At 38.8% G+C, this 62,538-nt stretch overlaps 1 protein-coding gene across 1 annotated transcript; it reads right to left on the bottom strand.

Annotated features, from left to right (window-relative positions):
* Nucleotides 1-32,695: 32,695 nt before the first annotated feature.
* LOC107800615 (suppressor of RPS4-RLD 1) lies at nt 32,696-54,591 on the bottom strand. The gene is made up of 24 exons (XM_016623814.2): nt 54,260-54,591; nt 54,036-54,145; nt 51,271-51,959; nt 50,647-50,691; nt 50,379-50,480; nt 50,217-50,297; nt 45,417-45,483; nt 44,942-45,042; nt 44,702-44,809; nt 43,598-43,668; nt 43,369-43,425; nt 43,065-43,173; nt 42,878-42,958; nt 42,021-42,107; nt 40,480-40,686; nt 37,956-38,290; nt 36,448-36,534; nt 36,078-36,177; nt 35,518-35,609; nt 35,362-35,400; nt 35,140-35,230; nt 33,977-34,074; nt 33,593-33,901; nt 32,696-32,932 (listed from the first exon to the last, which is right to left on the bottom strand). The coding sequence occupies exons 1-23, from the start codon at nt 54,379-54,381 to the stop codon at nt 33,613-33,615; spliced, it is 3,168 nt and encodes a 1,055-aa protein (XP_016479300.1). The 5' UTR covers nt 54,382-54,591; the 3' UTR covers nt 32,696-32,932; nt 33,593-33,612.
* Nucleotides 54,592-62,538: the final 7,947 nt, after the last annotated feature.

Below are 62,538 nucleotides of genomic sequence, written 5' to 3'. Positions count from 1 at the left end.
AAATCTGACTCTTGCAAATAAACCACGTAATCATATGAAATAGCCGATTTTCTAACTCTTTGAGATTTTCTTAATGGCATTTCTTGTGGTTCATTTGTGTCAGATATTTGTGAGTTAGTTTCTTCATGAAGTGTTTCATCCAAATGTTGCTCGGTGTTGTCAAAGTGTTCTTTAACAACTGGAACAATATTTGGTATTTGTGTGGAAGTAGGCACATTTCTGGGTAATAAAATATTGACCCTCACATCTTTAATTTCCACACTTTGCTTTTCAACACTCCCACTACCCTCACCATTTTCAATGAATCTTGTATTACTGGTTTCAACAATTCTCGAACTATGGTTTGGACAGTAAAACACATACCCTTTAGATTTCTCTGGATAACCAATAAAGTAATCACTTACTGTTCGAGAATCTAATTTTTTGTGTGGATTATAGACTCTAGCTTCCGCTGGGCAACCCCAAACATGCAGGTACCTTAAACTAGGTTTCCTTCCTGTCCACGGTTCAAAAGGGGTATTTGGAACTGCCTTACTAGGAACCCTGTTTAATAAATATACATAGGTTTAAGAGCATACATCCACAATGATTTGGGTAATGAGGAATTACTTATCATGCTCTGAACCATATCCATAAGTGTTCGATTATGCCTTTTTGCAACACCATTTTGTTGAGGTGTTCCTGGCATAGTATAATATGCACATATGCCACGTTCCTCGAGGAACTTCACAAATGGACCTGGACATTGTCCTAACTCATTATATTTTTCATAATATTCGCCACCTCTATCTGACCTAATGATTTTCACCTTTTTATCTAATTTCCTTTCAACCTCAGTAACAAACACCTTGAGAGCATCTGCTGCTTGAGATTTTTCTTTCAGCAAATAGATGTATCCATAACGTGAAAAATCATCGATAAAAGTGATAAAATATTTCTCTCCACCAAAAGATGGAACATCAAAGGGTACACAAATGTCGGTGTGTATAATTTCAAGAAGTTGGGTGCTTCTTGTGACACCTTTCTTACTATGTTTGGTTTGCTTTCCCTTAATGCAATCCAAACATATAGTAAGATCAATAAAATTTAGATTCGGAAGAATCTCATTCTTTACTAATCTTTCTAACCTTTCTTTGGATATATGACTCAAACATCTATGCCACAAGTAAGAAGAACTTTCATCTAGTGAACTACGTTTAATTCCAACATTATATTGAACAGTAAGAAGGGATTCAGAAAAACCAATATCGAGTTTCAATTTATATAAATCATCACTAAGAAAACCAGAACCATAAAAAATAGCATTTTTATATAAATTAAAACATCCCTTTCCAAACTTTAAATCAAATTCAGAAACATCAAGTCTTGAAAGTGAAATCAAATTCCTAGAAACTGAAGGTACATAAAGAGTCTGTAATAGATCAGGGTGATGTCCAGTCTCCATGATCAAACGATAAGTCCCTATGCCTTCAATTGGAGCCTTCATACGATTTCCCATGAACAAGAAATCCTTATTTGGATTTGTAGTTTGGATTGTAAGAAATCCCTGCAACGTAGTAGATACATGAGCAGTTGCACCAGAATCAAGCCACCAAGTATTATTAGGAACTTCTACTAAATTTGATTCGAAACATACAAAAGCACTAATTGTACCTTTCTTTTCGAACCAAGCTTTACGTTTCAGGTAATCTTTCTGATAGTCTTATTACAGAAATGACACGTATCCACTTTATGTTCCTTTTAGCATCCTGTTGAGCTTTAGCAGGTGCTTTCTTCTTGTTGAACTTGTTGGCCTTCACTTTAAGTCATTTACCAGCTCCTTGACCCATGAGGTTAATTGAATGACTCCTTTGTTTCTTAAGTCTTGACTCCTCCTGAGTAAGCATGCTGGACAATTCACTAACATTTTACTTATCCTTAATAGTGTTATAGTTAATTTGAAAAGGTCCATTCTCAAGAGGTAACGAGTTTAGAATAAATTGAACCAAGAAGGAGTCATCCACTTTCATCCCCAAAGTCTGAAGTCTTGCTGCAATGTTAGTCATCTCGATGATATGATTTTTCATACTACGCGATCCATCAAACTTTATGGTCGTGAGTTCAGCCATTAATGTAACAACGAGAGACTTATCTGCAGAACGAAAACGTTCTTCCACAAACTTCAGGTATTCCCTGGCACTTTCTATTTGTGGAATAGTACTCTTAATGTTGTTGGTAATATTCATTCGTATAAACATAAGGCTTAGCCTGTTAGAGCATTCTCATGCTTTATAGAAACACTTCTCATCTGCACTACTCGAATTAGTAATGGTAGCAGACTTATCATTCAGCAGAGCTAACTCAAGATCCATCACACCTAAGTGGAACTGGACTTGTTCACGCCATTCAGAGAAGTTCAATCCATTGAACACAGTAACAGACGAAGCAAGCAAATGAAAATGAATAGCTGCAAAATAGATAATACATGCTCACAAATCAATATGGATTCAACAAAACAGTTAAAGCATATCGCAATTCTCCTTTGGGTAAATACTACGACACACTATCTTAATTTAAGTGTCATTTAGTCTTTAATAAGTAATTAAATATTTTTAACTAAATATATGCCATTTTTGGATAAACAATATATATTTGACTAAGAATATTAATTTACCTCATCATATTCACTATTCATAGAATAATTGATTCACCTTTGGGTAAATCTTTAAGTTCTAGCAATAGTAAAAATTAATTTATTTACTAATTTTTAATTATAGGTATTTCATTAATTTCATGGATAAACTATAATTTTATATATGCATATTTTCATAAACAAACTAGTTTGGCCACTTTGGTGACTAACAAACTATATAACATAAGTGCACATACAAAATAGAGATCATAAGATTTTATGGATATGAATACTTTAAACAATCTAGTTTGGTCACTTTGGTGACTAACAAACTATATACACATTAATCACATACATAAAATAAACAATAACCGACGTTTAAAAATTACTTTTAAAAAACTAAAACAATTCATTATGGGCTTAGAAACATGAGACAGAATATCTACTTCAAAAGTCACGTTACTTTACCGGTGAGATTGTGGAGTCATTTAATCCCACAGGTTTAGATTCCAGTACAAACATTAGTTATTGTTTAAAACTAATATAAGTATCACAACACAGTTATACATTACGTGGGGTTTATGTGCAAAGTTTGTACATTCCAGGGACTTTAGCAAAGAAACCTCATTGCTTTAATGGTCAAACAACAAAGAAGCATTACAGAATCCTGTAGACTTCGTTCATTAATTCATTGTCGGCGCCGCTTTTAAAAGCTTAGGCTTTTTCATACAACCCTATTTTATTATATTAGTAAAAAATACCAAATTCAATACACACGTTGAAATAAAAGGAAACAGTGAAAGAATATTAATTGGTCAGATCTTTAAGCATGCTTAAGTTTACACAAAATTCAACGTAAAACTTGATAAATCAATGGGTTAAACAATTAGTTCTATTATTGTCATGCATCGAACTTTACCAAGAAGAATTATCTTATACGAAACTCGTAAGAGTGATTCTCGATAATTAGTCTGAATCGATTTCATAATGAAGATTATTAGTTCAAACAATCCAGGCTCGTGATATCACATGTAAGCATAAACTTTAATTGCATACCAGGATCTTGAATATGATAATCTTACATATAATCGTCATAGAAAACATACCTGAAGCGGTACCCATTATCTTGAAGCGGAAGCCTTAATCGGTAAATTGGTTTCTCGCCCCTTGTCCTAACTTTACGTTACCGCCGCCTTTAGTGATGGAAGAAAGAAATAAAATACGGTAACCCTAATGGGTGGGGAGAGGACCAATTTATAGATGTTCTTATTTAATCCGGTACGTCCATCAAGTAACCGATCGAACGGATGAGATTTGCTAATTAATTAAATATTAATTATGGGCCTAATCTTATTGGGCCATATATACACGTAGGAAACAACTTACACGTTGGGGTTGATAACCAAGTGTTCTAGATGAGCCAAATCATCTTTTATTGGATGCTCTTCTTCGTTTCCGACATGAAGCAAGAAGTCACTGAATGTTGGATCTGTTCTTACTTTTATATTTTTTATCATTTAAATATTTTTGCATGTGAGGTCTTAAGTATAATTTTGGCAAGCTAGCTTTTACAGTTTTTGGTTTGGTCAATTTTGGAATTACTGATCGTACTTGACAGAAATCATCTTCCAAAATATTATTTTTCTACCAAACGGTTCATCGATATCAATATATCTCTAAAACTCTAGGCGATTGTTTCGATCGTTTGACGCTTAGCAAAAAGCGTTTCGTTCCATATTATCACTTTTGTTTTTCTTATAAATTTAGCACTATTTCTCTGATTTGATATATTTGTGATGGTTATTTCAGTTATTTGAAAAGGTATATCAAATCTAAAGTGAGTTGTACAACCTCATAATCAAATCGTTGCTTGTACACTACTTGTTCTTATTGCTAACAATATCATGCCTCTTGATATGATATTTGCAAATAATGAATGACATAGGAATATTATTTCGATTCCACCGAAGGCATCTACAAAGGATAATCCTGCTATACCATAGTCGATATTTTATAATATAGTCTTGAAAGCTTATTCTTTTTCAGGATTTAGCTTTGATTGTGCTTTGTCAAACACTTATATGTCCTTCTTAATATTATACTAATTTTTTTACTTTGTGATCTATTTTTTTTAATCTGTAACACTCTTTTTATGGAATAAATTTATGTCCGCTAAGATTTTTTTTAACTTGAAAAATCATTTTACTTATATGATAAATTTAAAAAATAATTTAGTTGAATTCTCTTGCTAGATAATTAACTGAAAGATTTGACTATTTGTTTTAACATAAAATACATTTTTTTCCTGTTGATTTAGAATCGTAATATTAGTTCATATCATGTTTTAATATTTAACCGTGATTATAATTTTTTTTCAAAGATTAAAAAGGTCGATGACATTCCACTTTTAAATCTTTATATTTGCAAAATCATTAGTGATATTGGCTCTTACAAACCTTTTTCTTTCTTTTCTCACATATTTGTAATCTTAAATATTTTCTTAGTTGTTCTTTAATAATTGGGTATATTTTTCTATACTACACGAAAAATTAATAATAATAAAATATTATTTGAGTAGAAAAGTAATTCAAATATAATATAATAATATATTATCGTGGGGTTTATTTTCTCAATTTTAACATTTTATGCAGTCCGTTTAGCATTACTTTTATTTTATTGGGTTATTGAATATTATAGAGTGGTAATGTATTACCAATATGGAGGATTCTTATGAAGCTGATTTTATTAAATCTTCCTACATATTTTTAATAAGAATTCAATAGACAAGATTGTATTAATTTTAAAATCTTAAATATTAAAAAAAATATATAGAAGTCATTGTAGTCCAAAAAAATAAGTTATTACAGCTATGTCATTTCCCTATGGGTTCTTCTGTTTAATGTTTTTGGACTATTTTATTCCATCAATATTATATTCGTGCTTTTATAATATATATATATATATATATATATATATATATATATATATATATATATATATATATATATATATATATATATATATATATATATAAACTGGAAACTGCATTTGATATTGTAAATCTGAATCAAGTCCTTTTAGCTTGCCTTAGAGTTCCGATGAAGACTCGTGAAGAACTTGAACTTGGTTGGAGGCTCGGATCACTCCTAAAGTTCTATACTTCTATTTCTCTCTACTTAAATTCAAAGTACTACTTTGTATTATGGATATTTGTCATGATCCCAAATACCCGGTCTTGATGGCGCCTATCACATTACTAGGCAAGCCAACCCAAACCATTACTACGACAAATTCCTTTTACAAAACCATTTTCTAAACACAAGTTTAAATACCAAATTTTCATAATAAGCGTTTAAAACACAATTACATATGTGGAAGTCAAATAAACATGAAAACTACACAACCCCAAATATCTGGTGTCACGAGTCTAGAGCCTCTACTATATAACTGACTGTTTGATACAACATAAGTCTAGAAAAATGCTGAAAAGAACAAGATAAGAAGGAGAAAACAGGGTTGTGGATGCCATGCAGCTACCTTGAAATCTCCGGCAACCTCTGAATCAGCTGAGGACCCTCACTCTGCCACTCGGGCACCTGGATCTGCACACAAGGTGCAGGGAGTAATGTGAGTACGCCAACTCAGTAAGTAACTAAAGTAAATAAGGTTTGAAAGTAGTGACGAGCAGTTAAAAATCATATAACTGAATAAACAACAGGATAACAGATCAACTTCACAGTTTAAAAATCAGTTTCGTCGTAAAATCATAAATTTCAGTTTAAACACTTGAAATCATATACTTAGCAATTTTTCCAACAGAGACTTATTTTAAAAGAAGAGTGAAATCGGTAAAAATATCATAATTGGGCTCCTCGGGCAAGGTATCACTCAGAATATGGCCTCTCAGGAAGCCTCTCAGTCACTCGTGACTCACTCTCGTCACTCAGTACTCACTCTCAGCACTCAGGCTCATTAATATCTCATAATAATAGAAATCATAGTAACCGTTGTGGCGTGCAGCCCGATCCTTAATTTATAGTCGACTACGCTCACTGGGGGTGTATAGACTCTAGAGGGGCTTCTACAGCCCAAGCGTCATATCGTTGCGGCGCGCAGCCCGATCCAATATATATATATCGTTGCGGCGTGCAGCCCGATCCAATATATATATATCGCTGCGACGTGCAGCCCGATCCATATAAGTATCGCTGCGGCGTGCAACCCGATCCATAATATATACATATAATATCCTCACCATTAGGTTTTCAACCTCTCTCAGTCATTAACCTCACAGCCTCTCGGGCACAACAATAGAAATTAGGGAACTCAGCCCAAACAGTCCTCACAATTAGAAGTGGAGTGATAAAACCAGTTTTAAACATTTAAATAGGTAAAACATGACTGAGAATATGCTTTCAACAAGTAGAGTGAGGAAAAACAATAAAAATGCCCCTAAGGGTTTCAACAGGTTGGCACAAGGCCCCAAACATGGCATACAGCCCATAATACAGTATAAATGACTAAAGTACGGAATATCATAAGGTTTTAAATCAAATACGCGGCTCAATAGTCACTATGGGACGGATCAAGTCACAATCCCTATCGGTGCATGCCCACACGCTTGTTACCTAGCATGTGCGTCACCATCTTTATCAAAACAAGTCAAATATCGGGGTTTGTACCCTCACTTTCACATTTATAATGGTTACTTACTTCAAACCGGTGAAAATACTACTCCGCGACGCCTTTACCCCTCGAATCGGCCTCCACACGCGTTGAATCTATCCAAAATCAGAATCACGGCGTAAAAATATGCTAAGGGAACGCAGCCCAAGCGAAAACAATCAAATAATACCAAAAATTCCGAAATTACCAAAACCGTACCCCCGGGTCCACATCTCGGAATTCAATAATTTTACATCAATAGGTTTAATATCTCCCCACGAGTTCATACATATCAAAAGTTCTGAAATCCGATCTCAAATGGTTCTTCAAATCCTCAAGCAAAGGTCTAAGTTTCCAAGCTCTAATTTCCCCAATTTTAGCCCTTAAATTCCATTAATCCAAACTCTAATCCGTGAAATAGTAGCATAGGAAAGAGTATTAGGTCCAAATTCCTTACCTCAATGAAGTTCCCTTGAAATCACTCTTCAAAATCGTCCAAAAATCTTCCAAGCCGAATTAGAAATGGTGAAAATAGCTCAAAATCGCGAAAAGCATAATTTATACCTTCTACCCAGGCATTTTCGTATCTACGGCCCTATTTACCGCTTCTGCGGTACTGCATTTGCGGTTCTTCTTCCGCTTCTGCGGAATTCACTTAACTCACCACTTTCTACATCTACGATGTCATTCCCGCATCTGCGGCATCGCAGGTGCGGTACCTATAACCGCTTCTACGGTCTTCCTGACACTTTACTAAATTCCGCTTCTGCGGTCCCTTTTCCGCATATGCGGCATCGCACCTGCGGTCCCCAATCCGCAGGTGCGGAAATACCAGAAGTAGCACAATCTGCAGCTGCAACAATTCCTCAAACTCCTCGCCGACCATCCGAAATCACCCCGAGGCCCCCGGGACCTCCACAAAAGCACCAACATATCCCAAAACCTTATTCAAACTTGTACCCATCTTCAAAACACCTCAAACAATATCAAATCAGCCAAAACACACCGGATTCAAGCCTAAGTTCTTAAAATCTTCCGAATTCCGCTTTTGATAAAAAAAAAACCAACCAAACCAAGTCCGAGTGACCTGAAATTTTGTGCACACATCCCAAATGACATAACAGAGCTACTGCAACTTTCGGAATTCCATTCCGACCCCTATATAAAAATCTCACCTATCAACCGGAAATCGCCAAAAATCTGATTTCGCCAATTCAAGCCTAAATCTACTCCGAACCTCCAAAACTCATTCCGATCACGCTCCTAAGTCCCAAATCACCTCCCGAAGCTAACTGAACCATCAGAACTCACATCCGAGCCCTCTAACATACAAATCAACATCCGGTTGACTTTTCCAACTTAAACTCACTCTAAAGAGACTAAGTGTCTCAAACCTTACCAAATCTTTTCCGAACTCGATCCGACCGACCCGATACCACATAATACGGATAAACAAAGTATAAAGAAGCAGAAATGGGGAAAACAGAGCGGTAACTCATGAGATGATTGGCTGGATCGTCACAATATTATACTTAAAAAAATTAAAGAAGTGTACAAGAACGGCATATTATACACGAAAAAGAAAACAAAAAGAAGAATTCTAGCCGCAAGAAATAACTTAATAATATGCTAATGGAAGATTGTAAGACCTAAACTGTATATTTTCCATCAAATCCCATATCCATCTCTCTAGAACTCTTTTTTTATAGATATTCTTTTTTTTACTAAAGTAGGATTCTTATTAGTGCATGGTTGTGATAGGAACGTCCCAAGGTCTTTTTGCCAAATTAGGTATTTAATGTATATACTTTTTAGAATTGGTCTAATATTATTTGTTTGTACCCACGCTCTAAAGATGCTAAATGGTGCACTTGATTGAATGTTGAGTTATTTACCTAAAACAGTAGGTATCAAATCCACTTAATAATTTTTTTTTCTTTTTTTAATGATGCACTCATATAATATAAATCCTAGATCCGTCTCTGTTTCAAATCAATTAGGATTGTCAGTATTACATGATTAGGAATAGAATGACTTACTTTCCCAACTTAAACAAAAGAGAATGTCTAACGATTTTCAATGTAGTGACAAAAATTGTAATTCTAATTTTAGTTGACATTATCGATCAATATTTTATTTTAAAAATTCGAACTCTTATAATAGTGATCGAAAATAGTTTTTCTACCTCCAGGGCAGGAATAAAGTCCGCCTACGTACCCTATCTAGACCCTATACACTGTAACATAGTAAACAAAAACAACAAATGATGAAAATAAGCTATGTAATCGAAGATATGTATGCACAGACACATTATAACACACAAACATCATAAAAATAAAGAGAACATAATTCTAAACGACATTTACCTTCAAACCTTTAACCTACCTAACACTTCAGTGTTACCACGTGTGAATTTTTCTTCGTTTATAAAGAATCTATAACAGGAAATTTTTTAAAAAGTATGTCCTAAAAGTAATAGGATTACAAGGCTAATATCTCGAAAATACTTATATTAATAGGATTCTTAAAAAGTAATCATATAAGATTCCTAACATGTAGTATTATGTCCTAAAATTAATAGGATTACAAGGCTAATGTCTAGAATTCCGATTATGTCCTTTTATTGTGCTTAATATTAAAAGGTTATTTTTGTAATCTAACATTTTATTTATACTTTTATAATAATATAGATATAAATATAGATATAGATATAAATATACAAGTAAGTTTGATGCATTTATTATACGTTTCAAAATACAACTGCAATAAAGCAGAATTGCTCACTGAAATTAACTTCATTTTCAAGAAAATCATATATACTGTACTATATATAAAAATACTCACTACAGATATTAGTGTCATTCCCTTACAAGAATATATAAATATAAATAACGTAAGAACCATTATGTAATATAATTATGAGTGTGCTTTGAAAAACTGAACTTTTGTAGAGATCAAAGATTAAAGAGTCCCTTAAAAAGATAGAGTAAGTCCATAACAGAGAAATTTAGATGGAAAGAAAGAAGCCAAAAAGAAGAACCATATTAAGAGGAAATTTGAAAACTTTATTTTCATGCAGCCATTTAAAGTACGAATGTGTAAGCTCATTTTCCAAACCATATTCTTTACGTTCATACTCTCATGAGCGTTACGTTATTTCCATTCTTCAAAAGCACCACTTTGCAATTCTTCCCATCTCAATGAGTTTCTGTTTCTTCCAGCACTAAAGTAGTTGCTTTGTTTCTCCTTTTGGGAATCAAGCCAACGTACATCTTTTAATGGAAATTAAGGAGAAGTGGAGAAGTAATATGAATAGACTGAGGTTAAGGGAATAAACTTGGCTGAAAAGGCATTGTTGGAAGCCTGTGTATATCGATCTGACGTGATGGGTAACCTTTAGTAAAAGACAATTTTTTTTACACATTTTGAATTGTTGCACATCTATATTTATGTTATAAAATAGAGACTGTAAAGTAAAGATAAGTATAGAGAGAAACTGATATATTATTCGAATTCAAACTGATGTACATAATGAACTGAAATTTCTTCTATTTATAGAAGAAAACAAGTTGTTGTGTAAGCTGCTACTGCAAGCTGCTGTGTAAGCTGCTACTATACCAGATATGGATAATCTTCTATTGAGAGTAATGTTTATCTATAACGGAGTACTAAAAGAATAAGCTCATTGTACCCAGTATGGATAATCTTCTACTGGAGGTAATGTTTATCCATAACGGAGTATCGAAAGGATAAGCTTATTATATCTGGTATGGATAATCTTCTACCGGAGGTATTGTTTATCTATAACCGGGTACTGAAGTGATAAGCTTCTTCAGGATGCTTATTTCCAATAGAGTACTAAATAGATAAACATATTTACGGCGGAGTCCCATATGGATAAGGTTCTTCAGGAAGCTTATTTACAACGGAGTACTAAATGAACATCCATAATATAATATATTTATAACACTCCCTTTTAGATGTTCATTAAAAGATAATGTGCCTCATTAAAACCTTACTAGGAAAAACCATGTGGGAAAAAATCCTAGTGAAGGAAAAAGAGTACACATATTTAGTAATACGCATTGCTAGGTGCCTCATTAAAAATCTTATAAGGAAAACCCCATGGGAAAAAACCTTAGTAAGGAAAACAGAGTACATCGCGTATTTTACTCCCCCTGATGAAAACCTTGTTTCAAATATTTGAGTCTCCGCATTCCAATCTTGTATACCATCTTCTCAAAAGTTGAAGTTGGCAAAGATTTAGTGAATAAATCTGCTGGATTATCACTTGAACGGATTTGTTGCACATCATTCCAATTTTTGTGAAATGTGCTTCATTCTATCTCCTGTTATAAATCCTCCCTTCAATTGGGCTATGCATGCAGCATTGTCTTCGTATAAAATTGTGGGTCTTTTCTCACATCCAAAACACATTTTTCTCGAATAAAATGAATTATTGATCTCAACCATACGCATTCCCTACTAGCTTCGTGAATAGTTATTATCTCAGCATAATTTGAAGAAGTAGCAACAATAGATTGCTTTGTGGAGCGCCATGAAATGACAGTACCTCCATATGTAAACACGTACCCAGTTTGAGATCGAGCTTTATGGGAATCAGATAAATAACCTGCATTTGCATAACCAACAAGATCTGCACTATCTTTGTTAGCATAAAACAAACCCATATCAAGAGTGTCACGACCCAAAATCCATTAAGGGTCAAGAGTGTCACGACCCAAACAATTTTTGGTATTGTTTAAAATCATTTTTCTTTATACATTAAATAACGAATAATAAAATTTACAGAAATAACCATGAAGTCTTTAACAAAACTTAACATTTAATAATCCAAAAATCCTCCCCCCAAAACCCGGTGTCACAAGTGCATAAGCAATTTCTAGGAAATAATGTAATACAACAATCGTCCGGAATACAATATGGACAGAAATAAATACAGAAACTTGAAAGAGGCTCTGCTGGCTGCGGGTCACCTCGAGAAGTGCAGCTCACCTAAGTCTCCGTATCAACCATGTTGTCACACCCCGTAGGCCACTAGAGACGCAGGTGCCTGTGCAACAAAAATGCACAAAAGTGTAGTATGAGTACGAAAGAACGTGTACTCAATGAGTATCCTGCCTAATCTCGAAGAAGTAGAGACGAGATGGTCGACTTCGACACTTACTAGTGGTCCAATAATGATATATTATTAATGCGAATAATCAAGGATTTATTAAGAATGACAGTAATTTCAAGTAAGTCATGAACAGGTGAAAGTTCCTTTTTATATTAAAAATCTCAAGATTTATAATCCAATAATTTCCAATTATTCAAGCCGGGAAAAGAAAATGTAAATCCCAAATAATCTCAAGGCAAGCAATACAAGCATGCGCAAATCATGTCGAGGACGTACGGCCCACTCCAACAGAAAATAAACTATGTATTGCCGAGGGTCGAACGACCCGAACCATAAATGCATCTATTTAATCTGCCGAGGCGTTCGACCTGCTCCAAAAATAAACACATACAGACTGACAACCAAGAAGTCCACACGGAGAAATTTTCCAAAGAAAAGCCAATCCTCTTTTAACCATTTAAGAAAAATGAAGTTTAATCAGTTTAGAAATTTATTTACTAATTCAATGTGATTTAAGCAATTCAAGCTGTCAATAAGTTCACAAATAATCCAAGTATAACATGCTCTTGGGTCCTAAACTACCCGAACAATAGCACAATAGTAGCTACGCATGGACTCTTGTCACCTCGTGCGTACGTAGCCCCCACAAATAGGAGCACATAACCAATTAACTCACCAATGGGGACAATTCCCTCTTACAAGGTTAGAAAGGAGACTCACCTCGCTCCGAAGATCCGTAACCGACATTCCACGCTCTTCCGAAGACTCAAATTGATGCACAACGCTCCAAAACTAGTCAATAATGATACCAATCCATTAATATATACTCAATTATTCATTACAATCCAATTTATAACAATTCCTAACCCCGATCAAAAAGTTGACGAAAACCCCTCGGGTTCACGTGCCCGGATTTCCAAAATTTTTGAAGAATAAGCTTACCCATGAACTCACGAACTCAAATATATGACTTTCTCTTAATTCATAGTTTATTTTCTGTTGGAGTGGGCCGTACGTCCTCGACATGATTTGCGCATGCTTGTATTGCTTGCCTTGAGATTATTTGGGATTTACATTTTCTTTTCCCGGCTTGAATAATTGGAAATTATTGGATTATAAATCTTGAGATTTTTAATATAAAAAGGAACTTTCACCTGTTCATGACTTACTTGAAATTACTGTCATTCTTAATAAATCATTGATTATTCCCATTAATAATATATCATTATTGGACCACTAGTAAGTGTCGAAGTCGACCATCTCGTCTCTACTTCTTCGAGATTAGGCGGGATACTCATTGAGTACACGTTCTTTCGTACTCATACTACACTTCTGTGCATTTTTGTTGCACAGGCACCTGCGTCTCTAGTGGTCTACCGGGTGTGACAGCATGGTTGATACGGAGACTTAGGTGAGCTGCACTTCTCGAGGCGACCCGCAGCCAGCAGAGCCTCTTTCAAGTTTCTGTATTTGTTTCTGTCCAATATTGTATTCCGGACGATTGTTGTATTACATTATTTCCTAGAAATTGCTCATGCACTTGTGACACCGGGTTCTGGGAGGATTTTTGGATTATTAAGTGTGGAGTTTTGTTAAAGACTTCATGGTTATTTCTGTAAATTTTATTATTCGTTATTTAATGTATAAAGAAAAATGATTTTAAACAATACCAAAAATTGGAATTTAATTAAGTTATTTGGTTGGCTTGCCTGACAGCGGTTTTCAGCGCCATCATGACTTTTAATGGATTTTGGGTCGTGACAACATGGTATCAGAGCACTAGGTTCCCTTAGGTCTCACGAGTCATGAGCAAGTCTAGTAGAGTCTCGCGGATCGGTACGGAGACGTTTGTACTTATTTTCGGGGGGCTACAGGGCTATTAGGAGTACTTCCTTTCTTGATTCCTCATCATGCGATTTGATTCCTTGAGGCTTATGCCCTTATTTCTTTCCTACTCAGTCTTACGCGACGCGAACTGCTTGTTATAAATCGAGAATTGAAGAATTGTAATGGTACTACAGATGTGGTGCGAGATGTTCTCCCGGTATAGTTGGTTGGGCTATTATCGTCGCCTTGTGGAAGGATATTCTATTGTTTCAGCTTAGTAGCGGTACTTCTGAGAGCTCTGAGGCTAGGCGCAAGTTGCCATGATTCCTATGAACGATTGTTCTGCGGTGTTGTTATGATGGTGGGATGTTTGCCTATGTGTCGGGGCAGTGAATGACTTGACAGGTTTACTCAGTGCACGATCCATAGATTCGGTATTTTATTCCTGGCAGGGGAAAGGCAATCAGACTAAGAACGTTCCGATTTGGGTCGATGGAGTAACGAGACTTGGTATTTGCGAGCGTGGTGGAGTTTTCTTCTATAATGAGGTGTTGTTGAATGTACTAAATTCGTCGGTGTTATGATCTTCTACAATTCCCCTTTGGAGCAGGACATTGCGAGACACTATTGAATAAGCGACTGTTAGAATCGCGGGGTGCGGTGGTGCAGGATTGAATCGGTGTTCCTAATGTTGACGGCTCGAGAAAGATTTTCTTCGGAAAAGTTTAAGGTTAGCAACGATTTGAGGGTTCAAGTGCTGCGAAGATGGATTTATTTAAGGCAACAACTGAGCAGCAAAGGGTGAGAAAGGATATGTGGGGAGTGTCAGGCGGTGGTTAAAATTTCTAGAAGGCCAGTTATAAGAAGCAAAAGTCGAGTAGTCAATTAAAGGGGTGAGTTTCGCTAAAGTGGGAGAGTGGTGGAGTTGCGTGTGGGCTTTGTGGTAGGATGACTACGCACCTTAAAGGGAGTTTGGAATGATTTGGAAATTTTAGTGATTGGTGATTGGGGTCTACGGATTTAATTTGAAGTATGGGATATTATGCGGCAAGAGATTTGATATAACGGGAAGGAGCTGCTTGAAATGAAGAAGGATACAACACAACTTTGAATTGGAAGGATGTTGCCGCGCATTTAATTGATGTCCATGACGGGTGAATAGACTTGTGCAGCTAGAAAGTGAGCTCGGACTCAGGATTTTGGTTATTGATGTCGTAGTGATTGTACCCCGTGCAGCAGCGTTGGAAGATGTCGAGAAGTGAACTCTACAGGTGGGTTATTCCCTGTGAGCAGGTTAGTGGTCGCATGATTGGCGAGGCTTCTGCGGAGAATTCTATTGGTTGTACAGCAAAGAGATCGGTCGTGCGAATGTGGTCGATGATTCAGAGTATAAAAGGGGTTTTTACAGGAAGATTCCAAGAATTTTGGCGGTTGATTGCGCAAGGTTATGTCAATAAGAGATTAAGAATCCTGGTGAATTCCAGAGTTGTGTAATAGTGGCTTCGAGCTAAGTGGGAGAGTCCCACCGCCTATGATTGGGTTGCATGGTTAACTACTTGTGAGGTTTCCGGTTATTAGCATGTTGATGGGTTATTTCAGCCACGGGAAAAGAGCATAGGTGGTAAATTGAGCAAAGGGATTGTTAAAGGTGTACCATGGTTGGCCTTGTTGGCTCATGTTCAGATTTGAGAAAGGATTCAGGGTTTACGCCTCGTATAAGTGTGGGTTTCAAGGGAAGTGATTCTGTCAGGTGCTTCCTTGAGAGGGTATTCATGTGCTAGAAGATTTATGGAGTTGATTATATTTGAGGACAAGTCAGAGCGAGTGGCTCTCAACAACGGTCCTAGTGGATTCAAAGGGTAAAGTGTGGTGCCTAATAATTTCGAGCATGTAGGTACGGTTAAGAATCAAGCTTTTGTAGCAGCCTATGAGAAGAGTCCCAGAATGTTCTATGATGTTTCGACTTGCGACGTAGCATGTGGGAGGTATGAAATGGTTCGTGGGATTGGAGACAACGTGGTTCCGTGATTCAAGATCACTCAAGATGAGTGCGGATGGTATGTGCTATGTGTTGAATGGAGTTGTTATTTTTTTCTAAGGCAATCAGGGTAAATCGAAAGAAAATAGGTGGGTTAGCCATAGTTGAGTTGGCATATTGGTGGTAGAGATCAGTTCCTTCAGCCTGATTAAGTTATGCATGTGATTTGTGGAGGTACGTGTGAGGCTGTCGGCCGCCGTAATTGATGTTATTCAGAAGTGTTCTATTGTTATGGCTCGTTATGTGTAGGCAGATCCCGGAAGGGCTATGGTGGCTTAGACCGCTACTTAGATATTTGCATATTCTACGGTTATGAGAATTTACCTGTGTATTGCTATGGTTCTTCTGAAGTGAGTTCAGTGGAAAGCTTTTATGTGATGAAGTGTTAACCTACTAGTGGTTCCGGAGTTATGATAAAAATCGTGTTCTATCATATATTGGCACATTGGGTGCAGTGAGTGGTATGGAATTTGAAGTGAGGATCAAGGTAGCAGTTCGGTGTTGACAAGGATGTCACGAGCTCGGATGAGCAGGAAGGGTGTTTTGATGTTTAAAGTAAGTTGGTATTGTCCTTAGTGTCACCTGAGATTGGTGCTTTGTGAAAAAGGCTTTGCATCCTCGTTAAGGATTCTTGATCGCTTTTTCAGCGTTAGTACGGCTGGTGGTTTGTATGTACAGACCTGTTATCTGTTACGGAAGGTTGTAGGAGTGTGCCCCACGGGAAGGTTGTATAAGTGTGGCAGGAAGCCACTTGATTGATTGAAGAGTTAAACCAAGTATGAAGACTGAAGTGATGTCATTAATTTGAGAATGGATGTCTGGAGGGTACTCGATTTATTGGGTTGTGGACTGCGGAGGATTACTCTGGTTATGATAGTTGTTCTTGTGTGTTATGAGAAAAGGGGGGGTCGTTAGGGACCTTTGAAAGGTTATTGGCCTACTTTGGTATGATCAGGATCGACTCGAGGTCGGTGGATGGATTTAAATGTGAATATGGGCTCTATATCAAACCAGATGTATTCATTTCAACAAAGTGCTCCTTATGGAATAGTAGTCGGGGTGTTATTTCATCGTCAGCTATTCCATGCAATGATGCATTGGCCCGTGTGAGTTGAGAGACGGCTTGGTAAATTGCTTATGTGTTAAGTTTCCCCATTGAGATGATGTTATTCGAGCAAAATGGCTCTTGAGATGCAGATCATATATCGTATCTCAGTTGTGCTTGAGTTTTGTAGCTTATGGCGCTATATGTCTCGCTAGGGATGGTATTATGCACTTAGCGTGCTTGTGACCGACATTCGGTATTTTATTGTAATGAGCAATTTAGCTCGATGTGCATCTCCTTATGTGAGTTCTACGTGTGGATAGGGTGGCACGCCGCCATGGGTATGTTATTTGGATCGGGTGGCGTGCCGCCATGGTTGTGTTGTGTGGATCGGGTGGCACGCCCCATGGTTACGTTGTTTGGATCGGGTTGCGCGTCGCAACAGTGTGATGTTCAGTACAGCTCCCCATATCTAATTTTATGTGTTTGTTTCCTATTTTCTGAGGAAAGCTCATATTAGCTGTGTGCCCGCGTCGCATGTATGATTCGCGAGCGGGGTGTCTGTTTAGTATGTTGACCGCGTCGCATGTATGATCCGCGAGCGGGGCAACTGAATTTCCTTTCGGAGTTCATTTTCCTTTTGTACTGCACTCTAATTAGTAGCCTATTGGCACATTGTGGCTTCATATGAGATTGTTGATCATGTCTGGGATGGCTTGTAGCCGGAGTAGTTCGTACTGGGTGAGACGAAATCATTGGATTTAGAATCAGTGCAATCTGATTATGTGAAGTGCATTAAGAAGTTAAAACCATTATTCGGTTCAGAATGAGGTCAGGGTTCTTGTCAGGAGCATAGACCCAATGAATTGATGAATCGGCCATAGTTATGAATTTCTGCACATCTCATCTGTCGTGGCGATATTGTAAGAGTTAGCGTAAGAGCTATGTATATCATGAGGTGCGTTGTGAACATCAGATTCGTGGAATTTCGACTACTGTGCTCAGGGAATGTTATTGTGGTCATGTGAGTAAAATGGTACAAGGGGTGAATTCGGCTAAGGTATGCAGTCGTGTTTTGGTACTGCGTGTAGTCATTGTTATGGTGAGCGTATGTTGGAAGCAGGTCTGGCATAGAATTTCGGATGTTGGAATTGGGCTCTAAGGCTTATTTGCTTGAATCAAAGAGAATATCTTCAGAATTTATCGAGTTAGTGTGCTCAACTGAGTTGTGGTAGCACGGAAAGGTGCATGAGGTGCTAAACAGTGATTTCAGACTACTTTAGTGTAGTTCTCAGCACGTTTGAGGACGAACGTATGTTTAAGTGAGAGAGAATGTAACGACCCGACCGGTCGTTTTGAGTTCTAGTGCGTCGTTCAGCAGTCTGAGGCCATAAGCAGCTTCATTTCAGGTATGACTTGTACGCGTGGTCGGAATTAAATTCCGGGAAGTTCAGAGTTGATTTGGATAGAGAATTCTCATTTCGTAAGCTTTAAGTTGGAAGAATTAACTAAGATTGGATTTCAGAGTAAACGACCTCAGAATCGGGATCTAAATATTCCAGCAGGTTTGTATGATGATTTCGGACTTGGGCGTATGCCCGGATCGGGTTTTGGATGGCCCGGGAGTGTTTTGGTGCCTGTTGTAGAAGTTAGCATTTTTGGAAGAAATTTCATAAGTTTGGCTTGAAGTGCATTTCAGTGTTATCCATATCTGTTTGGGATTCCGAGTCTGGGAGTAGCTCCGTATGGTGATTCTAGAGTTGGGAGCGCAATCGGAAGTGAGTTTGGAGGTCCATAAGTCATTTTGGAGTCATTTGGCTAAAGATAGAAAATTAAAGGTTTTTGAGAAGTTTGACCGGAAGTGGACTTTTTGATATTGGGGTCGGAATCCGATTTCGGAAGTTGGAATAGGTCCGTGATGTGAAATATGACTTGCGTGCAAAATTTGGGGTCAATCGGACGTGATTTGCTAGGTTTAAACATCGAAAGTAGAAGTTTGAAATTCTAAAGTTCATAAAGCTTGGATTGGAGGTTGATTCGTGATTTTAGCGTTGTTTGATGTGATTTGAGGCCTCGAGCAAGTCCGTAATGTGTTTTGGGACTGGTTGGTATGATTGGTTGGGGTCTCGGGGGCCTCGGGTGGATTCCGGGTGGTTAACGGATCGAATTCAGAGTTTGAAGAAGGGCTGAGATTGCTGGTTGTTAGTGTAACCGCACCTGCGAGTCTAGGACCGCAGGTGCGGAGCCGCAGAAGCGGCCCTAGGGTCGCAGATGCGGTGTAGGCGGAAGAGAGCTAGGACCGCAGATGTGGTCGTTTGGCCATAGATGCGGGACCGCATCTGCGGAAGAAGAAGCACAGGAGTGGAAATGGGGAGGCCTGGAAAGGGCCGCAGATGCGGTAGTACGGACACACCTGCGGAACCGTAGAAGCGGTCGTTTAACCGCAGGTGCGGAAAGTGCTGAGGTAGTGAGGGTGTTAAAATCGGGGGTTTTGGCCATTTTACTCCATTTTACTCTTGTTGGGGCGATTTTTGGAGAACTTCAAGAGGGAATTCTCTTCATCAACGATAAGGTAAGCTAACCCCATCTATCTTGAGTTAAATATATTGATTTTATACGGATTTGAGCATGAAATTTGAAGAAAACTTGAGGGTTGAGGGAAAACCTAGAAAATTAATATTCTTGGAATTTGACCACGATTTTTGGTATGGAATTTAGAGAAAATTATATATTTGAGTTCGTGAGGCTATGGGTAAACTTATTCTTCAAAAATTTTGGAAATCCGGGCACGTGGGCCCGAGGGGTTTTCGTCAACTTTTCGATCGGGGTTAGGAATTGTTATAAATTGGATTGTAATGAATAATTGAGTATATATTAATGGATTGGTATCATTATTGACTAGTTTTGGAGCGTTGTGCATCAATTTGAGTCTTCGGAAGAGTGTGGAATGTCGGTTACGGATCTTCAGAGTGAGGTGAGTCTCCTTTCTAACCTTGTAAGAGGGAATTGTCCCTATAGGTGAGTAATTGGTTATGTGCTCCTATTTGTGGGGGTTACGTACGCACGAGGTGACGAGAGTCCGTGCGTAGCTACTATTATGCTATTGTCCGGGTAGTTTAGGACCCAAGAGCCTGTTATACTTGGATTATTTGTGAACTTATTGACAACTTAAATTGCTTAAATCACATTGAATTAGTAAATGAATTTCTAAACTGATTAAACTTCATTTTTCTTAAATGGTTAAAAGAGGATTGGATTTTCTTTGGAAAATTTCTCTGTGTGGACTTCTTGGTTGTCAGCCTGTATGTGTTTATTTTTGGAGCGGGCCGAACGCCTCGGCAGATTAAATAGATGCATCTATGGTTCACGTCGTTCGACCCTCGGCAGTGCACAGTTTAAATATTATTGGATCGGGCGGGTCGTACGTCCTCGGCATGATTTGTGTATGCTTGTATTGCTTGCCTTGAGATTATTTGGGATTGATATTTGCTCTCCCCAGCTTGAATAATTGGAAATTATTGGATTATAAATCTTGAGATTTTTAATATAAAAAGGAACTTTCACCTGTTCATGACTTACTTGAAATTACTGTCATTCTTAATAAATCCTTGATTATTCGCATTAATAATATATCATTATTGGACCACTAGTAAGTGTCGAAGTCGACCATCTCGTCTCTACTTCTTCGAGATTAGACGGGATACTCATTGGGTACACATTGTTTTCATACTCATATTATACTTGCTGTGCATTTTTGTTGCACAGGAACATGCGTCTCTAGTGGCCTACGGGGCGTGACAGCATGGTTGATACGGAGACTTAGGTGAGCTGCACTTCTCGAGGCGACCCGCAGCCAGCAGAGTCTCTTTCAAGTTTCTGTATTTATTTCTGTCCAATATTGTATTCCGGACGATTGTTGTATTACATTATTTCCTAGAAATTGCTCATGCACTTGTGACACCGGGTTCTGGGAGGATTTTTGGATTATTAAGTGTTAAGTTTTGTTAAAGACTTCATGGTTATTTCTGTAAATTTTATTATTCGTTATTTAATGTATAAAGAAAAATGATTTTAAACAATACCAAAAATTGGAATTTAATTAAGTTATTTGGTTCGCTTGCCTGACAGCAGTGTCCGGCGCCATCATGACCCTTAATGGATTTTGGGTCGTGACACAACCAATCATACCAACCAGTCCCAAAACACATTACGGACTTGCTCGAGGCCTCAAATCACATCAAACAACGCTAAAATCACGAATCAACCTCCAATCCAAGCTTTATGAACTTTAGAATTTCAAACTTCTACTTTTGATGTTTAAACCTATCAAATCACGTCCGATTAACCCCAAATTATGCACACAAGTCACATTTGACATTACGAACCTATTCCAACTTCCGGAATCGGATTTCGACCCCGATATCAAAAAGTCCACTTCCGATCAAACTTCTCAAAAACCTTCAATTTTCTATCTTTAGCCAAATGACCCCAAAATGACCTACGGACCTCCGAATTCACTTTCGATCGCGCTCCCAACTCCAGAATCACCATACAGAGCTACTCCCAGGCTTGGAATCCCAAACGGACATCGATAACACTAAAATGCACTTCAAGCTAAACTTATGAAATTTCTTCCAAAAATGCTAACTTCCACAATAGGCGCCAAAACGCTACCAGGTCATCTAAAACCCGATCCGGGAATACGCCCAAGTCCGAAATCACCATACAAACCTGCTGGAACCTTCAGATCCCGATTCTGAGGTAGTTTACTCTGAAATCCAATCTTAGTTATTTCCTTCAACTTTAAGCTTCCGAAATGAGAACTCTCTTTCCAAATCAACTCTGAACTTCCCAAAATTCAATTCTGACCATGCGTACAAGTCATAATACCTAAAATGAAGCTGCTCATGGCCTCAGATTGTTGAACGACGCGCTAGAGCTCAAAACAATCGGTCGGGTTATCACAAAGAGTTCCCTTTAAATATCGCAATATATGCTTAATCTCGTTCCAATGTTTTCGTGTAGGAGAAGAACTATATCTTGCTAATAAATTAATAGAAAATGCTATTTCAGGCCTTGTAGCATTAGCAAGATACACTAGTGCACCAATTGCACTAAGATAGGGTACTTCGGGACCAAGGAGTTCTTCATCCTCTTCTAGAGGTCGGAACAAATCCTTATTCACTTCAAGTGATCTGGCAACCATTGATGTACTCAATGGGTGCGCTTTGTCCATGTAAAAGCGTTTTAAGATCGTTTCTGTATATGCAAATTGATGGATAAAGATCCCGTCTGCTAAATGTTCAATTTGCAGACCAAGACAAAGTTTTGTCTTTCCAAGATCTTTCATCTCAAATTCTTTATTAAGATATTCAATTTCCTTTTGGAGCTCTTCTGGAGTTCCAATAAGATTTATGTCATCAACATAAATAGCAAGTATAACAAATTCTGATGTCATTTTCTTTATAAAAATACATGGACAAAAAACATCATTTATGTAACCTTCTTTCAGCAAATATTCACTAAGGCGATTATACCACATGCACCCAGATTGCTTTAAACCGTACAAAGATCTTTGTAATCTGATTGAATACATTTCCTGAGATTTAAAATTTGCTTCATGCATTTTAAATCCTTCAGGGATTTTGATATAAATTTTATTATCAAGTGAACCGTACAGATAAGCTGTAACTACATCCATTAGATGTATTTCAAGCTTTTCATGTAGTGCTAAACTGATGAGATATCGAAATGTTATGGCATCCATAATAGGTGAATATGTTTCATCAAAATCGACTCTAGGTCGTTGTGAGAATCCTTGTGCAACAAGGCGAGCTTTGCATCTTTCAACTTCATTTTTATCATTCCTTTTTCGCACAAAAACCCACTTATGACCAACTGGTTTTATACCAGCAGGTGTTTGGACTACTGGTCCAAAGACCTCTCTTTTAGCAAGTGACTTCAATTCCGATTGAATTGCCTCTTGCCATTTTGGCCAATCAGATCTTTGTCGATATTCTTCGACAGATCGAGGTTCAAGATCCTCACTATCTTGCATAATATTAAGTGCAACATTATATGCAAAAATATTATCCACCAATATTTCAAATCGATTTAAATTAATCCCATCACCGGTCGAACTTATTAAAAGTTCCTCACTCACATGAGCTTCGGTTCATTGATTTCTTCAGGAATCTCAGAACTAATCAGATCTTGGGTCTCTTCAGGAGATCCCTTCATAGTCTCTGCCCAGCGACTCAAAGCATCAGCCACCACATTGGCCTTGCCCCGGTGATACAAAATAATGATGTCATAGTCCTTTAGCAACTCTAACCACCTCCTCTGGTGCAAATTTAGATCCTTTTGCTTGAACAGGTGCTGCAAGCTCCGATGGTCAGTATAAATCTCACAGGGAACCCCCATATAAATAATGGTACCAGATCTTCAGGGCGTGAACAATGGAAGCTAACTCAAGGTCGTGGACCGGATAATTCTTCTCATGTATCTTCAATTGTCTGGACGCATAGGCAATCACCCTACCGTCCTGCATCAACACCGCTCCGAGGCCAATCCTCGAGGCATCACAATAAACCGTATAAGACCCCAAACCTATATGCAGTATCAAAACTGGGGCTATAGTCAAAGTTGTCTTGAGCTTCTGAAAGCTCGCCTCATACTCATCCGTCTACTGGAACGGAGCACCCTTCTGGGTCAATCAGGTCATAGGGGATGCAATCAATGAAAACCCCTCCACAAAACGACGGTAGTAGCCCGCCAAGCCAAGGAAACTGTGGATCTCGGTAGCTGAGGATAGTCTGGGCCAACTCTGCAAGACCTCTATCTTCTTTGGATCCACCTGAATACCCTCACTCGATACCACGTGGCCTAAGAATACCACTGAATCCAACCAGAACTCACATTTCGAGAACTTAGCATATAACTTCTTCTCTCTCAGAGTCTAAAGCACAGTCCTCAAGTGCTGCTCGTGATCTTCTCGACTCCGGGAATACACCAGAATATCATCAATAAAGACAATGACGAACGAATCAAGATATGGCCGGAACACACTGTGCATCAAATGCATAAAGGTTGCTGGGGCATTGACCAGCCCAAATGACATAACAAGGAACTCGTAATGACCATACCTAGTCCTAAAAGCAGTCTTCGGGATATCTGGCTCCCGAATCTTCAACTAATGGTAACCAGAGCACAAATCAATCTTAGAAAATACCTGTGCGCCCTGAAGCTGGCCAAACATATCATCAATATGAGGCAAAGAATAACGGTTCTTAACTGTCACTTTGTTCAACTAGCAATAATCAATACACATACGCATAGAACCATCATTTTTTCTTCACAAACAAGACAGGAGCACCCCAAGGTGATACACTAGGCCAAATAAAACCCTTATCAAGCAATTCCTGTAACTAATCTTTCAACTCCTTCAACTCAGGAGGAGCCATACGATGTGGAGGAATAGAAATGGGTTGAGTGCCCGACAATAGATCAATGCCAAAATCAACATCTCTATCAGACGGCATGCCTGGAAGATCAGCTGGAAACACATAGGGAAAATCTCGTACTACTGGGACTGGATCAACTGAAGGGGTATCAATACTGACATCTCTCACATAAGCTAAATACGCATCACACCCCTTCTCAACCATACGCTGAGCTTTAAGAAAAGAAATAACTCTACTGGGAGTGTGACCTAAAGCACCCCTCCACTCAACACGCGGTATACCTGGCATAGCCAGCATCACGGTTTTGGCGTGACAGTCAAGTATAGCATAATGGGGCGACATGCCTAAGATAATATCAAAGTCAACCATACTGAGTAACAATAAATCGTCTCTGGTCTCAAAACCACTAAGAGTAACCAAACACGACCGATAAACGCGGTCCACAATAAGAGGATCTCCCACAGGAGTAGAAACATAAACAGGGGAACTCAAAGAATCCCGAGATACACCCAAATGCAGAGCAAAATAAGAAGACACATAAGAGTAAGTGGAGCCTGGATCGAATAGAATTGATGCATCTCTGTGACAAACCAGTATAATACATGTGATGATAGAATCGGAGGCAACAATCTCGGTATGGGTAGGAAGGGTAAAGTATCTGGCCTGGCCTCCCCCTCTAGGGCGACCTCTACCTCCCCGACCTCTACCTCTAGCTGGCTGAGCAGGTGGGGTAGCAACTGGAGCTATAACCATAGCCTGAGAATTTTGCGAGGCACGCTGTGGCTGAGAAGTCTGTGGAGGTGCACCCCTCCCAAGTCTGGGGCAATCCCTCACCATATGGCATGTGGCACCATACTCAAAACAAGCTCTGGGAGGACGTGGTGGCTGTGATTGGCTCGGGCCAGGTCTACTAGACTGACCTCTGAAAGCACCCCGCGCAGGAGGTGCGCTAGATACCGGAGGTGCATAATAAGGCTTCTGAGGTCTAGGAGGAGCTGGAATATCACTGGCTACTAGAAGAGCTGAATGAACCGGCGACTCATATAACCCCTACCATGACGACCTACTGCTAGGGCACGGGCACCAGAGAAATGGCCCGACTCTCGAGACCTCTTGGCCTCCCTCTCCTCTCTCTCTCCCTAGCATGTATACCCTCAATCCTCCTAGCAATGCTCACCACCTGCAGATAGGAACACGAGCCGTGCTAGACCTGATGCTGGGAATAAGGCCCTCAACAAACCGGCGAACCCTCTTGCGAACAGTAGAAACCAAGGCTGGTGCATGTCAAGTCAAACTGGTGTAACGGACAGCATACGCTGAGATAGTCATAGTACCCTAGCGCAAATGCTCAAACTCTACGCGCCATGCATCCCTGAGGCTCTGAGGAACATACTCTCTTAGGAACAGATCTGAAAACTAAGTCCAAGTCAGCAAAGCAGCCCCATCCGGACTGTCAAACTCATAGGTATGCCACCACTCATAGGCGGCTCCTCGAAGCTGGAAGGTAGTGAAGGAAACCCCGCTCGATTCTGATATACCTATGGTACGGAGAATGCGGTAACTCTCATCTAGAAATCCCAGAGCATCCTCCGATGCTAGACCGCTGAATATAGGAGGCTTGTACCTCTAGAACCTCTTAAGCCTCAATTGCTCCTCCTCGGAAGCCGTTGCCCTGCCTTCGGGCTGAACTGGCACTGCAGGCGGTACAGGAATAATCTCAGGGACCTGCTCAACATGCACTCGCTGCTCAGGAGTGCGGGCGGCGGGAGTCTGTGCTCTTCTCCCGGCCTGAGATGTAGCTGCAGCAAGGGGAAGCAACCCTGCCTGAGCCAGAGTGGTGTACATGCTCATGAACTATGCCAGAGTCTCCTGAAGAGCTGGAGTAGTAGTAGTAGTAGGCGTATCAGGTACTTGAACTCCGGTTGGAACTGCTGGTAGTACCTCGGCGGCAGCTCGCACAGGTGCTCTGGATGCACCATGTGTGCGTCCTCGGCCTCTACTCCGACCCCGGCCTCTGACGGCTGCAGTAGGGGGTGCGGGTGCCTGATCATCTTGGGTAGCGCGTGTCCTCGCCATCTGTGAGAGAATAGAAGACAGAAGTTTAGAATTGTGATGTCAAAATATCGCTCGACAAGGAAATCAAATAAAGTGGATTTTTTCCTAATAGTTACATAGCCTCTCGTAGATAAGTACAGACGTCTCCGTACCGATCAGGGAGACTCTAATAAACCGGTTTGTGATCCATGACTCCTATGAACCTAGAGCTTTGATACCAACTTGTCACGACCCCAGTTCGCCCTCCGTGAACTGTCGTGACGGCACCTAGTCTCTACGACTAGGTAAGCCTAACAAATGCAGAAAATAAACAAAACTTGCGGGAAAAATAATCAAAAGCAAAAATAATCGAATGAAACAATATTTAAAATGTCGCTCGACATATACAACACAACTTCTCAGAATCCAATACACTATCCCAAAACCCGGAAACTCACGGAACCACAAGTCTTTGAATATCTAACAATGTCTAACTCCAGAATATCTAACAAGGAAAGGAAATACAGAAGGGCACATGTTTAAAAGCTAGAATAGAAAGGGACTCCTCGGTCTACGGACGCGGCAGGGATACCTTGAAGTCTCTGGAGCAGTCATCTCGCCTCACGGGTGATAGGACTGAGTCGTAGTACCTGGATCTGCACATGAAAAACATGTGGAGAAGGGGCATGAGTACACCATAGCGGTACTCAGTAAGTGCCAAACCTAACCTTGGTCGGGTAGTGACGAGGAAGGTCAGGGCCCTACTAAGGTTAAATAAAATAGAAAGTTCAACGGTGTAGAACAGAACAGTATAAATAAGTACAGCAATAAAAGTAACACAAGATATAAAAAGCAACAACAACTATTATAGAGACAAGGTAAACATAGAAAGAAATACGGTTTAGCACCAAAATAACAATCGGGGATCTCCTAGGATACCGTCATGTAGTCCCAAGTATACATATCGAATGGATCTCCCGGGATCCCGTCCTGTAGTCCAACTCATAGTGTGCGGGGATCTACCGAAATCCCGTTCCGTAGTCCCAAATGTAAATACCCAGTACTGGGGGAATCTACCGGGTGCATTCCCGTAGTTCCATATAACTGTGCATGGGGATCTACCGGAATCCCACATCCGTAGTCCCAAAATAAACAGACAAGGGGGGAGCTACCGGAATCCCACATCCGTAGTCCCAAACTAAATACACAGCAGCAATAGGAAAAATATACAGAAATGGAAAATCTCATATTAAGGCAAACAAGTGATTCTAGCCTAGTATGCTGCACAAAATTCAGGTAAGGCAGGTTTAGCAAATAAAGCAATTAAGTCACTTAGACATGCTTTCCTAAGCTAACAACAGGCTTAATAGTGTAAGTAATAAAAACAGAAAAGGAAACATACTAGTGATTACTTAATGAAAATCGAATTTCCAACAATTTGCACAAGTACGCACTCGTCACCTCACGTACAAGGCATTTCAGTTACCAAATATACTAATCCTAAGGGGAAGGTCCCCCACACAAGATTAGACAAGCCACTTACCTCGAACCGGCTCAATAATCAATCTGAAACCAAGCTCTTGCCACGAGTACTCGATTCCAAATGGCCCAAATCTATTCAATTTAATTTTATAACGTAAATAACACTTCAAGTAACTGATTCTACAAAGAAATTCTAAGCTAATACGCGAAATTAGGTAAAATAACCAAAACGCCCTTCGGGCCCACGTCTCGAAATCGGGTAAAATTTATATTTTCAGAATCCTCATACTCTCACGAGTGCATGCATACCAAAATTATCCAAATCTAAGGTCAAATTCTCACTCAAAAGTCAAATTTTTGGTCTAAGAACTTTCTTCCAACTTTTCCCCAATTTTCATCTCCAATCCGAAATTAAATGGTGAAACTAACTATAGATTGATGGAGTATAACTAAAAAGGGTTAAAGAATCATTCCACAATGATCTCCTCTTCAATTTTCTCTCAAAATCGCCCTCTCCCGAGCTCCAAATCGAATTTTCAACTTTTGAAACTAAACTCTCGAAATTTCATATTTCTGCCCAACTGTTTCCGCATTTGCGGAACAATGGTCGCATTTGCGACTTTTCACTTAAGGCCCAAATTTTTGCGATGAAGACCTCGCTTCTGCGGTCCCTGCTGTTTTTCCTCCTTTTTCGCTTCTGCGGTAGATCCGCCGCTTTTGCGGTTCCGCACCTGCGGTCCCACACTCACATGTGCGGTTATGACAAAAGAACAGCTGAAGCTGCAACTCCAAAGTCCCAAAATCTTTCCGTCAACCATCTGAAATCATCACGAGGCCCCCGGGACCTCAACCAAACCTACCAACATATCTCATAACTCCATTCAAACTTGTTCCAACCTTCAGAACACTCAAAACAACATCAAAACACCTATTTTTCATTGTATTCAAGCCTAAGAATTCCAAAAAACTCTAAAAATACGCTTTCAATCAAAAAGTCTATCAAACCTCGTCCGAATGACCTGAAATTTTGCACACACGTCACATTTAACACTACGGAGCTACTCCAACTTCCGGAATTCCATTCCGACGCTCGGATCAAAATCTCACTATCGAACCAGAAACTTCAAAAATTCAACTTTCAGCATTTCAAGCCTAAATTAGCTACGGCCCTCCAAAACACAATCCGAACACGCCCCTAAGCCCGAAATCACCCAACGAAGCTAACGAAACCATCGGATTTCCATTCCGAGGCCGTCTTCACACTGTTCCGACTACGGTCAACTTTCCAACACTTAAGCTCTCATTTAGGGACTAAGTGTTCCAAAACTCTCCGAAACTCAAAATCGAACGTCCCGGCAAATCAAAATAGCATAAATAAACTCGGGGGAAGCAGTTAATAGGGGATCGGGGCATAAATTCTTAAAACGACCGGTCGGGTCGTCACAATTATCCTTTTCAAATCAATAAATGCGTCTGGCATTTGATTTGCTATATTCTGTAAATGGATGATCTTCTGGACCTCCTGATTATATATAGGGGTACGTGGATAAAAGTGAGATAATGATGAAACTTTCCACACAATTTCTCTTTTGATTTCCTTTTTCTCTCTCCCTAATTGTGGGAAATTTATTTCATCAAACCGACAATCTGCAAATCGAGCAGTAAATAAATCTCCTGTCAATGGTTCAAGATAGCGAATAATAGAGGGTGATTCAAACCCAACATATATTCCTATCCTTCTCTGTGGTCCCATTTTACTGCGTTGTGGGGGTGCTACTAGCACATATACAGCACATCCAAAAATTCGCAGATGGGCAATATTTGGTTCATGACCAAAAACTAATTGTGACGGAGAATATTTATTATAATGTGTCGGTCTGAGACGGATAAGTGATGCTGCATGGAAGTTAGCATGGCCCCAAATAGTAGTGGGCAATTTTGTTTTCATAAGTAGTGGTCTTGCTATCAATTGCAGGCGTTTAATAAATGACTCTGCAAGGCCATTTTGAGTATGAACATAAGCTACAGGATGTTCAACTTTTATCCCAACTAATAAACAATAATCATCAAAAACTTGAGATGAGAATTCTCCAGCATTATCAAGGTGAATAGACTTTATAGGATAATCTGAGAATTGTGCCCTTAATCGAATTATTTGGGTTAATAGCTTTGCAAACGCCAGGTTGTGAGATGATAGTAGGCACACATGAGACCATCTTGAAGATGCATCTATTAGGACCATAAAATATCTAAACAACCCACTTGGTGGGTGAATAGGTCAACATATATCCTCATGTATACGCTCTAAAAAGGCAGGGGATTCAATGTCAACATTCATTGATGATGGTCTAGTGATCATTTTGCCTTGATAACAAGCATCACAAGAAAATTCGTCATTTGTAAGAATCTTCAGGTTCTTTAATGGATTTCCACTCGAATTTTCAGTAATTCGTCTCATCATTATTGATCCAAGATGGCCCAAATGGCCATGCCAAAACACAAAAGTATTTGAATCTGTAAACTTCTGGTTTACGATAGAGTGTGCTTCAACTGTACTAATTTTTGAATAGTATAAGCCAGAAGATAAAGTTGATAACTTTTCTATAATGCATTTCTGGCCAGAAATATTCTTTGTAATATAAAGATATTCCATGTTTATTTCATCTATTGTCTCAACATGATACTCATTTCGGCGGATATCTATAAAACTCAACAAGTTTCTTCGGGACTTGGAGGAGAAAAATGCATTGTCTATAATAAGTTTTGTTCTCTTAGATAGAAATATAATGGCTCTTCCGGAGCCTTCAATCAAACTTATATTACCAAAAATTGTTGAAACATTTGTTTTTTTCTTATGCAAAATAAGAAAAGTATTTCTGATCCTTGAATATGGCATGAGTTGTTCCACTATCAATAACACAAATATCTTCATGATTTGTCTTTGATCCAAACATAATTTGAGGATTATCCATATTCTCTCATACTTTCCAAGTATTTGCTCGAGATGGTAGAGTCTCGTGTTGATAACGTGTTATAAAATAAAGACTGTAAAGTAAAGACAAGTATAGAGAGAAACTGATATATTATTCGAATTCAAACTGATGTACATAATGAACTGAAATCTCTTCCATTTATAGAAGAAAAGAAGCTGATATATAAGCTGCTACTACAAGCTTCTGTGTCCTGTGTAAGCTGCTACTGCAAGCTGCTGTGATATTTATCCATAACGAAGTACTGAAAGGATAAGCTCATTGTACCCAGTATGGATAATCTTCCACCGGAGGTAATGTTTATCCATAACGAAATATCGAAAGGATAAGCTTATTATACCTGGTATGAATAATCTTCTACCGGAGGTAATATTTATCCATAATCGGGTACCGAAGTGCTAAGCTTTTTCAGGAGACTTATTTCCAATAGAGTACTAAATAGACAAACATATTTACGGCGGAGTCCCATATGGATAAGCTTCTTCAGGAAGCTTATTTACAATGGAGTACTAAATGAACAACCATAATATAATATATTTATAACAATTTGTTATTTAAAACTGCAGTGATTGTTCGAAGCTCCATAAATGAGGAATATGGATGGCTGAAAGGGTAACATCCATTCATTTGACAGTTTCTTTTATTAATTGACATGAAGTGACACGACTTTTGGGCTTGTTAAAGCAAAATAAATAAAGCAAAAATGGAATAGTATGAAAAAGCCCCAAAAATCTGAGAAAATAGATAAGTATAATATAATATATTTATAACATAGATAGATAGATAGATTTACTTAATGGAGAATACAGTTTTTCTTTAATTTTTGGTCCATCGGTAGTTATTGCATCTCGCTTTACAACTATCCGATACGACTCATTTCTGTATTTTTCTTCCCTCTTTAAAGAAAATATCTTTTTCCTGAATAAATTTGGAATATATTTTCTTCTCATTCAACTAAGGGTGTGGGCTCAAAAAGAAATTGCTTTACGCTATATCATTTTCCATCCTGTTTCTCGTTGCAAACCATAGACCAGAAAGCTTTTCTATACTCTTCCTTCCTCACCAAAATAAAATGTTTGTTTCCAGCTTTAGGAAACCAGAAGACAATACAAAACTAGGGTATGGAATTCTGAAAATACACATTTGTGCGTTGAGCATGCATACCAAATGGTAGAGTAACGTTGGCACTGGGGCAAAAGAGGTCTAGTTTTATACATTAAGCGCTTATCCATCAAGTACTGTATCAATGGAGTAAACTTCTCTGTGCGCTTATCCACCAAATTGCAGCTCAGTTTACGTTAAAAAAAAGGCGCTTAATTCATTCATCACCACCCTGCAAACTAGAGAAGAAACCGGCCCTTCTAACTGTATATAGAAACACAAAATACAGAGAAAACAGAGACTAGAAGACCCATTTATTATTCTTTTTAAATAAGCATCCTGAAATCTAAAAGAAAGGAAAAATGAGGTGGTAGATCATACACAATACAACAAATATACAACATCTCACAAGTAATGGTACACTTGGACTATGGCAATAATGTAAAAACCTTTCGCCTCAATTCATCCGTTACAGGATCAAGAAGTCCGGTAATGCACCAGTGAAATTCCTCCAGAAAAATTATCTCAGATGAAACCTATTTGCAGGGAATATATGGGAAAGTTAAGATGTCAAAAAGGGGTAATCCACTAAAGTAATTGCAACCTCACATTTAGTAGAAACATTTCACATTGTTCTCCCCAATAAAAAGAATTGCAAAACTCAGAAATAGTTAAGAGCAGCTTTAGGGCTCATGAACCTTGCCCTACCAAAGCCAAATAGCATTCATGTCCTTGTGGTTTAATGTGCTAGTACTGTACCCCATACTTTTACCACTTAAATTTTAAGTAATTTCCTTCGATTTTCATTCTAATGACACTACACTTGACAGAGACCAAAAACATCCAGTTGACTGAACAATCCTTATGCTTAGCACCACAGCCCCCAAATGACGGTTCTAGTCTTTGTAGCCACCAACGCTTCAAGCCTACGGTGCTGGTGGCCTAAAAGACTAGAAGAACCTCATTTGAAGTGTACTGTGCACGCGCCTCTTTGTCGAGTCGATTAAGAATCTGCCCCTCTGTCAAGTGCATGGTCTTAGTAAAATTGAATATTAAAATTGGAGAGGTGAAATACGAGGAAAACCAATACACACAAGGACGTGCTCCACATTTTGCTGAACTACAAACAGCAAACTTAAAAATCCAGCCAGAACAGAGTAGAGAAATTTGTTTCCTGCATATGTAAAGCGACTTACCAATAAATGACGTATTTCCTTCAGTCTGAATAGGAGCTCAGAGCAGCAACAACTGATCCAGTTGTCTCAAATGTTGATGTGACATCTGGGTAAGTTTTCCAGGATGTGCTGACTTTGAGAGATGGGTACAACCACCTCTTTACAGAATCTACAAAAGAACTCGGGTCAAACTCCAGGATGGCTTCCCAATCCACCTGCAGACCTTTTGGAATGCTTCCTGTGAACTCCATATTAGCAGCTAGGAGTAATCCAAGCAAAACTATGAACCCAACAACAGCAGTTCCTCTGGAAAGCGGCATGAAATTGTACCTGCAACAATTATCAGCCAAATTTAAGCCTACACTTCCCTTGAGATCAAACAATCAAAAAGTTAATATGCCTTACCAGTAATATGTCATCCTTAAGATTGCATCTCTCACATTTTCAAGCACATCAAAATCTGTTGACCCATAATTCTCACCACAGTAAGCATCGCAAAGCGCCTGCACAACCATTTTGTATTCTACTAAGTTAACTAGAACACTATCATTTAAATCCCAAACAGAAGCCGCGCACATGTGTCTCAAGAACCAATAGAGAGAAGAAAAGGGAAGACAAAGTAAACTACACAAACCGAAGTAAGCAATAATTGCAAATGAATGGGCATACATAAAGCCTAAAATAGTAGGTCTATGAACATGTTCAAGCAAGAAATATACACCAAACCATCACGACAATGATACTCGCAAAAACCCAGGATCTTCTCAGTTATAATGATTACTTTTAGAAATGTCTTAGGCTGGAAAAGGCTCATTACTACAGCTGACATATGTGGCCGTGCTATATATAACAACAACGCACCCAGTATAATCCCACATAGTGGGGGTCTGGGGAGGGTAGTGTGTACGCAACCTTACCCCTACCTTGTAGAGATAGAGAGGTACAATAGACCCTCGGCTCAGAGAAGCATAAGCACCACGTTAAAGAAGAGAAAAACAAGAAGCGCAACAGTGAGAAGCCATGTAAAAGCAGCACAAATAACAACCAAATAATCAGGTGACCACAATGAAAGAAATGACAGGTAGTCATAGAAATCTAATGCCAACAGAATACTAAAGTACGTACTAATACTACTGGTATGACAGGGAGAACACTAAACTAACTACCCTAGTACCCTAATCTTCGATCTCCACACCTTCCTATCAAGGGTGTGGCTATATATATAGAGAGAGACTCCTATACAAGTGAGTCTAATGAACACATTCTCGAGCAGACTAATATAGGCTTAATTGTAAGACTTCACTGACCACTCTCTGGGCAGGCACAGGATGGATGAATCTCTTAAAAGTGAGTAGTCTAATGAGAACATTCCCAATGACTAATATAGGCTTATTGTAAGACTTCACTGACCAATCTCTTCGCAGGCACAAGATGAATATACTATGCAAAATTGCACTGTAAAGTAATTATATGTCGACTGTCTTACATTCATGTTAAATTGCTTTTAAATGTCCAAAAACTATGTCCTGGCAGCAGAAAATGACTTTCTAGGTAAAAATAGGGGATACCTCCCAGGCGAATGTCATCTCCATATCAAAGTCATCCCATCTAGAAGGTGTACAAGGTGTTCTAATTGCAAAGTCGTAACCAATCTCACCCCTGGAAGGAACAATAAGAGTTGACAAGCAGTAAGAAAAATTGAACTAATATAAGCAATAATTTACTCAAGTCACCCCCTCCCTCTCCACACACAAAAGGTTGAATTCCAATAAGGTTAGATGGTGTTCTACATTTTCATAAGAGTGATCCTTGTTCCTTCAAGATGCTTCCTGATCAATCAATAAGAAAGGAGGGAAAATTAGAAGAAGATCCTGGTGAGAGAAACTATTCAAGAGTGACATGCTGCTATACAGTATAAAGAGGACTACAAATTTAAAAAAAAGTACCCTTCAAGTGCCGTACTGTTACACCAGGTGGCCAACCAAAAGTCTTGACCAACAACTCTGTGAAGATCAGAGCTGGATTCTGCAGTCATTATCTGCAAAGTACAGCACAGCTGTTAATTAACACCCAGAAGAAAAAAAAAAAGCATGGCAACAAAAGTTTTAATCCTAGCAAGTGGACATCTAAAAGGTGAGAACACAAAAAAGCTCCCTAAAGGATAGTGATACTGAGAAAGAAGAGATTAATAAGCAGCCAGTTTCAAGTTTCATAGGGCCACATGAAGTTGCATTTACAGTTTTCCATCTTAAAATATTTGGACGGAAGGTACTATTAGTTGGATTTTAGAGAGCCATTCAGATACATCTAAGGAAGAAATGTGACCAATATAAAATCAGCTAATAAAGATTTCTCAACTTGCTGGATTTATTGTCATGGAGATGCTATATACTTAGTATTTTGACAAGAACCAAGAAAACCAATTATCAACCACCAAAAACTATACAAGTGCAAAAGTTACAACATTGCAGAAGATTGAACTAAGGTCATAAGCAAAAAAACTCACTTCCTGCAATTTCCGCTCTTCAGAAAGATCAATTATCTTGTCTTCCTTGTTGAACACTGATTTCTTCTCCTTAATAACAGCCTTGGCAACAGTCAAGGTTCTGAACATTGACAGACAATAAGAACCTTGAGAAGGAGCTAATACAAATCAGAAAGGTTAAGCTATTTGACCGTAAAAAGCAATTTATTGATGTGATGGACAGCAGCAAGAAGGTACTGTAAAGTAATTACAAGAGTAGCATCAACTACAAGCAGTGTAACAAGCTCAAAAGGTCAATCATGGCATCAGTATCATTTGCAACAGTCATATTACACCCAAAAAACAGTAGAGAAATACACCTATACTTAATCAGAAATGTTAAGCAAATTACCTTTGAAAATTGGGATAGTAGCGAACAACTTTGGCTTGACCGAGAACAAGAGGAGTGTTGGACCCAAATCCAGAATTGAATTCCTCACTACGCAAAAAGACGGGAATCTCAGCAGAAAGTAAAGATAAAGCAACATATTAAAAATTAGACTTGGACTTTGAGAAGCATAGATGAAAAGTCTTTCCGTCAAACACGGTCCTTCTCGCTGGTGTCAGAGAGAACATGTTCTCTCGTCTAATATGTGAATAAGCAGTAAATCCCAGTGGAGGCAAAAACACTATGCGGATTTCTTCCGATATATCCAAGCCTTGGTGGACAGTGTTACCTAGTACCTGTTGCTGGTGGGAGGTAGCAGGTATCCCGTGGAATTAATCAGGTGCGCGCAAGCTGGCCCGGACACCATGGTTGTCAAAAAAATGTGAATAAGCAACAAATGTGGAACAATACAAAGAATCTACCTTAAATACCATCAAACAAGTGCATCTCTAAATTTTCTCCTACGAGTGAATTTGGACGGTGTGTGGGTACACATACAGTATCTGATATGATACGCTGAGGGTTCACATAGGATACAGCACCGTATGATTTAAAAAATAATCAATATTTTCAAACTTTTTACTTACAAATAGCCTTATTAAAAAAATAAGGTACCTTTGGGTTGAATTGCAAACATTTGGGGCCAAAACACAGCTTTAAACTATGGTTTTAACTTAGTCATTAAGAAAATTTGGTCAACCAAGTCTGGAATGCAGCAAAATTCCTCTTTTTACAGTTTTAAATAATGACTGGGCAATTTCACTAATGAAGCTAACCATTTTGACTTTTCCACTTTTGTCTTCAATAATCATAATGCTTCTTAAAATATCATTTAGAATGTAAATGTATAATGCGGAAAAAAAATGATGCCTGTGGTTTCAAAAAAGTTCATTTTCGAATTGTACTCAAACAAAGTACAGTTTTCATATACATACCCATGCTACATAGAGATTGAGCAAATATAATGTGGATCCCATCCATATATTGACGCATAAGACTAAAATCAGGACCTTTTCCATATAAGATACATAGATGATAGTACCAAAAGAACCAACAAGAGTGTTCGGATTTGGTTTTGGTCTAGTTTCTTGAATAGCTCCAGAAGCTGCAACCACCAAACTTCAAGTATCTTATATACTGCAATCCTTTTTTTTCTTTTGGTAAGTCAAAAGTTATAATAAAAATCACAAATCAACGAGTACTCCATATGAGAGTGAAGTACAACACCACCAATAAAAAAAGAGCTGGAACGTAGAACTAAAAGAATTGAGGGAAGCAAGTTGAGGGGGGTTTTCATGCTCGAGGCGAAGCGACTTATTTTAATAATCTTTATGCACTTAAATTCAAAAAGAACTTGGAAAATGTATTTGTTAAAATGCTGAGACCAAGTATAGAAATAACCTTTAATAGCTAAATAAAATTCAGTACACTAACGCTCGGTTAAGGGAATAAGGGAAAACAAGATGGACTACCTTAACTTGTTAATCCACACCACTGGATCACATGGTTCAGATATTTGTCTCCATTTGACAGCCAATGAATACAACTGGTTCCATGACATTGTAGAACGCCCAGTTGATCTATCGTCAATCAAACTGTATGAAGTAGATGTTTCTGAGGAACTGCTAGTGCTACAACCAGCTCCACCTCTGTTTACACTAAGTGAATTTACTTTTTCCCTTCTCCTGAGTCTCTTCCCAGACTTTGCTGTGCCTTTAGTTGAGTTTCTCCATTCAGCTTGTAACGCACGCCAAGCTTTTGAGACTTTTTGTGCTATCTCAATAGCAGCTAATCCGGCCATTCGGTGCTGATAATTGCAAAAATATTCTCAGATTTGGATGAAAGAATAACAACAATGCACAAAGCATGTTTGTAGCTAAAAGAACAGCATATGAATAACATATCAAATAACAAAAGATAGTGTCTACTTTCACAAAAAATTACGAACTCATCATCTGCAATCAACATACTTATATCATATAAAAATTGCAAAAAGAAAAGAATGTCAATCATTAGGTCTAAAGGCGAAATTTTGATCATGGAAAAGCAACACAGGTATGGAAAGGCACAAACCTAATACTACAGTGTACTACCATTGCACAAACTAACTCATCCAAATAACTACAAAGAGCATCACAGATGACAAAGGTAATTGTCCCACAACATACACGATTAGAGTCTGAAGCCCAACTGCTTCATATAAGTCGTCTCCTCCAAAAGTGAGGCAGGATCAATCATAGACATGGCCTGTAGAACAAAATAAACTTCTAAATGTTTAACCACCCTCACTGCATCATGTATCAATTGAACTTACAGCCTAAAGTAAGGCGTCTGGACAAAGCAAATGATGCGGAATGCCACCTCAAACTGCTCCAATAGTTATTTGTTCCTCCATCCAGAGAATAACTCAAGCAGTTTACAAGCCATTTTGATATATAACAGTATCAAAGGTATGACGGGATGGAGATTGTCTGAATTTTAGGAGGTTGAGGATTAAAGTTGCCAATATTCTTGGAAGCTTTATTCCTTATCAGGTCTGTATTGTGAATTATGGTGAAGTGGTGCTTTGAAAGCCAGGCGTTACTTAGGAAACCAATCACTTCATCTATTAAAATTTATTCCCAGAACTCATTGTCTTGAATAATTCATGTATATTTATAGTTTCTGCTCTGCTCAGATTTCTAGTAATTAGCATTTAATATTTGATGTCTGTTTTCCATTACTCATTTATCACCAATAGTTATGATGCTATACATGCCTATGCCAATGCAGAAGACCCTTCATTGGTCAAAGAGCCAGAACCAAATCAACATTTAACTTTTTGCGACGAGAAAACATCTAGTACAACTAATTCAGTGGTGCTTAGATATACGAGCTAAAAGAATAATAGAACATTTTAAAGTATCATTTTTTGTTAAAGAAATGGTTAAGTGGTCAACTCAAAAATGAAGGGAATAAAGGACAAGGAAAAGTAGTTCCCCTATTCTCTCTTTTCCTCGGGATGACTTGGCAGATGCTTTGCAGCAACAATGAGGATTGTTATATCAGCTTTTACTCTATAAGTTGCCTTCATCTCTTTTTGTACTAGATGAATTTCTAAACTTTGCAATTTTTACTTTAACATTATTCAGTGGAAATCTTCACATCTGTAAGTATTTTTTATTAGCTGCATGTTATTCATTTTAGACATTTGTTTCACTAGAAATGTAGACTTGACAGTGATCTTAATCTTTTTTTCTTTTTTGGGATAACCATAGTGTTCCGGCCAGATTGTGCGCACCTCAACTAATTCCACAGTTTACCTGCTACCTCCTACCAGGTACCGGGTAACTCTGTCACTAAGGCTTGGGCATATGGAAAGAAATCACCTAGTGTTTTTGCATCTGCTAGGATTTGAACGTAAGACCTCATGGTTCTCAACCCACTTCATTGACCACTAGGCCACATAGATAAGTTATCATTCAAACGGTGAAGTATAAAATGTTAAATTTTTCTTTAAGATCTAAATTTTGTTTTCTGTGCAACGGAGAAGATAGAACACTAGTCTACAGATAGTGAAAATATTTCTGATGAAAGATAACCATAGAAACATTATCTCATTTGAGATGTGTTCTTTAATATTTTCATGGAATATGACTAATCAAGGAATGGAAAACACGGAGTGTGTAGAGCAGAAGCTGGAGAGAAAACTTCGAGTGTGAAAATAAAGACATCATTCTTGTAACAAGAACTTTCTCTTTGTATTTGCATATTAGTCCCAAATGCCCCAATTAAAAGGCTTCCAACACAAACAAAAGCTTCTGATAACATTTGCATCCTTTCCTTCAATTCTCTCATCATCTATCTAAGAAAACTCCAGCATAGATGTGAATGCATAGCATAAAAAGGTATCTAAAAGCAATGGGAAATCACAACCTGGTTTCTCAAGGAAAACGTAGAACGCCTGGATTAAAAAAAAATGATAGTTAACTAAAGATTTAACTCTTTTAGAATTACCTGGCGCCTATTATGCAAGAAACCAGGGCAATGATACTGGATCTTGCTGCCGACAGAATCTGCAGCCTGTAGAAGGGCAGTTTTTTGCTTGGTGAAAGTAAATTCTTGCTTTCTTCGCTTTCCTTTTTTCAAAGATTCTTTTAACGGAGGTTGCCTGTAGACCTTTTCACACACATTTTTTGGGTGCAGCCTTTTGCACCAATACTCCTGAGAACAGAAAGAAGGAAAAGGGAAGAATTAAGAAAGAAGCATAAGAACACAAAGTAAGTGGAAATAAATCACTTTTAAGATAAGGAATTCACTGCCAACAAATGCACTTTTCAGGTGACAGTTCACTTCATAGAGGTATTTACCACTTTAGACCCCCAAGATAAGACTGTTAACGTGAATGCATACAAATGCCAAATAATAGTGAATGAGCATGTTAAATGAAAGTGCCTGCCATGTTATATGGAACTGAATGTTGGCCGGTAAAGAACTCACACGTCCAGAAGATGAAAGTAGCGGAGATGAGGATGTTGAGGTGGATGTGCGGGCATACAAGAATGGATAAGATTAGGAATGAAGATATTCGAGAGAAGGTGGGCGTGGCCCCCATAGAGGACAAGATGCGGGAAGCAAGACTCAGATGGTTCGGACATATTCAGAGGAGGAGCACTGATGCACCGGTGAGGAGATGTGAGCGACTGGCTGTAGTGGACATGCGGAGAGGTAGAGGACGACCTAAGAAGTATTGGGGAGAGGTGATCAGACAGGACATGGCGCGACTTCGGATTACTGAGGACATGGCCCTTAACAGGGAATTATGGAGGTCGAGTATTAAGGTTGTAGGTTAGGGGAGAGTTGTGAATATTTCTACATCACAATAGAGTGAGACTAGCCAGTTAGGAGTTAGACTAAGAATGTCATTGGTCATTTATTGATGCAGGGCTTTACCTGCTAGTCTTACCATACCAGTCATCTTTTTCGTATGTCGTATTCTGTATTTCATATTTATTGTATTGCTATTATTGTATTGCTGTTATTTTATTATGCATTTTTATAGTACTAATATATCGGTTTCGGTTGCTTTTTGAGTCGAGGGTCTCCTGGAAACAGCCTCTCTACCCTTCGGGGTAGGGGTAAGGTCTGCGTACATATTACCCTCCCCAGACCCCACGTGTGGGATTATACTGGGTTGTTGTTGTTGTTGTTGTTGTTGAGCATGTTAAATGATATGGAGAAACGTACTACTGCTTTTAGAGAGTTGTACTTTAACGAGAATTCAGGGAAGCTTAGAATTCAATTCAAATCTAATCAGTATGGCCTTATTTCTTTCAACTTCCTTCATTCTCCCGGTTCTCTGCACACCTTCAAAGTTCTATGTAATTCCCACCAGATAGTACTTTTTGCTATATCATAAAGCTGCTCTCAGATCGAGGTGGTCCACTTGCTACCAGAATGTTTCCTTCTTCTTTTTTCTAATGAGCGATGCTATCAAAATATATCCTCAGGCTCTTCAAATAGATTAACTAAGCATTATATTCCTTTTTAGGCATTACCTTGAAGAGCGGATCAATATCTCCATCAATATCAAACCAACAAAATTCACTGGTGATCTTTGACGCTGAGTATAATGCAATTTCTTTCTGCAAAAGAAAAATATTGAAAAGTAAAACATAAGCTATTCAAACAGAAACAGAAAATGGAGAAATAGTTACAGAGATAGAGAGATCAATTGGTGACTCTTGATAATAGCGAGGAGGTCTCGGCATCTATGAAAGGAGGTTATTTGCAAGAGAGTGAGGAAGGAGAAGAGGAGCACATAACTAGGATGAAAAGAGTTGGCACATGATTATTAAATGGTAAGGGTAGAAAATACGGATTTTACCGTATATATTATACTAAAGTGAGAAAAACATCAGCCAAATTAACTAAGTTCGCAAGCTAGTATCTGTCAGCTTGAGCTTTTGGTAGGGACATTTATGCTAGGTTTGAACTTGCTAGCAGCCTAAAAACTCAATCATAATCAAGCTTAAACCAAGCCGTGCTTGGCTTTTTCACCTGCACCCTCATCTCTTGCTTCGACGTCCAACAGTGGCTTAAGGGAACAAAATAGCAGACAGAACTCAGAAACTTCGCTACTGTTTGAACAGTATGAGGGTAAATATAACATTGCTAAATATTCTTACTACTAACTGAAGTAAGTGTAATACTGCGACTACTAAAATGGCTAACCAACCAAAAAGACAAATCTTAAATTTGAGGTCTGCCTCGTCCAATTGATTTTTATTCCAGCAAGGTACCATCTAGACAGTTATGAAGATGCCAATACTTAAAAAGCAAAGAGAAATTAGTGCAACAGGCGTAAGAATGAACCAGCTTGATGACGGAAGTCTGGCATACCAAAAGTTATTACCTGATAGAACGCTAAGCATTGAAGCACAAACTTTTCCATAGAATCTAATTCAAGATCTAAAGCAGCATCATAGTCCTTGACCTACAGCACAAAATCAGAATCAACAATCTGAAAATGGAGACAACAAGCACCTTATATAATTATGAACATTTAAAGTCACAAGAGATGAGTTTGAGAGCTCTCATACTGCTTCTTTATATTCTCCAATAGCATGATAGCATGAAGCTCGTAGATACAAGCATTCAACGTTTGCACTATCAATAGCCAACCCCATTGATAGATCTTTTATAGCATTCCTGTAACAGTATATATAAGCAGTTAACCCCTGCTACATCTTTCAGTGAAAGTGGATTATGATAAAGCAAACATGGAAAAAAGGTAAAAAGAAAACACAGGACAGTGAAAATTTTCAGAAGGAAAATCCCACAAATCAATACCATAGTGATTGCATATTCTACTGCCTTTAGTATATAAGAACATAAGATATGTACCTATGCTCTCCCATTCCATGAAGTAGCAGCCCACGCAGGTGATATCCTTTTGCATACCTTTCAGCGAAAAAGGATAATTAGAGGATGGATTATCAGCTATTTCCCGATTTAAGGACAGAGTATGTACTTCACCGTTCAAATACTCAAGATCAGATAATAAAAAATAAGTAAACCTTTTTTTGATCAGTGAAAAATATGTAAATATCAACATGAGATGCTCAGTAATTACCTCCCATCTATTTGCAAAAGCTGATGAAGGCATTCCAAGGCCTTCTCTGAATTTGCCAGGTCTTGATATAACTGCCACCACGAAATAAAGGTTCAATTATACACCATTAGAATAATATCTTGAAAGAAATTTCATTGTTTTGCCCACATCTAAATTAAGTGATTTAGCTCAAAACCAATCAAGAATCTACCAGCTAATGGGGAGATCCTACTTGAAAATGCAACAAAAGCTATTACAATAAATGAGCATTGCAACCCAGAAGTTGAACAAAAGGCTAATTGATCAACATCTAGCAGACATTTTCGCCAATCAAGACTGTAAGTTAGCGCTGTCACACAATATCTATAAGAGAGCAAGGCTCTTCTATCACTTGTACGCAATTGAATGTCTGCTTACCGTGTAAATCTTGATTCTTGAATTTCTTAACATACATGGAGAAGTTTATATTACCTCAACCTTCAGGTTTACAGACAGATGAAAAAAGAGGCTATATAAACAAGAAAGCGGGAAAACAAAAGGGAAATTTTCTAAATCAAAGGGGCAACTTCCTCATCTTGTTTTAATCCATGATTAAACAAGGACAAACTTCCTCAAACTTTCTACTTCCGTTCCAACTAAAACTGTTCCCATAATATCCCGTAGTATTTTCCACTGATTTTGAAGAAGTTTCCAAAAAAGTGAAGTCAATTCTAATCGCTCGCCTTGGTATACTTTTTGCAAACACAAATTCAAATTTGACCAGCATCGACAGCTTGTTGGCGGCAGCAAGTATTTATTTTACCAAACAAAACAAAGGGAAATCGAAAATAATTTAAAAAAAAAAAGAAAAGAACAGAAACAATGAGATCAATGACCAGAGTCATGCACATCTGAAAAAGAAATACTAGTAGAAATGAAAATTGGGCTTTGAAAAAATTAACGATATAAACTGCACCAAAGCACGTACAAAGTTGAAATTTGTAAATAAAAAAACACACAAACACATTATTCTAGGGCTTGCGAACCCATCAAAAGACTATATCACTAGCAGTACCAATAGAAGTATTAGGATTCCACTTGGCAGGAAAATAGGATTAAGAGTATTCAGTATATATTCAGAGATACCTGTGCTAGATGAGCCCAAGCCTCAAGGAAATTCCTTTCAATTTGGATTGCTTTCTTATGTGCCTCCTCAGCCCTTCTATATTCTCCTAGAGAGGATAAGGCCAAGCCCTGATAATTTTCCAGTTTTCCCCGCCAGCATTATATCATTATTTGTCCAACAAAAATATTCTCAAACTCATGCCGATAAACATGGTTATCACATTCTATAACAATTAGCCGAACTCAAGGTCATAGACTCACCAAATATGTATATGCAGATTTGTTATCCTTATCAAACTTTACACATCTAGAAAGGTCTTCAACAGCAGCTTTGAAATCTTTAAACTTAAAATTGACAATTCCTGCACTAATTAAGGTCAGTTAGTGCTTTCCATGTTAGATTGAACGGAGACAAGTCGAATGAAATGGTCCTTTTTGAAATCTCAAGTAATTGTGAAACAGTCAGCCAAAGGTCATCTGATGCTAAACAGTTACAAGATGAAACCACCTATGGGCCTTAATAAAAAATTTCAGTCCCGTAAGAAAGATAGGCTGAGCCTTAATACATTGGAAGTTTCAAATGACACATGCATAATCTATCAGCCATAAAAAGAATACTACAGAAAGTAAATATGCCTCGAATGCTGTTATATTTACAGGAACATCATGTCTAACTACTTTAACAGCACAGATCTATCTTTCATAGTAAATCGAAAATTCAGTCCGGGTAAATCACCTCTTTCATGTAAGATATCGGCAGAGTCTGGCTCAAACTCCAAAGCTTTAGTCAAGTCTGCAATTGCCTGGTAAAAATCATTTTATTTAGATACATCAATATCAATCATATTACTATTATTGTGAAACCAAACCTTTTAGGGCGTGATAAGTCTTTAACCATAACTACCATCACTCTTCATGGGATCATTGGAGGAAACAAAAACTAAAATGGAACACATCAGAAAGTTAAATTATGTTATAGACTACCAAGAAACTCCCATGATCAAAAGCATGCAGCTGAACCATTCTATGATCCTGATTGCATTTTAGATATTGACTTTTACTGGAAGATGGCCATAAGCTGTGATATAGCTCAAGCCTAGAAAAGACACTCTCAGGATAGACAGCGACCTTCACATTAAAAGTTAAGCTTTTTCAAGAAAACTTTTGAGTGTTACTTAGACCACCCGAAGCCATTTCATCTCCATCGTTAACCCTGTAAGCTACCACAATCTGAAGGAAAATTTCCAAGTGCAGCTTGATAATGGCCCTAGCGGTCTAAATGGAGACTGATTTGCTATTAATGAACAATTAGCTTCAGAAATTGATAGCACAAGTGATCAATTCAGCAATTCCACACATTTACATTGTGTATCACACCCACCGGAGAAATGAATGAAAGTTGACCTTGCAAAAAAAATTACAGAAAAGAATACCTGATGACAAAACCCAAAAGGTGTTGCTTAGCATGATTCAAGGAGATTTGATTTAGGAGTATTGATTAGCATGATTTCATGAGATTTGATTATATTTAGGAGATCTGATTTTATTCTGATTTTATTTGATTTGATAGCTGGATTGATTGTATAGATTTATTTTATTTCCTTAATTAGCATTAGGAGCTTTGTATAAATTTCCTTGCTCATGGGATCTAAACATACACAGAAATACAAGAAGCCTTCTTCTTCTCAAAATCTACATGGTATCAGAGCCATTGCTGCTTTTTTGAGGTAAGTTAGGGTTCCCTTTTATCAAAGAGGTCGTGTTTTCTCTCTCTTGTTGGCTGTCCGCACCACAAACACCTTCTGATTTCCTTCTGATTGGGCTGAAATATGGAGACATTCAAGGAGACGATTTCTGGAGAAATCTTGTCTTCGGATGAAATTCACCTTCTCCGTCGCCTCTTAGCCAAACTTGACTCCACTAATGTTGTCACATCCAATTATGTGCAATCAGGTACTGCCTTTGCTGATAACTTTAATTCTTGGATTGTCGATTCTGGTGCAAATAGACACATGACAAACTCTTCTAAAGGCATTCAAAACTATTCTCCGTGTCCCAAAGGAAATAATGTTAAAATAGCCAATGGTTCTTTAACACCTATCTCTGGAACAGGTTCTGTCATTTGTACTCCTAATATTAAACTATCATCCGTGCTCCATGTCCCTGAGTTCCCTATCAATCTTTTATCTGTTAGTGCCATCACCAAAGCTCTAAACTGTAAAATCGAGTTCTTTCCCGATCATTGTATTTTTCAAAATATTCAAACAGGAAAAAGGATTGGCAGTGGTAGATTGCATGATGACTTGTATATGTTAGATGGGATTCAAAACTCTAGTCAAGCATTTTTTTAGGGAAGTAAGGATGTCAACCAAGAAATAATACAACGGCATAGACGGTTAGGACACCCATCATTCTTTGTATTGAAGAAGTTATATCCCGATTTGTTTTCAAGGACTCGATTTGAATCTTTGTTCGGTGATGTGTGTGAATATGCCAAGCATACTAGAAACTCTTATCTTGTGAGTGATAATAAAAGCACAACTCCATTTATGACTATTCATTCTGATGTATGGGGTCATACCCAAACTGTTTCTTTGTCTTGTAGTTGATGGTTTGTTACTTTCATTGATTGCTGCACTAGGATGACTTGGGTATATTTGTTAAAAGCCAAAAGTAAAATTTTCTCTTGTTTTTCAGTCATTTCATAAGATGATTTGTACTCAGTTTGATGCCAAAATAAAAATCTTGAGAACTGACAATGGCAGCGAATACATGAATAAAAGATTTGGTGCTTATTTGGAGTCCAATGGGATAGTGCACAAAATGGGATCGCTGAAAGAAAAAAATAGGCATTTGTTAGAAGTAGCAAGATCTCTTATGTTCACCATGCATTTACCAAAACCTTACTGGGGATGCTATTCTAGCGGCTGCCTATCTTATCAACAGAATGCCACTTAAACCCCTCAATTTTCTCAGTCCTCTGGAAACTTTAAAAGGTAAGAATGAATTTATTGTTCCTCCAAAGGTGTTTGGGTGTGTTTGCTTTGTCCACACTAGAAATGGGAAACTTGATCCTAGAGCTATAAAGTGTGTTTTCATTGGGTATTCTCCGACACAGAAGATTACAAATGTTATCATCCTCCCTCTAGGAGATCTTTTGTTAGCATGGATGTTATCTTTCGAGAATCTGAGCCCTATTTCAATATTACCTCATCACCTCTTCAGGGAGAGAGCAGTAAGGAGGAAGACGTGATTCTACCTAGTTCCATTACTGGACCTCTTGATGACATTGTCTCAGGGGAAAGTGAAATTGGAGAAAGAATTCAGGGGGAGACTATTGGGCATTTGGATCGGCCTGATTTGAAAACTTACTCAAGGAAAAATAGAGCAGAAGAAGTCATCATGCAATCTACCAAAGCTGAACCTTCTTCTACTGGTTAGTTATCTACATTGCCTAATGAGTTAGATGAACCTATTGCTCTCACAAAAGGAGTCAGATCTTGCACCACCAAACCCCCGTTATCTAATTTTGTATCCTATAATTCTTTGTCTCCCTCCTATAGAGTCTTTGCCTTGTCTATTTCTTCTGTGTCTATTCCCCAGAATTGGAGGGAAGCTTTTGCAGATCCTAAATGGAAACAAGCTATGACTGAAGAAATGAAGACCTGGTCAAAAAATGAGACATGCGAACTTGTCACTTCACCACCAGACAAGAAGTTGGTTGGCTGCAAATGGGTTTTTACTGTGAAGCGCAAAGTTGATGGCTCAATTGAAAGATTTAAAGCAAGATTGATGGCTAAGGGATTCGCTCAGACTTATGGAGTGGATTATCAAGAGACATTTGCCCATGTTGCTAAGATAAAAACTATTAGAATTCTTTTATCTTGTGCAGCTAATCTTGATTAGGACTTGCAACAGTTTGAGGTGAAGAATGCATTTCTTCATGGAGACTTAGAAGAAGAGGTGTATATGGAGATTCCTCCTGGATTTGATACTGCACAGAGTCAAGGAAAGGTATGCATATTGAAGAAAGCCTTATACGGACTGAAGCAATCCCCCAAAGCTTGGTTTGACAAATTCAGCAAAGCAATGATCTCCTTCGGTTACCAACAAAGCAACGCTGACCACACCCTCTTCATAAGACATCAAACGGGTAAATCACTTTTCATAGTTTATGTTGATGACATAGTAATGACAGGAGATGACAAAGAGGAGATGTCTTGATCGAAGAAGTTGTTGGCACATGAATTTGAGATCAAAGATCTAGGAAAATTGCAGTACTTCTTGGGAATTGAGGTTGCTAGATCCAAAAGAGGAATTTTTATTTCTCAAAGGAAGTATATTCTGGATCTTTTGAAAGAAACTGGTATGACAGGTTGCAAACCCGCAGAATCGCCCATTGAAAGCAATCACAAGTTACAAAACGGAGTTGGAGAATCAGTTGATAAGGAGAGATATCATAGGCTGGTTGGAAGACTCATTTATCTCTCTCACACTAGACCAGACATAGCCTATTCAATTAGCCTGGTGAACTATATTGCGCGGACTCTCCAAAACAGTTGCCGCACCCATGTTGGATCCTCCAAAAATATTGTATTTTTGGAGGATCCGATACGCACTCATTGATATTTTCGGAGAGTCCGAGCAACATAGCTGGTGAGTCAGTTCATGCGTGATCCCCGAGATCCTCATATGCAAGCTGTCTTTCACATTTTGCGGTATCTGAAGTCTGCTCCAGGGGAAGGTCTACTTTTCTCCAAACATGATCACCTCCAAATAGAAGCCTTTACAGACACAGATTGGGCTGAATCTCTAGATGACATAAGATCAACATCCGGTTATTGTACGCTCGTAGGAGGAAACTTGGTTACTTGGAGAAGCAAGAAGCAAAGTGTAATTGCTAGATCAAGTGCGGAGGCAGAATATAGAGCTATGGCCCAGGGTGTTTGCGAACTGCTTTGGCTACAAAAGCTACTACAAGAATTGAGACTGTATGAAAAAGGAAAACTTTCCTTGTACTGTGACAATAAAGCTGCCATCCGAATAGCTCATAATCCAGTCTAGCATGACCGAACAAAGCAAGTGGAAATTGATCGCCACTTCATCAAAGAAAAAGTTACAACTGGTGTCTTGAGTTTGTTTCATGTGCCATCGGAAAAACAGCTAGCTGATGTGTTTACCAAAGGTCTCAACAAGCGAACTTTCCATACTTTGAGCTGCAAGTTGGGCATGTGCAACATCTTTGCACCAACTTAAGGGGGAGTGTTGATTAGCATGATTCAAGGAGACTTGATCTAGGAGTGTTGATTAGCATGATTTCAGGAGATTGATTATATTTAGGAGATATAATTTTATTTTATTTGATAGCTGGATTGATTGTATAGATTTATTTTATTTCCTTAATTAGCATTAGGAGCTTTGTATAAATTCCCTTGCTCATGGGATGTAAACATACACAGAAATACAAGAAGCCTTTTCTTCTTCTCAAAATCTACAAAAGGCAGCTCAATAAATAGACAAAATACGAGGCTCATACCTCAGCAGATTCACCTAAAGCAGCACGGGCTTGCCCTCTGCGTTTCCATGCCTCCCCAGCAGATGGATTTGATTGTATAGCCTGAAAGGCAGATAGAAAATATTACAACAGCAGCTGAAGTATTACAATAAGTGGTACTCAATATGCCAAATCAATGCAAACCTTGGCAAAATCAGCAATAGCTGCATCAAGTTCTCTTTGAAATGCCAACGCTGTTCCCCTGCCGATAAGTGCCTCGGGGTACGTCGGATCTTCTTCTAGTATCTGTGTTTTAGGTAGAAGAGAAGAAGCTCTGTAATTAAGTTCATCATACCACACACAAGTCTTCCGTTGAATCCATAAATCAAAAATGAAAAAGTCATAATAAAGCACAAGTTACATCTAGCAGCAGAATTAGTAAACTACTAAGAGCGGTAAGGCTAATGCTAACCTGGTCAAAGATGGACACGGCATTACCATATCTTCCGTCGTTAACCTGAAATCACCAGAAATGTTGTTTTAGACTTCCAATGACATTCAATACACGATGAAGAGTACACAATTACCACTACTACGCCTCAGTCCCAAGCAAGTAGGGGTCGGCTAGATGGATCCTCACTGACAAATAATAAAAGCTTAGAAATTAAAATCTAGCAACTGAAAAATAGGAGTTCTAAAAATAGAGCTTAGTTGCCTCAAGCTTGCACAAATGCAATATCTTCCAATTTAGTTCACAAAAAATTAAAAGTGGAGTGTAATCAGAAAATTACAACTGAAATAGGCAAAGTGAACATAACAGGCATGAAGACTGCAGTAGAAAATCTTGTCTATGCATAGCATGGTACCCCCAGTTCCTAGCAGATAGCAGAATAAGAAAAAAATGATTTCTCTTGTCCGACCTACTTAATTTGGTACAAAATAAGTGCACAATTAGAGACTTGCAGCTGATTTATCGTTATTCGAATTTCAATAAAGAAGAAGAGCATATTAATAACCAACTGCACTAGCAGAAATTATCAATCAATGAACTAATTAGTGCTGTCTTCATTTTAATATCACAAGATAGGCAGTGTACCTGTGCTATTCCCCTTGATAATCGAAAATCAACATTAATTGACTTGGTCTTGTTAATCCTGGTAACACAGAATTTTTTGTTTCTCTTGCCTTCTTCAGTCAATTCAAGGCGAACGTCGCATTTATTATTCAACTGACAGAGAATTTCCTGTAACTCATTTGGTTCTGACTGTTCACTTGATTCACTAGTTACAGCAGATGATTTCCTACTGTCTTCAGATATATCACTTAATTCACTGCAAACCAGAGATGGATAACCCAACTTTTTGCAATTGTTCTTGGTTCCATTTGCTTGTCTCTCATGCAATCCATTTGGTTGACGGTCACTCTTCTTATGTTTTTTGGCATTATTACTTGAGGAATTTTGTAAAACAGAACTATCATTTGATTTCTCACAGCTGACCAACATCCCGCTGCTGCATTCTTTGAGCTTTCTATCTGAGGCCTTACCAATATCACAAGTTTCAGCAGATTTGGTACAAAGCAGAGGCCCAGTATTGGATTCAGGACCAGATGACTCCACAGAATGATTGTTGGTGGCAGCAGTGATATTCTGCTTCGCATTTTTGAGCAGCTCTTCAAGCTCTAATAGTTGCTTTAAGTCTGCAGACTGATGAACTGCATGTTCATGCCCTTGCTCCCAAATTAGAAGAGCTTCTTCTTTCTTACCAAGAGCAGAAAATGCACGTCCTAAATGACAAGTAACTTCGTCACATTATACTTCAAACTCAAAATCAGTTTAGCATAAAACTGCCAGTTTTTTCAAGCTTTAAGAACATCGAAATTTCTGCAGCATATGCTAGAACCACATCTAGGGAAAATCCACAGAAGTCACACTAGAGAATAATTGTCAATACAGATATATAGCTTCATTTCAAGGGCTTAGTTACACACAAGAGACAAAAATGTATTTGATCTTTTACGTGACCTAACAGTAAGAGCTGCTGCTGTGATACTAGTGTCACATCTTTATGCAGTGGAACCGGCCTTTTTATTGAAAGTGAAGGTAAAGCTGCGTAGAATAGACACAATATGGTTCCATCCCTCCCTCCCTGGACCCCGTGCATAGCTTAGTGCACGGGGCTGCCCTTTTTATGTATGCCAAGAATGATGCGCCTCTTAGAATTCAACCATCTGCCTCTGAATGTATGAATCTTGAGACAGTAAGCACGGGGCGGATGCACGCTTACCGAAGAGGTGTCGCGCGACACCGCTTCGTCGAAAGTTTTTACTAAATATATGTATTAATACTGTACGGAAACGGATAAGTAGGAAAAAATGACACCACTTGACATAAATTGTGTCTTGATGTGTTGGTTATGTGCTTGATTTTGCTCTAAGAGGTCAAAGGTCCAAATCTCAACTAGCACATTTTTCTTTTGCAAATATTTGAGAGAGCCTTTGTGGTTAAAAATTGTGATGAAGTAGAATTGAACTCAGGACCTTTTCTAACTTAAGACTCAACAAAACCAATAGATTAAGGCTACTTCTTTGTCTAAAAGTACGATAATCAAAGTTATATTCCAGTTCTTCTATAAATTTCGACACCGCTTACAAAAATTCCTGCGTACGCCCCTGACAGTAAGATCCATATTGGTAGCAGCAAATGACACTTCCATTCCAATTATTCTCAGTGACCTGTTGGAAGTTATTTACTTTATCAGTTTAACATATAATGCACTTGTGTAAATAAGGTTTTTCCACAGATGCATAAGACGGTTAACGCATAAAGACCAGCTCCGATCACACCTCTAGAAATCTACTTTTTTTTTCCTTTCTAATTGGTCCAATCACTGAGAAAATTAGGGAATCAACTACCAACGTGGTGAGTTCAAACTAGGAAACCATACAAACTGTTATGAAGTGTTTTGCACGCCCTATTCATGCATTGAACTTCATCGCAACACTATGTTTGGTCCAAGGAAAGAAGCAAAAGGGAAACACATCAATTTACTCTCCACCTGGAACTAATTGTCGTCGTCAGCTTGTACGCCGGCGTTGAGGGGGCCAAAGCACCCTGGTCGAGCTTCTAAGGTTAAATTGGTTTGTGGGTCATTTGCTTTGTACATTTTGACAATTACTCTAACGCTAGTTCACCTCCGGATACCATGTTATGACTTCGGAAACCTTGTTATGACTTCTCTTTCTCACAATTGATAAGATTTTTTCGATATCCCACGATATCAAAGGAAGGAAATATGACTAACAAAATTAGGACGACAATTAAATATATTTTTCCTCCTTCCACTAAATCTTGGATGGTAACATAAATATCTCCTTTATGTAATCCTACCAGGGTGAGAGAATAATTCGTAAGCCCTACTTTATTTTCCAACCCTTCCCTTTTTATCCCAACCAGACAGTGTAAAAGTTAAATCATTTCCAAAATACAATCCAAAACCACTACAGGATACAGAATGCAAGTTCAATATGACCTTCTCAACCTCAATCAAGCTTTGAAATTATAAGCTAACCATTACTTTGGCGCGTACGTGAAAGTGATTGTCAATAATAGGGCATCACTCGAGAGGTGCAACAGTTCACAAGCTTTACAAGTGTTTCATCTAGCCCATCATCTATATTGCAAAAAGAACCTCTACAACAGTTGACTTCACAGCCTCGATAACGATGCCATACCAGAATATATCCATATCCAAAATTAACATTCCAAATGCAATCGCAAAGCTCTAGAATTTCTTAGGCTTTTTTTCTTTAAATACGCCGTAAAAGCAGTTAATTGGAAATGCAAGGGAAAATGAAGAGAACCTTTAAGTATGTAAGCTTGAAGAAGCTTAGGATCGAGCTGAAGTGCCTTATCACAATCCTTAATAACATGCTTGTGAAGCTCCAATTGACTATAGCAAAATGCTCGGTTACTGAAACAAATTGACCCATTTTTTTATTCAGAAAATCAATCAGCTCATTCATAAATCTCCAAAAATCTAATAAAGCTCATTCAAATTAAAAAAAGGTTATAAAAAATAGCGGACCAGATGTCTTGAATGACGCAACTCTGAGCAAGAAGTGAATCGAGAATTCGAATTGCTTTGGACCATTCCTTGGAGCTACAAAGCTTCGCCAGTTCAATCCTCTCTGTAACTTTTGACGTCATCGGCGGCTCCAAATGGATCGGAAACAGCTGAATTGATGCGATTGATTTTTTCTTCAGTTGTGTTGTGAGCTACTGAATTTCTGATCTTGCGGCTGTAACTGTTTTGTGTTTTTTTAAAAAAAAAAATTCTTTTACGGTGTGTGGTGGTAGAGAACGGAGGGGTAGAAAGGAGAAAACGAAGTTGAATGAGGAAACGGAGAGGAAAGAGGTACTTTGGGGAAGTGGTGAGGGATTAATAATGGATTACACGTGTTCAAGAGCCCGCATGTCTATTGGCTCAATGTTCTCGTCATTTCTCACTCTTAGGTGAAAATATAAATTATTTAACTATAATTAAGTAAGTACTCCCTCCATTTCAATTTAGATGATATAGTTTTATTTGACACAAGATTTAAGAGAAAAAAGAATATTTTTGAAATATGTGATGCTAAAAATTTAAGGGGCAAAAGCTTAATAGAGCTATGATATTTGTATGGCTATAAGAGCTTCTCATTAAGGGTAAAATGAGTGAAATGAAAAGTTTAAAGTTAAATTATTTCTAATTATAGAAATGTATCATTTTTTTAAACGGACTAATAAGGAAAGTGTGTCATTTAAATTAAAACAGATGGAGTAATAAATATGAGGGAAAACTATGTATTTTTATATTTACTAATTTAATATAATATCTTGTGAAAATTGGTTATTCTTTGAAAAGAAAAAAAAACATATGACCGGGACTCAGGATCCTTGTCACAAGGATCCAGAATTTGGGAGGATGGGTGCACTATTACGAAGCAGTGGATCCAAAATATAAATTTTAGGGATTCAACCTTTAGTTCTACTATTGCATCCACTATACTTTTGGAATTATAAGTTCAAATTTAATATTTAAATAGTAATTTTCTTACATTTGTATCTGTATTCTTTACTCCCTAGTCAAAATATTGGGATCAGTTTAATCCATTGACTATGCATCATTCACTGCTACTAGTTTTGATATGCACATTTTGTTTAATCATATAAAATTTTATAGTAACAAAAGAATAATAGAAATTTCAATGCGTGAAATTTTAAAAGAATAAATCAAACAGAGAAAGAAAGGAAAAGAAGAAGTACTTAATTAATATGCAAAAAGTGACACATGACATGTCCATCTCCCGTGGGCGCGTAGTTGTAAAAAAAAAGAGTGACATGAGATTTGAACTCATAATCCATTAAGAGAAGTGCATCCATGTGATGACCCAAAAGGTCATCACTTCTTTTAAAATGAAATTCTACGTTCCGAGGCCTTAAAAACCTCTCTTAGCATCACCTCGATTTATGCGCAGTCCGGGCGCGTAGCCAGAAAGCCTAAATGTGAAAATCTGTGAAAAATGATAAATTTTGACTATAAAATGAATTAATTTGACTTCGGTCAACGTTTTGGATAAACGGACCCGGACCCGTGATTTGATAGTCTCGGAGGGTCCGTACGAAAATATGGGACTTGGGCGTATGCCCGAAATCGAATTCCGAGGTCCGAAGCCCGAGAAATTAAATTTTGAAGAAAATTATTTTCTGAAATTGTTTATAAAGGTTGGAAATGAATTTTGATTAGAACATGTTGGTATCGGGCCCGTATTTTGGTTCCGGCATCGGTACAGGTCTTATATATGATTTAAGATAATTCTGTGAAGTTTGGTAAGAAACGGAATCCATTTGGCGTGATTTGGACCTTAAATGCAAAATTTGATGTTTAAAGAAGTTTTGAGAAATTTCATTGATCTTGAGGTTTAATTCGATGTTCATGATGTTATTTTGGTGATTTTATTACACAAATAAGTCCGTAGGATGTTTTTGAGGTTGTGTGTATATTTGGTTTGGAACCCCGAGGGCTCGGGAGAGTTTTGGATAGGCCACGGGGTGGATTTTTAGACTTAGAAAGTTGCAGATTTTAGCTGGTGTGCCCAGGCCTGCAGGCGCTCGCAAATGCGAAGGCTGGATCGCAAATACGAAACCAGCCCAGGGCGTCTTGCTCGCAAATGCGAGGCTTCGATCGCAAATGCGAAATTCCCCTGTTCAGCCTTGGGTCGCAAATGCGACCCTTTCTTCGCAATTCCCAGCTCGCAAATGCGAGCCTCTCTTCGCATTTCCCAACCCAGCAGAGGTCGGGGTTCGCAATTTCGCAATTCCCACATCTAAGACCTGCGACTTTTATACTTAGACGAATTTTAACTCATTTTTCATATCCTCTCAAAACATAAACACACTAGGGCGATTTTTCAAAGGCTTCTTCTTCTCCAAATCAATTGTAAGTCATTTTTAACTAGTTTCTTCAATCATTAACATCTTTTAACATGATTTCAACTTAAAATCAATAATTTTCATGGGGGAGATCCGGTGTTTTGGGTAGAACCTAGGTTTTTCAAAAATTGGGGATTTGGACCTCGATTTGAGATCCGATTTCAAAATAAATTTTATATTTGGGTTCGTGGGGGAATGGGTAATCGGGTTTTGGTTCGAACCTCGGGTTTTGACCATGTGGGCCCGGGGGCGATTTTTGACTTTTTGGGTAAAACTTTAGAAAATTCATTTTCATGCATTGGGGTTGATTCATTTAGCGTTTATTGATGTAATTAAGTAACTTGTGACTAGATTCAAACAAATTGGTAGTGAAATCAAGGAGTAAAGCTATAGTTGAATTGTGTATTGTGTTCGTGGCATCGAGGTAAGTGTTTGGTCTAATCTTAGCTTGAGGGATTAGGAGTTGTGTCTTATTTGCTACATGTTAATTGTGGAGTACGACGTATAGGCATGGTGACGAGTATCTATACGTTGGTGTCAAACATGCACGTAGGTCTTGTATTATAATTGTTATGACTCAGTTGTGATTTATTGCGCTTCATATGTTATTATCACCATTGTTCCCTTACCGGGATGTTTGTTTGATATTATTGTTCCCTTGCCGGGCTGTTTGTTTTGATAGTATTGTTCCCTTGCCGGGATATTGTTGAAATATCATTGTTCCCTTGCCGGGAAGTTGTTATATTGCTCTTGTTTCCTTGTCAGGATTCCTTGTAATTATTGTTGGCTTGTAACTGGGAGCGGGTGGTACGCCTACCACAAGATATAATGAAATGGGAGCGGGTGGTACGCCTACCACAAGATAAATGAAATGGGAGTGGGTGGCACGCCTGCCACGAGATACATGAAATGGGATCGGGTTGCACGCCTGCAACAAGATGTGAAAAGAAAGTGAAATCTGCCTTTGTTTTCCTTATTCTTGTTAGTGGTTGGATTTTGATTCCTTTATAGTTCTCTTGATATTTTGTTTTACTTGTTATTCACCAAAGCATGTTTCCCCCTCCCATCTTTACTTGTTTATTCATGCTTTACTTTCCGCTGTATATTATATAACTGCACAAATTTATTTGGTGGTCTGGTCCTAGCCTCGTCACTACTTCGCCGAGGTTAGGCTAGACACTTACCAGCACATGGGGTCGATTGTGCTGATACTATATTCTGCACTATGTGCAGATCCCGGAGCAGCTCTTGGACCGTAGTTGGAGGCTACCTTCAGTCCACGCGGAGATCCAAGGTAGACCTGCAGGCGTCCGCAGACCCTGACATCTCCTCTATCTTTTATTTCATGTTTCATCTTTTTGCTTCAGAAACAGTGTGTCTTTTATTCTCGGACCTTGTATTTAGCAGTCTTAGACCGTCTGTGACACTTGACATCAGGTTTTGGGTGATTAAGGCTTAAGTAGTTGTAATAGCTACAGAATCAGATATTTTATTGTTTTTTTCTTCCGCTTAATTAAATATTCCGCTGTTTATATGTTATCGCTTTATATCTGTTAAACGAATTAATTGGATAATGGAGTAATTAGTTTAAAGGATTGACTTGACTAACTCACATTAGTAGGCGCCATCATGACTCACGAGGGTGAAAAATCTGGGTCGTGACAAGTTGGTATAAGAGCTCTAGGTTACATGTGTCTCACAGTTCACAGACAAGCTTAGTAGAGTCTGAGGGATCGGTACGGAGACGTCTGTATTTATCCCCTAGAGGCTACAGAGTTAGGAAAACTTCACATTTATTCTTTCATATCGTGCGGTTTGGTTTCTCAATGCTAATTGAATTTCTACTTTGTTCTTTCGCAGATGGCGAGGACATGCGCTTCCTCATCTATTGACCAGAAACCCGATCCCCCAGCAGCAACTCCCACCAGGGGCAGAGGGTGAGGCCGTGCTAGAGGCCGAGGTAGGGGCAGAGCTCATCCCAGAGCAGCAGCACCAGCGGCGGAGCCTGAGGTTGATTTTGATGATGAGGTTCCGGCCCCAGCAGTTCTGGTGGGCCCAGCTTAGGTCCCAGAGGGGTTTATTGCTACCCCAGTACTCAAGGATGCTCTGGCCCGTCTAGTGGGCCTTATGGAGAGTGTCACCCGGGCAGGTTTGCTTCCTGTAGCACCAACCATCTCTCGGGCTGGAGGAGCAGCCCAAACCCCTGCTACTCGCACTCTGGAACAAGTAGCTCCCCAGTTCCAGACTCCGGCAGTTCAGCCAGTTGGAGCAGTTCAGTCGGGTGTAGTAGCTCAGACCGGTGATGGAGCAGCTATGTCTGCCGATGCTTTGTGGAGGTTGGATAGGTTCACCAAGCTCTTCACTACTACTTTCAGCGGTGCATCTACTGAGGATCCTCATGATTATCTAGACAGTTGTCACGAGGTTCTCAGGAACATGGGGATAGTTGAGACCAATGAGGTCGATTTTGCCACTTTTCTCTTGTCTGGATCTGCCAAGACTTGGTAGTGGGATTATTGTTTGGCTAGACTAGCCTGATCACCAGCATTGACTTGGAAGTAGTTTACTCAGCTATTTCTAGAGAAGTTTCTCCCTATCACTCAGAGAGAGGCCTATCGGAGGTAGTTTGAGCGTCTCCAGTAGGGTTCTATGACTGTTACCCAGTATGAGACCAGATTCATCGACTTGGCTCGTCATGCTCTTATCATACTTCCCACCGAGAGAGAGGGGTGAGGAGGTTCATTGAGGGGCTTATTCAGCCGATTCGTCTTCAGATGGCTAGGGAGATAAGGAGTGAGATTTCCTTCCAGGAGGCGGCCAATGTGGCCCGGTAAGTTGAGATGGTTCTATCACAGGGAAGTGGTCAGGGGTCTGACAAGAGGCCTCGTTATTTAGGCTGATTCAGTGGTACCTCGTCTGGAGGTAGGGATTCGTATGGTAGAGGCCATCCTCCCAGGCCTTTTCAGTCAGCACTTCAGGTTTCTCACGGTGCTTCAGGTGGCCGTGGTTCTCAGATGCAGTTGTCACGACCCTAACCCAAACCAGGTCGTGATGGCGCCTCTTGTGAAGGCAAGGCCAGCCAACACTTCCCGTTTTCCAATTATTATCAGTTAAGCATTTAAGATACGGGCTAAACATGATAAAATAAATCCAAAATAACAATGATAACATAAATACGTGGAAGAACACTCATACACAGCCCTAACCGGGGTGTCACTAGTCATGAGCATCTATAAGTCATAATACAAATCCGCTAAGTTAATAAACTAGTACAACTGTCTGAAAAGAGATAGAAGTGATAAAGGAGTAGAGACACGAGGCTGCGGACGCCAACAACTACCTCGTGAACTCCGAATGTCCACCTGAAGTTGGAGGGATCACCACTCGGGAGCGGAACCAGCTACGGCTGAATCTGCACATAGGGTGCAGGGAGTAAAGTGAGTACTCCAACTTAGTGAGTAACAAATATAAATAACGACTAAAAGTAAGAAAACACGTAAGGCACAAGGTATTCTATAATGAAGCAGTAAAACAATTAAAACAATAAACCAGTGAAAGATAGATAAAAATTCTTTAACTCAAACGTAGTTTCATGAAAAGCCCTTTTTCAATAATTAAGCAGGTAATTGACAGTCAATTATGAAAAATAAACACATAGAGGTTCGCCCCTCGGACACAATATCAACAAATTCGCCCCTCGGGCAACATCTTAGAACAGTACCAGCCCCTCGGGCAATCACATAGAACAATACCAGCCCCTCGGGCTCAATCTCACATCACAATGGGTACCCACACTCACTAAGGGTGTACAGACTCCTGGAGGGGCCCCTTAGGGCCCAAGCGCAATATCAAGTCATCTCGTGGCATCAACACTAGGCCCTCAGCCTCATATCAATCAAGCCACCTCGTGGCGTACATACTTCAGGCCCTCGGCCTCAAATCAATATCAGTGTTTCCTCACAACATAGGCCCTTGGCCTTACTCAGTCAAAAATCCTTACAAGCCCCCCATGCAATAGTAAAACAGTGTTTCTCAGCCCAAACATCATTTAAAATATCATTTAAGTCTTAAAACTGATTAAACATGGCTGAGTATGAAAACAGTGGAAAATAACATGACCGAGTTCAAGTATAAAGTCAAAACAGTGAGGAAATATCAATAAAAAGCCTCGAAGGGTTCAAATAGTTGGACTAGGCCCAAATATGGCATTCAGCCCAAATAATAACGATAGCAAATAGTTTTCAATCAAATACGCGGTAAAATCATCAATCGGGACGGATCAAGTCACAATCCCCAATAGTGCACGACCCCACGCTCGTTATCAAGCGTGTGTCTCACCTCAATATAGCACTACGATGTGCAAATCTGGGGTTTTAAAACCTCGAAACATCATTTACAATCATTAATCACCTCAAACAGGCTAAATCTCTAACTCGCGACGCCTTTGCCCCTCAAATCGGCCTCCACTCGCGTCGAATCTATCCAAAATTAGAATGAGGACGTCAAAATATGCTAAGGGAACGAAGCCCAAGCGAAAACAATCAATAAAGGACACAAATCCTGAAATTACCAAAACCTGACCCCCAGGCCCATGTCTCGAAATTCAGAAATTTTTACACCAATAGATTCCTTATCTTCCCACGAGTTCATACATATCAAAAGTTCTCAAATCCGACCCCAAATGGTCCTTCAAATCCCCAATCAAAAGTCCAATTTTCCAAGCCCTAGTTTTCCCCAATTTCAACCTTTGATTCCCATAATTTATAGCTCTAATTCATGAAATAATATCATAGGAACGGTTTTAGGTCCGAATTCCTTACCTCAATGAAGTTATCTTGAAATCCCTCTCTCAAATCGCCCAAAAAGCTCCAAGGCTGAAGTTAAAAATGGTGAAATAGCTCAAAATTCGCGAAATGAAATAACTTATATGTTCTGCCCAGTTGTTCCGCATCTGCGGCACAATAGCCGTTTCTGCGGTACCGCATTTGCGGTCATTATTCCGCTTCTACGGAAATCACTTAACCAGCCACATTCGCATATGCGATCATCCTTCCGCATCTGCGACTCCGCAGATGCGGTCCTCCTAGCTGCTTATGCGGTCCCTGACAAATCCCCGTAATCCGCTTCTACGGCCACTCTCTCGCACATGCGGCGCCGCACTTGCGGTCCCCAAACCGTAGGTGCGAAAACACCAGAAGCAACAATTTCAGCAACTGCAATAACATCTCAACTTCTCCGTTAACCACCCGAAATCACCCCGAGACCCTTAGGACCTCAACCAAAAGCACAAACATATTCCAATACCTTATTCAAACTTTCTCCATTCACCAAAACACCTCAAACAACATTAAATCACCAAAACACATCGGATTCAAGCCAAACTTCCTAAAATCTTCCAAATTATGCTTTCGATCAAAAACCCAACCAAACCACGTCCGAATGACCTGAAATTTTGTACACATGTCTCAAATGACACAGCGGAATTAGTTCAACTCTCGGAATTCCATTCCGAACCTTCTATCAAAATCTCGCCTACCAACCGGAAATCGCCAAAATATCAACTTCGCCAATTCAAGCCTAAATCTACTACGGACCTCCAAAATTCATTCTGATCGTGCTCCTAAGCCACAAATCACCTCCCAGAGCTATCCGAACCATCGGAACTCACATCTGAGCCCTCTAACACATAAGTCAACGTCTGGTTGACTTTTCCAACTTAAACTCACTCCAAAGAGACTAAGTGTCTCAAACCTTACCAAATTCCTTCCGGATTCGATCCAACCAACCCGATATAAAAAACATGGATAAACAAAGCATAAAGAAGCAGAAATGGGAAAAATAGAGTGGTAACTCGTGAGACGACTGGCCGGGTCGACACATCCTCCCCAACTT

This window comes from Nicotiana tabacum, chromosome 3, assembly GCF_000715075.1.
Source record: "Nicotiana tabacum cultivar K326 chromosome 3, ASM71507v2, whole genome shotgun sequence".
NCBI lineage: Eukaryota > Viridiplantae > Streptophyta > Magnoliopsida > Solanales > Solanaceae > Nicotiana > Nicotiana tabacum.
Note: the sequence above shows the minus strand (reverse complement) of the source record. Positions and strands in the feature narration are given on the sequence as shown.

What these genes read in the sequence shown, in the direction of transcription:
- LOC107800615 (XM_016623814.2), bottom strand. Translation starts at nt 54,381, where the DNA reads ATGACGTCAAAAGTTACAGAGAGGATTGAACTGGCGAAGCTTTGTAGC. An exon ending in TTGGAGAATATAAAGAAGCA is followed by an intron (nt 42,959 to 43,064) that starts GTATGAGAGCTC and finishes TTTGTGCTGTAG; the next exon opens with GTCAAGGACTATGATGCTGC. An exon ending in TACTATCCCAATTTTCAAAG is followed by an intron (nt 36,178 to 36,447) that starts GTAATTTGCTTA and finishes GTCAATGTTCAG; the next exon opens with AACCTTGACTGTTGCCAAGG.